Below are 72,089 nucleotides of genomic sequence, written 5' to 3' on the forward strand. Positions count from 1 at the left end.
AGTTTTTATTTATTTTAAGGTCACAGGGTGATTTTTAAAAGTATTTTATGGATCTATAGCTATAGCAATGTTTGTTAGTCACAACATTTGTCTTTGAAACAATACAGCTCAGTCACCAACAAAATATTTTGGAATTGAAGGTTTATGCCAACCAAAGAAATGTTGATTTTTTTATTTAATATTTTGGTCCGGTAATGCAGCAATTGGATGTTAAATATGATAAGTTGGACTTAACACTGCCCACGTCTGGTTTGCATTGTAACAGGCTTTTATAATGACGGAGGAGATACATATAGTCCTATTTTACTTATATCCCACAATTAAGACATATTAAAGTTGTCAAAGGAGTGATCCAGCAGTAGTGTAGTATTGCATTTAGAAAATACAGTGACTTGTATGAGACAGATTTAAAAATCATGGTCAAAATCTTAGCAGCAAAGGTCACAATACCCTAACGTGTATTATTTTAGAGTTATTAGATATAATATTGACATTATACAACTGTAATCACAGGCTTAAAGGCACTCCACTCCACATAAATGGTTCTTTATGTTTAAAATGAGTGTAGTATTCCGTTGAAATAAGGAATAGGAATAATTTTCCTCAAATTTATGTGAACTGCAGATTACGCCTTCATAAGAAAAAAATTTCTGTCTTTGTATGTCAGAAATAAAATGACACAAAATATTTGTCTCTTTCCATCTCCAGCAAATGCAAAAGACCTGACGTGTGCTCTGTGACTGCGGGCACGATCATTGATTTCCACAACAGAGAGCACGTGGTGAAGGATCGGTGTGCATATGTTCTGATGAAAACCTCTTCTTTTGAGCTAATTGCTGGCTTCCAGGAGCGACGGCGTGAAGATGTGCCTCTTTTGAGCCACTTGATACTAGTGTCAAAGGGGGAAAAAATGTATTTTAAACAAGGTGGAAGAGTTCAGGTAAGCTGCCAAAAAACAACAACAATAACAACAACTTGTATTTTTTATGTTGTTCTGAAAAAACCCCAAAACACTCTAGATCGATCAATGATCGATTAATGGTCGTTAAGAATTTGGTCGAGTGAAATTTTTAATCTGCGTATTTTATTACTTTTAATTTTATCTATGACAATGAGATATTGAGAATTAAGTTGGATAAATCTACAGTTTGCAAACTGAAAGTTTCAATAACAATTACAAAACACTCAGAAATACAAGAGTATTAACTTCAACAAAACTGGTTTACTGTAACAAACCTCGCTAACATGAATTAATGTTAATAAAGTTTAATTTTGTCCAAAACTTATTTAGACACAAAACACACTTAAATATGCAAGATTACTGTCAAAACTATCCTCATGCCTCTTCGGGGGCTGAAACATAAAACATTGAACTCCTTGACGTTATCTTTACAGTTTAATCTCACAAGTTAGTTTTACGATTGACAGGAAGTCTCTTTTCGTCCTTTCAAAATAAAAGTGCCCGTTATCAAAACAGGCTTTTGCATAGTACTGTGTGTGTGTGTGTGTGTGTGTCATACATACAAATATATACATACACACACACACACACACACACACACACATATGTGTATATATATATGTTTGTGTATATATATATATGTGTGTGTGTGTGTGTATGTGTGTGTATATATGTATATTCGGACAGGGACTCGATTAAAAAAATTAAGGCTTTGTAATTAATTAATCAAAATTAATCGCATTCTAATCGCATATAAATATTTGACCTGAGAACAGTGAGAAGTAATTTTTCTCAAAATGATTTTTAGTATACCATTGAAAAATTATTGAATACATAAGCTTAACCAACAAAAATATTGTTTATTTTTGTTCAAGTCCAACAGACCAGTGCAACTTTTGCCATTAAGTGTAGCAATAGCATATTTAGAAATATGGTACATTTCAGAAATTCAGGTAGCCTATAGGTAGGTAGACCTTCTGTAAACTATAATACTTTGGTTTTTGAAGTAAAACACAATCCACGCTAGCTACCACACTAGCCACTAGCTGCTATATGTTTTGCATTGAGGTGATACTTGAGGCTCGATGTGCTGCGGTGATATGCACATTTTTTTGTTGCATAGCAACACAACCATGCTCTTATCGACGCTTCCATCCGTTGGTTTTTTGTAACAAAATGTCCCATCATCCACGGGGCCAACCAAAGCGTCTCATCAGCTTCTTCCTTCATGTTCACTGTGGTTTGTTGTTTGAACTCATGAACGCTAGTTGGTGCTCCAGTATAATCGGTCCGCCTGAAACTCATCCAGTATATATATATATATATATATATATATATATATATATATATATATATATATATAATTTATTGTTTACGTAATAGATGCTCATGTTGGCAGCTTTCTTCAAAATGCCCATCCCTGCTGGGGGTTCCATATTCCATTTTTTAATTTAAAAGGAACATCTGACCCCTTACAGTGTCTTTTCATACCAACCAAAAGCTGAACAAAATATTTTTTAGGTGACCAAAATGTTCAATTACCACACTGTGAAAGACGAAAATACACAGTTCTTCTTGGTAGTGACCAGTCAATCACAAGGTAGCCACAACCGAAAGATTGAAATTTGTCATTTTTTTTCAAAATGCCATAATTTAAAAAAATGAGCATCATGCTGCATTGAAGACTTGAAACTAGACTGCGCCTTGACTGAGCCAGTGTTTCCCTCATTTATCTGCTGTGATGTAGGTTGAAGACCAACTTCCAGAAATGCTCAATACTGCTAAGACAGTTAACAATGTGATGCTCTCCAAGGATGCTTCTGGAATTACTGCCAAGATATCCAACATGGAAATCTTTTTTGATGGCTTCAACGCACTTGTGATAGGTACAAAAAACCTAATTCTATCTAGACAAATTATTCAATATATACTGTATCCTACTATTTGCCTTTTTAAAGTTGATGTAAGAATGACAGCTGTGTATTAAGTTCAAAGTTCGATCATGTAATTGTAATTGTCTCCTGACATTAACCAGGACATTCTAACGATGAGGAGGGTTTGTGTGCAAAGAAAGCCCTCACCTTGCTGACAGCAAAGTCCTCTAACTACAGTGCCGCTAGGTAACATACGACTTGGTCTTGACACAATACACTGACTGATATTACCTGCTAACTAGCTGGTTAGATTTTAAATTCATTGGGCTATGCTATTTTTCATCCCTTAGCTGTGACGATCCAGGAAACAGCCTATACGACCCTAAAATCGACTGCAATAACCAGGCTCCACGGTAAGAAGTGACTCATCTAAACAAACACCCAACTCTCCTTTCATCCTTAACCCCTTTGTCCCAAAAGACTCTATTAAATATGATGGGAAAGTATAAGGATTTGTTTTTGAAAAGTAAGGGGAAAAAAACTTAGAAAAAAAAAACAAAACAGCAATTTTCTTATCGTACATTATTTAGTTTTCAAGCAAATAGGGCGCCACAGGATTGAGTTCTTAAACCCGGAAGTAAGTTAGCATGTTAGCACCCTGGGGTGCCAATGGGTTTGTGGTTAAATGCCTGAAATAAGTTCTGTGGTTAACAGAAGCTGAAGAGATGTTAGCGTTTTGTTGCACAACATAAAATATGTTAGTAAATACCCCCACTTGTGAATTTTGGAGTTTTTATATGTCCTTAAAAAGGCAATTGCTAACAAGTCGCTAAATGACTACAGTGGTTGTACACTACGTTGTGTTTTTCAGTGTTCTTGCAAACTTTTGTAGAATGTAAATTATGTTAAAAAAACAATTTTTTGGCCTACGGTTTTGCTAACTTGTCAAACGGTTGGTTAGCTTGTCGGAGACCAGGTGAAGCTAACGGTAGTGATGTTCAAAGCAGGCGACTGTGGAGTAGTTCTCTATAGCATAACATTAACTTTTTACCTTTGTCCGCTTTATTTACGCTTCAAATATCATTAAAGTGGTGTTCATTTGTGACGATTATCCTGCTAAATAAAGCGCGTAAGCATCAGAAACGTGTGTTTGCCACAAAGATTATTTTCTGCCATGATCCAAAATCCAATTGGCAAATTCTCAATAGACCCCATGGCAAAGCAGACAAAAATATATAATTGTGTTTACTCTCAATGGAACTACTGTTTATTTTCTAGATTATAATAGAGTATAAAGCAGGAACAGCGTTCCCTTGTGCCCAAAGACTATAGTATGATAAGCAAAACTACATTTTTTATATACAAGGCTTACATTTTTCCGTTGTGGGCACATTCATCTTTCATACATTATATTGTGCAATGATACTGTTATCAAACAAGTGTTCGGATCAAACTTATACTGTTCAGATAACTTGTAATTTACTTGCATTTTCCCAACTCTGCATGGCTGGAACAGCTGTGATGTCCTGTTACAGTCGCCCTTTACTTCCTGTCATGCACACATTCGCCCGGAGCATTACGTATCCAGCTGCAATCGCACTATGTGCAGCTATCCAGCGGTGGATGAGGTCAACTGCCAGTTCTTCAATGCTTATGCCAAGGCCTGCAGTATGATCCTAGCCAACACTCCAGGCTGGAAGTCAAACACCATGTGCTGTAAGATCCTCATTCAGTATCCCTTTTCTTATTGACAGAAACAGCGTAAGTTGGGGTTAAATACACTATGCACAACCTTCAGTCTTAATACTGGAGCTTAGTTCGATTATTTGTAGTTAAATGTACAGAATCATTTTGCTAAAAGTATATGATAGTGTGCAACATACATTTGGTGCATGTTTGTCTAGTTTCATTCCACTTGGTCATTTCAATAAGTTTGATTTTTAAAATTTAATAAGAGATTTATCTCATTCAGAGTTGTCGACGTGTGTGTGTGAAGAATAAGTGACTGGTTCGCACTTTAAATCCACTTGTGGCTTTACTGAACACCCGCAGCAAACACACAGAACATGAACGAAAACCTGGAGATCTAGAACACAACACCGGGTGGGAACACGCTGGTTGTCTGATAAGATTCATACAGAACACCAGAATGGGCTACAAGAGTACAATTTTCAATGATGGAGAAAAATAAATTCATACTACTAACTAAAATAAAAAAGCATTAATCATTACATACATAAACCAATATATATATATATATATATATATAAGTCACTTAAATCACATTTCTTCCCCATTCTGATGCTCCCTTTGAACTCCAGCAGGTTGTCTCCACGATAATGTAGATGCCATTCGGTTCAACTACAGTGTACTAAAATGAAATAGACTACAGTAATTCTTCAATACTTAAAGTAGAAATTGCAGTCCATACACTTCTTACGACGTTAAAATTATTAAAAGCCTACCAATATTTGCAAAAAGTGCACTTTGATTTATTCCTTCAGCATCAGTACATGTCCAATTTCAGTGGATTGTTATTAAATCCTACTTTTAACACACTTTCATATGGCATAAAGAAGTACATAAATAAATACTCAAGAATATGCAGCTAACTATCAAAAATGTTCCACTGGGCTATTTCCTGTCCAGTGAAGACTACATCACAAAATGTGTCTACATCAACAAACAAATTTAATGTACCTTTTCCTAAAATGTTTGTTCTTGTGTGTCTGTCTGTAGCTGGCGAGGCCTTCTGTCAGGACAAGTACTGCAGTGATCATGAGTTCTGCGGAGAAAAGAAGTTTGGTGGAACCCGCTGCTTCTGTCGGGCCATTTTTGCCTCCACCTACAAACCAACAAACACTTTCGGTACACTGGCGTGAAAAACGCATCCTGAAAGTTTGTAATGTTTCTTGGTTCAGATGTCCTTTAAATAAATTAATTATCAGGATTAATCCCTCACAGCTACTAAATATGTTTTTTATTTATTTTAAGATTTATTTGCCTGAGAATAGATGAGCAGAAAAACTCACAAAGCACCTGCTGACACATCTTAAAGATAGAAACTGATTTTAATTATGCAAACATTTGGCAAAGGCACAGCTGTTTTGGATTTTCGGGTTTGGTACTAAGCCTGCCACTTAATGTCACTTTATTCAGAAAACATATTTCTTTTCTCCCCTGGATTAGTGTTAAAAACTATATATCTCAGCCTCCATATTATCTTAGAATAAAACATTTGAAAGATTTGATTTGATAAAAGTGTGAAATAAATCTATATGAAAGTGATTGTATTTACTTACTTCTTTGTCCTGTTGGGTGTTCAGGTGAGCCGACAGTCTGCGAGGAGAACTCTGCCACTGTTTCGCTGGCTGAATGTTTGCTGGTGGACCATGGCACCAACTACTCCAAATTACACCTCAATGACCCGACATGCACTGGTGACTATGACGAGCAGAGCCACATGGTGTCTTTCAGCTTCAGCAGCAGCAACCTCTGTGGGACAGAGACTGTGGTGAGCGTTTCCAAACAATCACAAAAAATGGCGTTCTTGTTTTATCACTTCCCTAGAGACTCAGCAAAGAAAACACAAGGCTCAGCTAGGTTTGACATATATTGTTATTTTTAGTACTGATTAAGTTTCTAAAAAATGCCTTCTGATGAGTGACTATAGTGAGACCATTTCTGCTTCTCTGTGATTAATGCAGGAGGAGTGTGTGTACTGTAAAATAATCTTGTTTGGTGTAATACTGTGAGAACATTTTCCACTAGTTTTCTTTGTTTATGATATAAAGATAAGGACTCTAAACCCCAACAAGGGTTGTGAAAGTACTTTTTTGTATCTTTTACCCTGTCAGGATCCCAAATATGAAGATACATCATAAGGTTTTTTTCACCTGAAACAAAGTCTTCCTGTTCCTTTCACAATCTAGAAAAACAACAGCCAACTCATCTACAAGAACAGCATCATGACGAGGAACGCGTCTGCACACGAAGTCATCGTCCGCCACGACCAAATACAGCTTGACTTCTCCTGCTATTACGTACAACCAGAACGAAAGAGTGTGTCCTTCAAGATTAAAGACAGGTGTGATGAGGCTGGCTGACCTTCACCTGGTTATTAATGTGCAACCTGTTGTAGTTAAGACAGCTTAAGTATATATGTGTGTTTGTGTGTGTGTGCTCTCTAGCTCTGTGGTGGAGACGATCGTATCAGGAATTTGGAATTACACTCTGAATATGAGCGCCTACACAGACCCCCGCCTCATGGAACGAATCGGGCCAAACACCGAAATCCGCCTCAACCAAAAGGTCTGGGTGGAGCTGAAGACGATGGGGCTGGACGAGAACCTCCTCGACATAGTGACCGACTCTTGTTGGGCAACCAGCCAACCGTCACCTACTGGTCCACGATATGACATCATCAAAGATGGGTGAGAAAAAAAAACACTTTGCGAAATTGCTGTTGAAATCAACTGCTAATGTAAGTGATGTCATCATGTCTATTTTCCTGTTTTTGAGTAGATGCCCGAACGCTGCTGATGGGACGGTGTCGCTGCAGGGAAATGGAGTCGGCTTGTCCAACTCCTTCTCTTTCAACATGTTCGAATTCATTGGGGGAGGTAATGATATCTACCTGCACTGCCTTGTGGAACTGTGCGTCAAAAATGGCCCAGCCTGTGTTCCGGTAAGCAGTGGTGGAGGAAATGTTATAATACTACAGTACAAGTCATGCATTAGGGGTGGCTGGGAGAATCACTTTTTTCTTGTTGTTGATTTTTCAAATCTGTCTTTTTAAACCTAAATTGTTAAAATTCTAATTTAGTTTATGTGGAGGTGGAAGGAAGTTTTATTGACCTTTTATTGTTAACTGCACTAGAATCATGAGCATTGCTTTAAAAATTTCTATTCCATTACAGGAACATTTTATTTACCACTTCTTTAGGTAGTTAACATATGCTGGTAAAATAAAGGTACATATCAAATCATTTCTCTTGCAGACGTGCGGCGGGTCAAAGAGGCGTAGATCTGTCAGGTCTGCATCTGCAGATAGAAACCCAGCCCTCATCACTATGGCCTGGAATAATAACAGATTGCTGTGATGTGGTATGTATACATTTCATATTTTTATGATATGATATTTGAACCCACATCAGAGACAAAGTATAACTCATGACTAATCAAACTTTTATTGTTTTGTCCTCTCAGGTGATTCCTGATTTGGAGCCAGCTGAGATGATCTACATTATTTCTGCAGAATTCCTGGGGTGCTGATTCAATCCAATGATTAACAAATTATAATAATTATTATATTAATTAAAATTATTATAAATTATTATGAGATTTTGAAATCAAACATAATCATTAGTGAAATAATAGTGATATAATCAAATTGAAATGTCCAATGAATAATCAAAAATAAAAAAAAATCAAAGAAGGGTTTAGAGGGTTTGCTTTACTGTATACTAATATATACACAGTTTCTAATACTTAAATATACATGCTCGTAAATTCAGGGTATAGAATTTCAATTGTTTTGTAACATGCAATCAGAAGAAGTCTTGGGCTGAGAAGGCTTTGATATCCAGTCGGAGAAGAATACCGCTGTGAATGTAATTTTTAATTATTATTCATTGCAATTTTTAAAACTGTCAGTTAAACTTGTTGCTGTACTGATCTGATCTGTGCTGTTGTATTAAAAAAAAGGGATTGGGTGAAAGCAAATATGTCTTTAAGTTGTTTATCCATTCATTCGTCTTTTTCACCTTAACTTTTTGAGGACTCTGAAATGTCGTTAAAACATGATGTGACAAGGCTCCAAAAATATCAGATATGTTATCACTTATTATTTTCCTCACACTCTCACCCCATGTTTATAAAACTGCCAAATCTATTGGCAATAAATATCTGTACCTCTCCATCATATGTTACTTGTGCAAGGGTCGAAAGAGAAAAAAAAATTGTGGTTAAGTAAAAGTTTCTTTAAAGACACTTTCCTCAAGTAGAAGCAAATGTTGTTGTGTAAAAATGCGAGAGGAGCCCTTTGTTCAAACCAATAACAAAATCCATTGTATATTCGGCTGATTGTCAATTATACAAATATTACCACTGTCCTAATTGTAGAATTACCTAGAATTACCCAGATCAGACAGCAAATTCAGACAATTAAACAAAAATGAGGACAATATATAAAAAAGAGCTGTGGATACAGCAGAGGGTGTAACAAACATTAAGCCACACAACTGAAATAGCCTGATACATAGAAGGGGTATCACAATGAATTCAAAACAAATAATAAATAATAAAACTGTATTATAATGATGCTCACAAGTCCCAAGTGCAGCTCGGTCAGGTATCAATCATATCTGTGGAAACATTGGTATGGGTGCCTTTTAAAACTCTCATGAATAAGAGTATGTTTGAATGTGTTTATGTATCTGTTGTTTTCTGTATGTTGTATGTCTTGCTATTGGGTCTAGAGCAGGGGTGTCAAACTCAAATACACAGGGGGGCCAAAATTTAAAACTTGAATAAAATCGCGGGCCAACATTGATCAAATAAACCTTTTACCGGTGGGTCAGCTTTTGAAGTACAATAATAATATAATAATTTGGTATTGCCTCGCGGGCCAAATAAAATTACACTGTGGGCCAAATTTGGCCCGCGGGCCAGAGTTTGACACCCCTGGTCTAGAGCCTGTAATAAAGTTTATATAAATAAGCCAACAAAATGTGCTTTAAATTTCATTTATCGAAATCAAAAGCAGCATAAGACCTTGGTGTGGTACATTCAAGAAAAAAATGGCAGTCAAATCATTCTTGATAGCCTACATGTAGCCTTTTTTTTTTATTTAAGGAGAATTTTAAAATGAAAAATGTCAGGGCATATAACCAATGATCTGTTGATTTTTACAATTCAATACTCAATAGTCTCGGTAGGCATAGCCTTCAGTGTTTTCCCATATCAATAATCAAATCACGGATTTGGAGAACCGTGACAGCCTTGGGTTTTTGTCTTCTTTCGGGATCTTTAGGAAATCTGATAAAATGCTTTCCATTTCACTTGTCCCTTTTTGTTCTGGCATCCCCGGGGCACAACTGCTATCTATCATGCTCACTCTGTACTGTATAAATACAGCTGGCGAAGAAACGAGCAACTCCCAGAGCTCTTGATACAGATATGCAGACTTTGGTGATCCTTGGTGATTTGCAGTTTTCAGTGAAATGTCTTAGCAACTAATACATTGCTATGAGATCTGGTACAAACAAATGGAATGTAATCACTTTAGTGATTGCTTAACTCTTTGTCCGAGGCCACCATTATGTGAAAACTTCCATTTGCCTAATACTTTAATTTATCCGTGTTTTAACAAGCGAAATATCTATCTTACAATCTGACACAAAAATTTGGCAACATAGCTAGTGTTAGCAGTTAGCGTAGTGCACCCGTATTGTGATATTTATGGTAACTATATAATGTAGATATTCACAGAACTGTTCACTGTGGATTTTTTTTTAAATAGCGCCTTTGGATATAGACTGTACAGTAAAATATTACATTATATTATGTTCATAAATTATTTATATATTATTATAAATGTCTGTTTCCAGTCACTAATTCAACTTCAGGTACATTCTAGAGGACCTCAAGTATCTTCTCACAAAGTTACACGTTTCACTGTGGAATATCAGTTTAAAATGCACTTTAATATTTACTGTACAGTAAATATTAAATTATTATTAAATTATTATTATTGTTATTTTTGATGTTCATAATACTTCAAATAAGTGGCGGGAAAGGCGAGAGACAGGAAGCATTGGGGAAGCTTGTAATGGGCTATTTTCCTTTTATCCAGTATCTTTGGCTGTACGTTGTCTTTCGTTGTAGTTAGCAAATGTTAGCATGCTGTGACATGCTAAACTAAGAGACTGATGGTAAGCTAGCTATCATGCTAACATGTTAGCATACTAATCACTTTGGTGAACTTTCCAATTGGTGACACCATTATGGGAGAATTTAAATTTCAGCAATACTTTGGTTCATCATAAAATACCTGTAAAACCAATGACTTAAACACCAGCCTCAACTGCAGTTTATCTTTAGTGGTAGTTAGCAAATGTTAGCATTCATTAGCATAACATGCTAATATAAGATAGTGACCAAGATAAACATCCACTTAACATCCGTGTGTATAAACAAAAACAATAATTTTGAGAATGTTAGCATTTAGCTAAAATCATGGCAAGAACAGCCCCATTACAATTATGATTATGTATGTAATTCCAGATTGGATTAATAACAGTCATTTGAATTCAAAATGCAATAAAGAGTGTTTGACCCTATACAACTTGAACAACACATTGCTACAAAGTGCAAAGAGTTGGTTAATGAGCATGAAAGCATTGAAATATGAGATATGAGAATGAGATAACAGTCAGTTTATCTGACTTAAAAGCACCATGTCATCCCTGCCAAACCAAGTATACAAGTTGACAAACTGGTTCAAAAAGTAATGAAAAGGTTTGCTTCCTCCTGCTTATCTGAGATTAGTCATGACTACAGTGGAGCCACACATCTGTGCAAGCATACCCTCATCTACAGTAAGAAACAATAGCACAATATTGTACCACTAGATGGCAGTATTGGTTTAGTTTGGCCAGGTCTTACACCTGCTCCAAAGTTGCAAAGCAGGTCAAGGTATAAGACCATGACCAAGAAGATAAAAATGGTCAGCATCAGGGTAGTACAGTAAAACTTGCAGACTTAGCCCAGGTAGTTTCTGTAGCTGCTGGGATTTAAAGCTTCTACTCTGTGTTTCCCTGTCATCAATAAATCACTCTGCATGCGTGAATCCTTCAGGATAGATTGATGTTTATTGGATTTACCAAGAATAACTGTATTTTGTACATGTATTTGTGTTAAGAAACCAAAAGTCCTGGGCAGATTCCCCAAAGTTTTTTAAATCAGCTTTAGCAGGTATATTGGTATTTTCTAAATAAATGACCTTACATATAGGCTAGTCTTCAGCCAATGTGGTGTTGATGTTTTCTGTAGGGTTTGAGTTTCAAGTGTCAATGGAGAAAAGGTATTCTTTGTCGGGCTCAGTGGTCAGCTTTCCGTAGTCATTTCCGTTCACAAAAGGGGTATTTACCTTCAATATGGTTTGCATAAGCTGTAAGTAGGCTTGGGGTGGGTCAGTAATTACAATGCAATTCAAAACCAGCCCTCCCATTACTAAAAGGATGTTTCTTCTCACCAGTTGAATAATATTAAATAGGCATAATGTGTGGTATGACCCTTTTCTAGGAACATTTGAAAAGCTCTATTTTGAGATAAAATGTAAATGTTTAGATAATTATTTTACCCTTGGATTAAAGCAGTATAATGAATTAATTTCATTCCATTTCACTCTACAACAAAGTATGACCCATGTCTTAAGTGACACATACAAAGTTTTGGGTAACACTATGGAAAATTCACTTGCCAATTGTCCAGCTTTACTTGAGTATTACATTGTCTTGGTCATTGTGGTCTCTTTCAGTGTAACGTGAACCTTTCCTAAATGAGACTAAATGCCCTCTGATTCAAACAAGTTCATAGCAGTGTTCCCATGGGTTCAACCCGTGTGCAATCTGAGCTGAAAAGCATCCCATTTGGCTCTCCCTTTACATCCAGATCCTATTGACAAGTGCATGCAGGCAGGCATGCAACAACACACACACACACACACACACACACACACACACACACACACACACACACACACACACACACACACACACACACACACACACACACACACACACACACACACACACACACACACACACACACACACACACACACACACACACACACACACACACAAACCTGCCCCCTTTGAGCCTAAACCTCTATAGCCGTATATGTCCATTCCCTAATTGGTGGTTCTTCTTTCAAAGGAGTGATTATGTGTGTATGTGTTTAGAGGCGTCCTCTCTGTGCAAGGCGTCTCGATTCAGTCCATCTCCAACGCCAGAGGGGACAAAAGAGGCACCCGTTTCTCCTCTTGGGGCGAGGGGCCGTTTACACCAATAAATCCCCCCTTCCACTTCCTCCCCGGTGTGTTGGGGTTATGTCAGGAATGTCCTGGGCCCTATTGTCCCCTGGTGCTCTGTTTTTGGTAACCCATCACCAAGCATTCTCTGTTGCTCACAGCGCCTCCTCCCTCCCCCTTACACACCAACACACACACACACACACACACACACACACACACATACACACACAGACGTCCACACCCCCTGGGCTGTGTGTCCCCTGGTCCCTCACTCTGAATAGACCACCTCGGCTGAATACGACAGACAGGCAGGCGTCAGGACATCAGGTTCAGCAGCCCAAGTCGTGCATGGCAGCTCAGTGGGGAAAATACAGCCAGTTATTTTCACCTGTTTGGTTCCCTTGCACTCTTTGTCTTCTCAGAGAAAGAAAATAAAACAATGGCCTGAGTGTTTTAGACTCCACTCTTAATGCCTGTGCTGTCCTTTCAGTGGGATCAAGTACGCTGCCCTCTTCACCCCTCTTATAGCGAGCAGTGTTAAAGGACACATTTATTTGTATCGCAGTCTTGGGTTGGGCCCAAACGCAGAAAAACTGATGAGGAGGCAGTAGGTAAAGAGTCCAAGAGCAAGCAGGTATTAGATTAGTCTGCGAGGCTGGCAACAGGAACTAAACTAGGAAAAAAAACCCCACCAGAAATAATGCACACGAGGGAAAAGGCTAAATGCTACATGCAGAAGCGAAGCAAAAGCATGCTTTCATTATATGAATTTATGCATCTTTGCATCCTCTCCCTGTAAAATGGAAATAGTTAACAATACGCCATCATTGAGGATCTTTCTTATAATGCATCTATAATGGATCATCCCAAAATCCTTATAATGCAACTCAAGGAGACGAGGAGGTTCTGTAGGAGCTACGAGCGAGGAAACACAGGTGTATCCTTAATGTATTCTACACAGAAGTCTTTTACCAAGTGGTGTAATTCATTGATGCCGCACCTCCACACACATGTGGCACACAGTTTATTCTCACAGCGATTATTTTGTAGAGAAGCAATATAATGCTTTGTTGCAGAGTGTTGGCATCACACAAAGCAGCAGTTCATTTACAATGCATTTAACATGCACACATTCTTACGCAGCTGTGTGGCTTGTTTTTGTGCAAATAATATTGCAAATAAATAATCAGCTGAAGTAATCATCACTACTACACGGAACAATCTTCTCCTAATGGAGTAGTTTTGTTGCCCAAACCTTACCGAACCGCGACTGTTTGACTACATTACCACATGTTAAAAAATGAGACCGTGATGATGCAAAGATACTAGATAGAAGATTGCAGAAGGTTGTTGCTCAGATAGAGACATGTCCATACTTCTATATTGGGTTTCTCGTAGAAAATGTTTAAAAAAAAGTTTTCTCTCACTCAGTCCAAGGCTGTACCTCTATTCACCCTCTGCCTAAGATGCTCTGCTGTAGCACCTGCCCCTTTAAGTCAGCCCTCCTGGCAGAGTCTATGGCTGGAACAGCCATCGCTATCAGAGTATAGTGGCACTTCTGACCCTAAGAAAATCACCAAAAAAAGCCTCTAAATCACCAACTACCCAATCAAACATGCTACAGAAGGAATGTGATCCAAAACTGATTCTAGCATGTAGCAATGCATGTTAACGCTGCAGTAATGTGCCTGTAGCAGTTACAGTGTATATAAATCAGGCATAAATCGGCATCAGTTCAAGCGTGGAAGGACTGCTGTAATAAGAATAACCAATAATAGCTTCTACACTAAAAATCGACTCATTCAAAATATATTTCAGAAGAAATGTGAACCGAAAAATCGGCATCCAGGTTTCCCAGACATTAGCGTAAACAAACCTGTAACAGATGACTGTATATATAAATCTGGCATGAAGTCAGTTCAAGCCGAGAGTAGGAAAAAAAGGGTTGAAAATGAAGTGTTTAGAACTGGCGGAAACCTTAAATTATTGTTGATCAGATATAGTTACTATATACATGAAAGAAAACAAGGGAAAGCATAATCAAAAGTCAATTGCATTTAGAACTAGAGATGTAATGGTACAGATATATCAGACAAAAAAACGTCCTAATACAAAATGGCAACTGAAATGATATTTTATGTTAAATAACAACAACAAAAAGATTTTTAAAACAAATCCCACAAACAAATAACCCAATAAATAATACAATAAATAAATCTCTGTGTATAAACAAACTAAGGCTTGCATGTGTTCCTAGTTTGGAATTTACTTTTCCCCCCAGGAAGATCAGCATATCATCATTTTCAGGCAGAAGCTGAGAGCTCTCATTCACAATGTCACCTGTTGGCTGATAGCAAGCTAATGTAGCCATATGCTAGCAAGCTAACATTAGCAAATATCCACTTTTGTCTTCTTCTTCGGCAGCAGCTTTTAGACACTTCTGTTATTTGCTGACAGACAGAATTGTCAAGGAGACTCCTTCTTTTAATACAAAGTCTGTGGACAGCCATTGTTTTCCCTCCGGTGGGCATGGGGCTGAAATGCGCTCTGTCTCTATAACACACAGTGATGTATGCCGTCGAACAAGTGAAATTCAAGGTAGGTTAGGCCCTCCGCTGTTGAAAAAGGGTACCACGGTTCATTTTTCATCTCAACCAATCGCCACACCTTGTATCAATTTTTAACTCCCTCGCGATGCATCGTTACATCTCTATTTAGTACCCATTAAAGCTTTGGCCATGTAATATGCTCCCCATCTATTTAGCCATTGGGGCCAGGAAGTTATCTGCCATCAGAAATCCAACTTATAATATCAGCATATTGAATTCAAGTAAACTCCATCACCCCCCTCACTCTCTTTCTCTCTCACAAACCTGCTCACACATAGTGTACACACATTCCCAAATCTCGTTGGTTGCCACATGTCACGCATAACCATTCAAGACATCATGTGTCCATTCATTGCATGCCCTTCGTGCATTCATACAACCTCTTGTACCACACATACTCTCTTCTCTGGCCTTATATTGGCTTCATCTGATCTGAACAGTAACATCACATTCTGCTGGTGCTGCTTTCTCGTGTCACCTGGCTGCATTGGAGCTTGTGCCATTGCCAAACCCCAAATACCAGAGGTTTGATTTGTTGTTTGGTGGGGGTAATGTATGTTTTGTGTGTGTGTGTGTGTGTGTGTGAGGGAGTATGAGGGAGTAGGTGGGTTGTACACATGTTACGAAGCAAGGCGCCATTGCGGCCTAAAAAACTATTAGGCTCTGTAAATACACACTGTGGCGAAAGTAAACATTCTCAGCATGCCATCTAGGCGCACAGAGGGGTACTGGGAGACAGCCGCCGGACAGGCTGCGAGGGGGAGGTGTATATGTGTGTGTGTTTGACTGTATGTGTATGTGTGTGTGTGTGTGTGTGTGTGAGTGTGAGTGTGTAGGTAGTACACCAGCAATCAGTGAGCTTAGAGGAGATGTATATGGAAAATATTGATTTTAATTGGGGGAAAACTCATGAGTGTATATATAATCGGGACATCACAATCATGATCAAGTTGAGTATTCAAGTAAACAACTTAAAGATAGTTTACCTGTGTGTGTCGATGACCAGGGACCAATTAGGTATCAGGAGTACTCTGGGAACACCTACTGTTTGTGTGGGCTGGTGATGAATGCTGTCCAAGTCTAATGTCTATCCTGAGATAGTGTGTGTGTGTGTGTGTGTGTGTGTTTGTTTCCTGTACTCATTTTGCAGAGGCCGGGAGGGAGGGGCTTCAACGTGCTTAAAACAGCACCAATTTTGTGTCCCATTTGACAGACAAGCCAGGTTTCTCATTTTATTTTGATGAGGTAAAGATGGCAAAGTCAGTAGTGGTTAATGGCGTATTTGTGTCCATACATTTTTAGCCCCGGAGCATAACACTTTCACAATTCACAGTCTGTGACACCGGCATGTACCAAACACGCTCCACAAACTTTAACGCACGTTTCCTGATTGGTGAGGGAAAAAACACGATAAAAAGTAAAATTAGGCTGTTCTTAAACGGCTAAAAACATGGCCATTGATGCAAAGCGACTATTTTCTGAATTTGAGACCCATGCTGGCAATGGGAGAATGCACAAGTAACCATGGAAACAGTGCTCAGAATATGCACTATTCCCAGCCCTGCGAGTGCCACGCCACCCACAGCTCTATTTTTAGGCCTTACTTTGGGCTTACAATATCTGTTACATCTAACAAGAGTTAAACTGAGTAATCAGCAAGCATGACTACAGAAATGTGACTCTGACACTATGTATCTGATTAAAAGGGGTTGCAGCAGAGGAGCATATAGGACAGCCAGGCTCTTACTGCAGGCTTTTGACTGCTGTGTGTTTAATGGGAGCTCCAAGGACACAAATTGTGTAAAATAGACCTAATTTATAATCACTGGTATTAAGACATTAAAGGGACAGAAGGAGATGGCACTTGGCCACCCATGAATAGAGGTGGGGGAAAAAATCGATACAGCATAGTATCGTGATATTTTGCATGGCAATATTATATCGATTCATGGCCGCCAAGTATTGATATTTAGCGTTTTGGCAGCCTGTCAGTATTCTGTCGTTTTTTTCTTCTGGAGGCCGTTTTAGGAATATACTAGAGATAGTGGTATCATATGAAACTAGAAGATCTAAGGAACATATAGGCAATCTAAATATTATCTATATGCGTCAGGATTTTGTGTCGGGAAGTTGAGAAAACGCTGCAATTCTTGTCGTCCATACATGTTTGATATCATTTCAGTTCAGTTTGACTGAATACTTTGTTGTCAGTCTGTGGGTTTGACTCTCATTGTGGAGAAATAAAAAGACTGAAGTGAGATGAATAGACAAAATAAATGTTCTTCTTGTTTTGACAAAACAATGCTTGATTGAATTTAATTTTGTTGACACGAAATGCAGTTAAACAGTTAAATCGCAATATATTGTATCGCAATACTCACCATATGGCAAAATGCTTAAAATCAAAATAATATGGTATTGTGACTCAAGTATCGGGAAAAAATCGTATTGTGGGGCCTCTTTTGATTCTCACCTCTTGAACATATGAACTGAAAATTGCACTACAGGTGAAAGGGAAAAATTAGGAGGAAAGATTAATGAATAAATTTGACTCAAGAGGGTGACAACTTGCAGACATAACATATAAAAACACACCGTGTGTATGGAGAAATGTTTTAAGAGATGATTTCAAAGAGGAAGCAAGGAGCATGGATATTGAAGGCTGGGTAAACTTTTGTCTGTGCTTTCACGAGGACAGTTGCAGAGTTGAGAATATACGTTTTAACTAATACAGTCCTGTGATTGATAAATCGTAGCGGCATTGCATGCTTTACCAGCCTGCATAATTGTCAGAAGCGCCACTTGTTGGCAATGACTGGAGTTTGATTACAATCACCTGTTATTTGACTACAGTCACCAGTTGTTTGCCGGCAAAGATGGCCGCCGGTGTTGATGAAATGGCATGTTATGAATTCTGCGCCTGCTGCTGCCAACTCCAGGTCGGGTTTGTGAACCCTCGCATTGATGGATGGTTGACATCAGCATGTAGCTGCTGATCTCGGATCAGTCTCGAAGCACAAGAGAAGTTCCCATCTTAAACACTCATGCGGTTAATACACACACATGCATTTCAGGCATAACCTTGGTGAGAGAAGAGTGTAATTAACCAATCAGGGCCTTGTGGTGGTTTAGAGAGTGACCAATCAACTGAAGACCACCAAGAAGACTGTAATGGATCTGTGGAAACACACATCCATGCACCATCAATGCACACACACACACACACACACACCTCCAGACACCACAAGGCGGGGTTGGTGGTCTAACAGAATGCCGGGTATCATCTGTGGTGACTCTATTCATGTGTGTGTGTGTGTGTGTGTGTGTGTGCCCTCCCTCCCCTCAGTGCTTCATCTAATACCCTGTCATCATCAATAACCTCAGCAGTGCTGACTCACTGGCTTTTACATCCATGGGGTTTGGGCCTTACTTACAGCCACAGACCCTTGTCTCCGTCTCTGTCTGTGTGTGTCAGCCCACTGCACACACACAGACACACACACACGCCAGAGATGTGTGTGTGCACGCATGCATGTGGCTGATTGTGTGCAAGCATGCAATCAGCATACAAGTGTGGATTTGCACAGGTATGAATGTGTCTTTCGCATGTTTCCTCCAACGAAAGTCCCTGCAGACCCTGTATACCACCCACCTACGGACGCACCCTCAATCATTTACAATCGGACCACAATCCATCATATCAACATGAGTGTCATCAGAAGACATAGCCTCATCATCTTCACCACAAAACTTGCCACCCTCCCCCTTCCCCCATCATCCCAATCCTAATTGTCTGCAGGCCTTTATTTAATTTTCCATAAAAGGTTGAAAATCTTTTATTCACATGAGGATTTAAATATACGTGAAGCTTCCATATAAACTGTATTTAATACTGTGGGGCCATTTTGTCAGAGGTCTATATACTGATGAATGTGGAGACTGTGTCAGATTATAATGATGCTGAGCGTCTGACAGGGTAAAGGCCACCACTGTCTTGACATTTTTATGTGAATGCAAGCCACTCTGATGTGTCAGCGCCTCACACGCTGCGCTCTGATGGTGTCGACCGGGAGACGTTTTGTCAATTTTTTTCTCAGCGGAACATGTCAATCAAAGGTCTGTCTGCAGCCATATGGATTGTAAAGTCAATTTTATTATGACATTTTCGTGATTTGTTGATGAATGAAAGTGTGGATTTTATGATTGGTGTGAAGTTGTGACACAGTCAACATAGCCGTTTTGCATGAAGTGAAGACAGGAGTCTCTGACGGTTGCTCATTTGAGGATTGGCATTTTTCCCCGAGCGCAAGAAGAAAAAACAAACACATGGTCCGTATTTAATCTGTGTTAGATGCTTCTGTATTAACTCTGTTATTTCTATTTCTAGGATGGGACTTAGTTGGTGCACAGAGAAGTTGAAGCTGGGGCTGCATTTTGAGCGGGTAGTCAGGGTTATAAGACATATGGACGTATCTAATCACACAACTCATTTAGGGTGGTGATCCCTGGTAGAAAAAAGTATTCAGATATTTTACTTGAGGAAAGGTAGCAATACCACAGTATAAAAACACTCAAGTCCTCCATTAAAAATCCTGCTCAAGTAAAAATACAAAAGTATTAGCATCAAAACATGCTTAAAGTACCAAAACTATTTATATTATATTACTATATTATGCATTATTGTGTTAATCACTTTATGTTGCAGCTGGAAAAGGTGGAGCTCATGTTAATGACATTATATTCTGCTGGTAGGCTTAACCTATAAATTATGGGTTGACTTTTGTTTCAATAATCTAAATCTACAAAATAACTAAAGCTTTAAAATAGAATTTAGTGTTTGGTAAAAATAAAAAATAAATAGTATAAGTATAAAGTTGCATAAAATACTCAGGTGAAGTACAAATCCCTTAATTTTGTACTTAAGTAAATGTACATAGTTGCACTCCACCACTGACCAGTGACCAGTTTTTGTCATCTAACATATGTCTCATAATACAGATCTTGTTTTAATTTAACACCAAAGGACAACCATCAACTCTTACTGAGTATATTCTGATATCTGGAATATGATAAGGATTGATAATTAAAGTAATAACGACCAAAATAGGGTTATCTCTTCAGTGACTTAAGTACACTGCTGAAATGAAGGATTGATCATTTTGCTGTGGACCCCCTGGACTCTGCTCATGGATCACCTGGAGGTCCCCGGACCCCACTTTGAGAACCACTGATCTGACTGGCTGGCAGGGTCTGTTTCTAAAAGGTGCGCACCTAACTGGCTGGAGCCAGGGCGGCGTATTGCCTTTCACACGCTTCTAAAATACTCTCCGGGCAGAGCCTGAAAGGGTTACTGTTTCCCAAAGTGCCTCATTCTGCGCAGTCGAGAGGGGGCGGCTGAGTGGCGCCGTCGAGTCAGAGACGCAGTTTCTAAAAACCCCGAGACATCATCAAGAAAGAAGCTGACAGTAAGGAAAGCAGCCCCCCTCCTCCTCCTGCTCCTTCTCTTCCTCCTCCTCCGCTGGCATGCTGCCGTTCTTCTCCTCTGCCTACCAAATCTCCCTCAGTGGTTCTGTCACAATAACCGGGCGGCAAGTGTCAAATCCAACTCTGCCCGCAAAAATCACTTTAAGATGCGCTCAGTGGAAATACTACACACGCTTTCAGACATGTAGTCATAGCTCTGTTTAAGTCGTTGGTTGCATTTAAAGAATAATATAAACACTATAAAGACGGCTTGATTTCAGTTAATTTCCCTGCGCGTTTAATTGGCCATATCTCTTTAACTCGCAGACAGCAGGCTCTCCAATTAATAGTCTGCTAACGTCAAAAACAGTTGACCATTGTTTTATGGGCTTTGTGTTTTTTTTTTCTCTCCAGGGCGGTCAGACTTGAATAGGCGCCGGTCTGCTCCAGTCCACCTCTATACAAATACCTCAGTGGAACTTGTGTGGAGCTTCCAGAGTAAAAACGCACAGACCCCAGACGCCCCTGGCTCGCGCGTACACGCTCGCCATTTCATCATGTGACACTGTTTGAAATGTCTGAATCATATTTTACCCATTATGTTAACACCTCGGAGCCCCCTGAAACGAGCATGTGCGCAGACAGGGGGGAGATGAATGTGCGTGGCCTCTCTCTCTCTCTCTCTCTCTCCGGCTGAGACAAATGAATGCCAGTTCTGTGGAGGCGCTTGAGGTATGTGTTGCGCATTACGCAGCGTAGTAAATCAGCCCTTTCTAAAATCACTGTGACGGCGTGGAGCGTCAGGCAGTCCACACAGAGTCACTGAAGCCTGGACTTACTGTGCAGTTAGTAACTCCACTCCACTTCGGAGCCGTCTACACTCCAAAAAAAAACCCAGTCTGAAACAACATTTCTCATGAAACATGGCTCAATTTCACTTTTTTCCAAACCATAACATTTCTCTCTCTCAATTAAATGACATTCATTCATAGGAAACCCTTCGATTTAAACTCTGTTGCAAACAAGTGACATAATATCTGCAGAATTTATGATATAATGAGCGTTCAGATGATATTCTTTACAGTGTACACGCCCCCTGGATATAGACACTCGTAAGCAACATGGCTTGACACTAATACACGTTGAAAAGATAGACTTTATTGCTAGAACGTGTAAACATAACATGTACACTGATATGTCTTACTTTTGTTTATTTTATTGATTTTTATTTTATTTTTAGAAATATTCAAGTAGACATCTCCCATATTTTTTCTGGTATACTCTGCTATTCTCTTTCCTTATGCTCTATACTCACAATCGTTAAAATAATAAATAAAACGTACAGATTTGTTTATTTCTACAATACTATGTATTCCCAAAAAGCTGAGTTCACGCCTTTATATATATCTTTAACCTCAACTTTTTTTTTTTTTTTTTTTTTTTTTTTTTACAATTTAATTATTATTGATATTATTATTATACAAAAAACTCTAGGCAGCATTGCAGTGAAATAACAGTCAGCATCAATGTTCAGTTGGAGAAAAAAAGTTCACCTCTTGGAGAAGTGTAGCATATGCATTGCATCTTCAATGTCTCATAAAAAATATCGAGGAAAAAAAAACAAAAAAAGAAGCTCTTCCTTATGAAGTGCTCGTGTTCCCCCCAAAACACGTTTCAGGGTTGAGAATAAAATATGGTCCTGGTTCAATTAGAAAAAATAGCTGCATTTTTCTTAAATATGTACAATGTTGGTATTTCACTTAAAATGCTATATAAAAAAATAGATTTGCTATGGTGCCCACCTCTGTAGAGAGTTAACAGTGCAATAGAAACCGTATTTCCAGTCCACTCCCCCATCGACCACTTCCTTAGAGAAAATCAGCACGAACACTTGCACTCTGAGATGATTGGGTATTGCACCGGTATCCACGTACAGTATTTCTGTCTTAGAAAGCCTTGACAATACCACCGGAGGAAAATCTTGTTGATTGACTTGACGGGTTTGCAAGACATCCCCTCGGGGAAGGAGCACGAACGCTCAGAGAAACAGTTTCCCTCCTTGATGTAACGTGGCCAGAACCTCACGCCCAAATCCTTCCAGGTGTGCACCACTGGGCAGTGCGTATAGGTCCACAGCCACTGCAGAAATTTCCTACGGGCCTTTTTGCCCACTTTTACCCGCTTTCCATAGGGGGTCTCTGTGAGGTCCAGCTTTTTAATCTCGTTAGGCATGGGCCCCTGCAGCTTCACCTGGTTGTCTGGCGCGGAGAGGTTCACCGGCATGGGCGAGGTGATGGACATGAAGTTGGGGTCAAAGTTACTGCCGAGCTTTTTCCTCAGAGTCCTCTCGGCCAAGTCCTGCTCCCGGGGGTCGTACTCCGGGTCGGGGTCCTCCTTAAGGTCGGGCACGGGGAGATGTTCGCTGGGCGATGGACGGAGGCGAAGGTAATGCTGGGAAACTCCAAGGTGAACGCACACCAGCACGTACACGAGTAGCGTTTGCGAGAGGCCCATTATTCCTCTGGTTTTACGCACCGCTTCTTCTCCTGTAAATATGATTCAATTATTTTCCCGGTCACTGTGTTGTCTGCAGAGACTGGCCCGGGGCTTCATAAATAGTAGAAGTTCAGTCACCAGCAAGGCGATACTTTTAATAGACCACGTCGGGTTTGAATGACATGGAGCGGAGTGCTTTGCTTTTTAGGGCTCCTTCAACTTTGCAATTTGCCCGCTGATGCAACTGTGCAGCGCGCAGCGGAGCCCCTGCTCTGCAAAAAGTGTTTAGTCTAAACAAAAAAAACAAAAAAACAAAAAAATGGGGAAAACTCTATTCACGCTCTGTCCGGCCTCACCCCGCTCCCTTGGATTCACTTTGGGTTTTTTTCGGTTGTCATGGTTACCCCGGGGACTCGAAGCCACGACGAACTGTCTACGCTGGATGACAGCGGCCGAGGCGAGAGCTGCATGGAATGAAGTGTTTTCTAAAGAGACAGAATAGATCCGGAGAGTCCCGAGAGAGAAGGGGCGCACAAAGAGAGTACTTCACCAAGTTTTAAATGTCACGCGCCCGGCAAAGAGGGCTGCCTTGGCCAATGTTATTTTTACGCACGGCTTTTATAAACGTGGCTTCTCTTAACGTCGCCTGACGCTCTAAGGTTTGACAAGGTCCCAGGGCGCACAATCCATGGATTGTGGATATGCTCTGTGCAGCCAGTCCCCTTGTGGTATTCCAGCCGTCGATGTGTGCACCTCAATGAAAATGTCCAAAAACTTAAAGAGAAAAACGCGCCGCAGTGGGATGCAATCTTAGTCTTTCCAGAGGATGATCCAAATCACAGAGCAGTTCTTTACTGAAAAAGTCTCAGGCTGTAATATTCCCACAGAACTCTCGGCTGTGCATGCAATTAAAAAAAGCGGCGTTACAGCAAATTGCAGTTAGTGCATATCAAATGCAAAACTGCAGAAAGCCAGCAAACGTTGTTAGTTCAGAGTTCCCTTCACTGTGGCATTGCTGAATCCTTTCAGAAAAGCTCCAGATCCCACTGTCGCTGCATGACGAGACAGTCCATAATCTGGAGGCTTTTTTCTCTTTTCTTTTTTTTTGCCCGGTCGATGCAAGCGGTCAATTCCTGAGGGAGCGTCTCTACTCCTTTGATAACTGGTACAGAAGCTCCTACTGAGTCGCTCCTACTTCAGGAGTCTGAGAGACTTGGCGCTGGAGCGTTTCTTTGCTTAGGCACACTGTGTGTGAGTGTGTCTGTAGCGAGTGGTGCTCAGTCCCAAGTTAAATATCCCCCTCCGACGGTACAAAGTGTCAGAGGGGCCTGCCCACCCCGGCCACTTTCACTGTGATTGACAGCACCCCCCTCCCCTCCCCTCCTCCGGGCCACCCCCTCCACTCACAACGTGGAAAATATCAGCCACAATCACAAGGATCAACTGGGTCCTAAAGCACCAGTTTTACCCTGTATTATAGTGTTATACTGCATGACATGAACAGTGTTATTATATCACATACATTCTAACACATACTTCAACTGCTATAGCAAATGTTTTCTCCCGCTCTTTTAATCAGCAGAGCTTCTACATTGCACTAATGGGTTCAATATTCAGCTGAAGCCTTTAAAAGTTTCCTTGGCTTGAACTTTCCCATGAAATTGATGGGAAGCGTTTAGTAGCTTGTCTACGGAAAAGGGGCATCACATTCCACCTTTGTTCGTCAGCATTTGGGTCTACACAGGAATTGGCCCGTTGAACTCAGGGGTCACAAAATAGGCGCGTAATTAAGGGCTATAAATGGCCATGGATAACTAAGCGGTACCTTTCCCATGCTAAGCAGTCATTAGGGCATGGACTTACTTTTGCTTGAACTTTGCTGGTGCTCTTAATGCCACTTTAAAATGATTAAGACAAGTTTAATTTATAAGTCAATGCTTTTAAACCCATTATAAGATAAAATATAGCCATTATTATGCATATGGCACTGTTGACATCCAGTTTGAACAAACAAATAAATGTTCAACATGTATTTAATGTAATATGTCGATAAAATCAGTGATTTTAATACGTTTAGATGTGTTTCACATTCATTTGACCCTAGGTTGATGTATTTATCCTGCACAGTTTGGACAGGCTTACCAGGGTTATTAGATATTTCGACTTGTCATTGTGCTTGTCTTTTGTAGTGGTCACTAGAGGGCGTCGATCCAGCACGCTGTAGACCTGCAGCAAAGGGGCTCCCCAGACTCCCTCACTGTTTGACTACTCATGTTTGTGTGCATGGAGAAGGAATGTTGCGCTCATACATAGTTACAGTGCAGCTGAAGTGAAATTTCTCACCAGCTTTGTGATCAAAAGATCTAAAAGCCAATGTTGGAGCCACTGGACCAAAATGAAGCAATTAATCTGAATCATCCTCATTGAGTATGATATAAAAAGTCTTCTGGTTAACGATGGAGGAAGTTTTATCACAACAAGTGCTTTAATTTTAGCGTCTGGCAGGATTAAGAGACTTCATTAACCAATCTTAACCACATCAAAATAGCTGCCAGCAGTCTTTTGCATCCTGTCAGTAAATTCCCACTGACCCCACCACATGCATGCAGACACACAAAGTCATAATCTGGTTAATGATTAGGGTGCCAGTGTAGACAGAGCTCAGTGGGCAGCGGGGACAGTTAGGCTGAGCTGGCTACTGTAGAACTGGCCGTTTTCATTGTCTTCCTCCGCAGGTCTCGGGGTGCTGGACTGAGAGAGAAAACCCCATGCAGGGAGAGACTCTTCCCTTCCTCCTGGTCTCAAGCACTAATGCTGTTGAGCAACCGAGCAATGAGTCCACCCCCATCCCCTGGCTAATTACTGGAGATAAAGACAAGGAGAGGAGAGAGGAGGAGACCGGTGAGCACAGTGGGGAGGGGTGGTGGTGATGATGTTGAGTAAGTGGGGGTGAGGTGGTGGTGGTGGTGGTGGTGGTGGTGAAGATGGTGGTGGTTTCAGCAAAGAGAAGAGGATGGAGGGGGGTTAGTGGTGGTGCCGGATGGCAGTTTGCTGTGGAATGGCTAATTAAATAACGCCATAAAAGGACCCGGCTCGCTTTAACGAAGCCCGTCAACCTCTGACGAGTGGGGCAGGGGTGCTGGGATGGGGGTGGGACGCACCATGGAGGAGAGAGGTTGGGCTGGTGCTGAAAATTGGGCTTGTATAACAAGGGGACTTAGCTCTTTAGTTTTGCAGTGATTGTTCACGCTCCCTTAGGTCTCAATAGGGCGCATGGTGAGGGTGCGTTGGGGGGCAGCCCTTAGGCACAGATAGGACCCCCTTCTCCCCTTCTGCTGTGAATGCTAAACACACATACACAAACACATACACACACTAACACCCCCACAGCTCTATACAAAGGCCTCTACCCAAGGTCCAGGCAGGAGCTTATCCAGTGCAGGGGCACAGCAAGGGGCAGGCCTGGCCAGACTGGCTGACTGTGCCCACTGGGGACTGGTAGAATGGCACAGGGGGGGTGGATGGAAACGGACAGCTTGGAGAGGGGAGACTGAAGTAAACAGAGAGATACTCAAGACGAAAAACATCATTAAGAAGAGCTTGGGCTGACAAAATCAACATTGTTTTTGTGTTTCGTATCTTGTTCTTGCTGCATTAAGTGAGCTAATGTCAAGAGATGAGGGAATTTAAGGAATTTGGCAAGGTGCTGTGGCCATTTGGAAACAGTCTTGAGTGGCAGAGATGGTGCAACTCTAAAATCCCCAAGCCCCCCCTCCCCTCCTTCAAATGAACAGATATGCCTGGAGCACATCTCCTAATTAGTTTTGTGTTGTGGCGTCTCCAGCAGAACACTCTCTGTTGGATCTTTGGCAGGCTGACAGATCTCAGAACCAACCAGCGCCGTCTCAAGCTTTTTTTCTGGAATTGTCAAAACTGCAGAAATGTTTTAGTAATATGAACTAAACATTTTCAAAAACCCTCAGATTGGAACCACAGCCTATTTGTTTTGTATTGTAAAATCCAGTAAGATAGCCTACTGAAATATTTTTTTGTAAAAGCTGTATGAACAAGATCAACTTATTGTACTTTGTATTGGCTAGATAGATATCTCTTGCCTTGCATACACAAGCACCCCATGCCACAATAATTCAAAACAGAGGTTCAAAATAAATAGCTTTCCACCACTGCCTGTCAATATTGCATTCCCTCTATTCCCCGCTGCCTTCGCCATCTTCTCCAGTCTAACTCCCCTCTTCTCTCTCCTCCATATTCGACTCTGTCTCCGAGCCTTAACCCAAAGCAGATGGCTCGGGAAGCATGTCAAAAATCTGTCTCCCGTTAACGCTACTTTTGAAGCCCCCTCTACACTTTTTTTTTTCTCTCCCCTAAAATTCATCATAAAGTTATTTTTGCAAAATACCCAGTAAACATCATCAAAGTGATATTTTCCCCTTCTCTCTGATGACTAGGAGAAGAAAAGAATACAGCACTTAGTGTATAGCTTGTCCTTGTTATTGAAGGAACGCTACACTACTCTGGTGTGCAATCTGAGGCCAATCTAAGCGTGGCCCCGCATCCTTTGTTTCTACTACGGCATTCCAGTCGTGATGGAGAAAATGTTGCGTGATGCTTGATCACAAGCTGTGATTAATGGTGATCATATCGGAGACGGCTCAGTTGCTTTGTGATGTGACGGCGGGGCCCACTTTGAACTCAGGGACTGATGAATTCAAGCGAAGCCAGGAAAACACCACTGTGCCACACACACACTGAATATAAATGTTTTGCTTTAGATTTTCTACATGTATAGTCACGGCTGAGGAAAATGGGAATGTCATTCATTTTTTAGTCATAAACCAAACCAAGTGGTGGCAAATTTAAATTTCAACCTGGTGTCACCAGATTAAAAGTTAAGGCATCGATGATGTGTTTGCAATTCATCCTGAGGGGGACATCAATGTCTGCGCAATAGTTAGTTAGTGTAGCAATCCATCCAATGGTTTCGAGTTATTTCAGCCAGAACCACAAATTTGAACTTCGTGGTGGTGCAACAGAACAGGGGATCACTAACAGCATTAGGATTTATCATCTGGAAACCATGAATGTTTTTTAAAAAAACTGAGCCAATCCATCTGGTAGATGTTGAGACAAAACCCAGACTCCAAAAATGATGCATCTAAAAAAATGCATCAAATTCATTATGAGTGTATAGGTTTAAAAAAATAAAAACCTTCCCCATTTAAAATTAAATATCTGGTCTTTGTACTATATTTGATTGAATTTACATAAGTGTGAAAACAGGTGGTGCTGTAAAGTCAGTGGATCACCCAGATTTGACCCAGCCAAAGTGGTGCATTCACCAACCAACTGAGTGACAAACCAACTACCATTGTCATTCCTAAAAACCATAAAAAACATAAACGTATTTTCCATCACCCATAGGTTTTTCTTCCCGTTGGTTCCTGACTCCACCTGACAGAGATAACCCAAAAATCGGCAGAGAGGTCAAGCGTAGGTGGAGCTGAAGCAGCCTGCAGGCTGAATTAAGTCTGGTTTGTGAAACATGCCACCTGTGATGGCACCTGTCCGTCACTTAAAGCTGCCATGCCCATAATTATGCATGAATCTTAATATAACTTAAACAGGTGAGTTACTGTATATAGAAAATACCCCAGTACAGTCATCCTGAATAAGAAAACATGTTAACATCTGCTATGAAGTTGGCCATTTTAACATTGGGGTCTATGTTGATGGCTAGCTTTAGGAAGCAGCCTCAAGAGAACCATCCAAGGAACTAAAGTTTTTGGCACTTCCGTGTTAGCTTCATTTGTCAGCCTCTGCAAAGCCCTTCAGTAGAAGTATGAAGGTACCCTGAAAGTGTGTGTCTACTAGAATCAGTGTTTTAGGCCACTAGGGTTACTTGGAGTTAGGGGCCATTAGTTTCCGTAAGTCTTGCCCCCTCTTTCTTCATGATTCACTACTATTCTTCTATAATGGTGCCCGGCAACTTTTAATTGGAGACCTCACAGCATTCCAGGGTGATTACCCTTATTCAAATCTTACAAAAGTTTAAAAAAAATAAGGATCTCAGCAGCTTGAACCATCCGGTGCACTTCATCTTTTCCTCTCCTTTCGGTTTATTTGTTGCATCCCATTTTGGAAGAGTAAGAGAGTGCCCCATCCTTTTTCTACTCTCTGCATCTCCTCCTCCTCTTGCCCTCCCTCCTACCCTCTGTTGCCCCCCCTCCTCATGGCAGCGAGTGATGAGGATGGAATTAAATTGATCACTGCCTTCCGGAAAACAACAGGAAAAAATAGTGCATTCCAAACGCCAGGAGGGCGTTCCCCCTGGTCTTCCCTATGGCAGGATGACATCATTGGCCTGCTGCCCAATTCCCACCGTTCACAATAGGGTCACTGTTGCCTTCTCCACAGTGGCACAACAGCCAAGAGAGGAAGAAAGACAGAGAGAGCAAGACAGAGAGAGAGAGAGAGAGAGAGAGAGAGAGAGAGAGAGAGAGAGAGAAAGAGGGGGGAAAAGAAAAAGGATGCCAGCAATGTTAAGACCTAAAGGCCTGTGCTTTACACACTAGAACACAAACGTCTTCAGACAGCCACGCTGACCAGCGCTCCACATTCCTCTGGACCGGACTGGCTGGTTGAAGACATCAAGCAGTGTTTGAATGGATGCCATGGCAGAGATATGAGAGCTGCGATAGTGGAACATACAGTATATCACAGTTTATTTGGACGGTTAAGTCATGTGTTTTCACTAGTCGCGACCGCTTAAGATTCAATCTGTCATCCTAATCTACTTTCTCATCAGTGAAATCATCTTTGGCACGCTGTATCGATCTTACTCTGCATGCTTGTTGTTATGAAATTACTTCCCGTGCTCTTGGTTTATGCAAGATGACAAATGGAAAAGTAACTTCAATGGAATAAAGACTTCAGACGAAACATCATTCAGAGTGAATAGGTTACTTTAAACTCTGCAGTTCCACTTGAAAAGATCAAATTCTGAAACACAATTGTGTCAAGAAAATGTCATTACCCCTTTTTTTATATCCCTAACTAAAGAGTGATTTGATGTAAAATGTGACCACATGTCTTTCAGAAGCTCTGTCCAACTTAGGTAAACCCTGACCGCAAGTACTGGCAATTCGGTCATTCTCCCAACCACTAAGCCATTGTGTTGCCACAGGCCATCTTGTCAAAATGAAACAGTTTGCCCACAGCCACTGACCACAACAGATGTTCCCTTGCCTGACACTCTCCTCAGCATGTGTGTTCTGTTGAGTCTAGAGCCAAGATACTTTCATAGACTGGCACTGCGTAACAAAAACAAAGGGAGGGAAATTCTACGATGGCGTCTTCATTGGTCTGTGACAGGATTCAGATTGAGGTTGCTGTGTTTAAACCTGGCAGCCTTTTAAAACCGCATTAAAAACTCCTGTGTCCTGGATGGAATGCAGTCAAATAATCACCGCAGGTTGCACAGACATGATGGACCACATTGGTGTCGCGACCTGAACGAGTCCCGCCGCCCCTAACCCCAATCAAGCATGTCGACAAACGGGCAGCACTGGCCCCTGCTGCCCTTTGGCCCTCTGGTATGTTTGTGGAACACGCAGGAGGGTAGGGAAGGTGACAGCCTGCCGAGATGCCAGGAGGACTGGGAAGGCTTTGGGAAATGTCTCACCGATGTGTGAGCGCGCACTGCCGCCCGGGGGGTGCCTGCCTGCTTGGGAACCGGACGGAAAGAGACGGGGGCTCGACAACAGGCTGAGTGTGCGCTCAGAGAGATAGTTTGTCCAAGGGATGTACCAGATGTTGACTCACATTGGTTTGCTAATCGGTAGCCACAAGCCCCTGGAGCCATGAGTAAACAGGAGCGTCTGCCTTTCTATGTCACCACAGGGAAATGGAAATGGGCTTGGGGGGGTCAGGGTACATATGAAAACTGAAGTAGAGTAATGAAATGACAATGTCATGAGAAACTGAAGTGGTATTGTGGTTAAAGAGCAGCAGAATAATAAAGGCCTACAGCCCCCTTAGACGTCAACCTCAAACTGCTTATGTCTCAATCAAGGATTAAGGTGGTTTTTTTAACTGAGTGCTCAATGGGAACAGGAACACCCTTTCCCACCCACCTGTCATTGTGAATAAAAACCTCTCCTTAATTGACCGAAATAAATGTGAGCGAGACAGCACAATTACAATGACTGACAGGCTTCTATAAAGCTCAACTACAGTACTGCAAAATGAAACCAAGTAAAGTATGACAGATTTTGAAAATATTGTTAGAAAATGCTCCTTCTGTTGTACTTAAACAAAAAATGGATTAAAAAAATGTGGAGATTGTTTATTAATCTTAGAATAGTTTAAAAATATTTTAAAAAACCAACAAGGTGTTCTCCAAGCATCTTCTCTCACCAGTCTGTTGTTCAATTAAGTTGATCAGACTATTATAGCTATTCAAATCTGAAATGAACTGGAAACCTTCAGCTACTGGGAGGCAGACAACAGATAGCACTCTCCATACGCAGAGCAGCAGACAGAGGCTGTTAAACACATTTACACTCCAATAACTTTCACAAGTCAGAGGGCCCATAGAGAGAGAGACCAAGAGAGAGAGAGAGAGAGAGAAAGAGAGAGAGAGCGAGGAAGAGAGAGACGACAAACTGCCTGGCCAAGTAGATCAACAAGGAGCTATTGATACCAGAGATCTGTGCTGGTGTCAGTCTGAGAGCCAAACAGGATCACAATTGTGGTTTGTGCCAATAACCTTGTTGACCTTATTTAACCTTGGATTTGGCCAGTCGAGAGCTCAGACTACAAGTGTCCATTCAAAAAGAAAATTGGGAAATCCATGTTTGTGTGAGAGCACTCTGAATCTGGCTATTCAGATAAACTCTATGGTGAAAAGTATGTGGACACCAGTTTGTCATGGTTTGGGCAAGGCTTCTCAGGTCCAAGGGAAGTTCTTGATGATTTTAGAAAAACTGTGTGCATCCAATTTCGTGGCAATGGTTTTGGACCTTTCTTGTCAACATGACAATTCCCCTGCACAAAGCCAGGCAAATGCTTGGATGGATTACTGAAGGGGCCTACCGGGTACGGGCCCAGGAGCCTGAAGTGTCAGGGGCCCCCTGGCCTTCACCTACAAAATGTCACTGAAAAAGACATGCACCAACATGAACAGATTCAAAATGACCACAATGAAAACTGAAGGACTTCAAAAACAACAAGAAAGATGTAAAGCAATAGAGGCGTGGGAAAAAAATTGATACAGCATAGTATCTCGATATTTTTTTGTGGCAATATTGATTCATGGCCGCCAAGTATCGAGTATCATATGAAACTAGAAAATCTAAGGAATCTAAAGGCACCATGTGCATCAGGATATCATGTAGGGAAGTTGTGGAAATAATGCTGCAAAGTGGGGTTTTTTTATGTTTCATTCCAAAAAAATTATATGAGTGAAGCTTAGTGTTGAGGAAAGTTTGAGAAAATGCTGCAATTCTTGTCGTCCATACATGTTTGATATCAGTTCAGTTCAATTTGACTGAATACTTTGTTGGTCAGTCTGTGGGTTTGACTCTCATTGTGGAGAAATTAAAAGACTGATGTGAGATGAATAGACTGAGAATTTTCTCTCATTTGACAAAACAATTCTTGATTAAATTTAAATTTGTGGACACACAAATGCAGTTAAACAGTTAAATCGCAACACTCACCATATCGTAAAATGCTGAAAAATCGCAATAATATCGTATCATAGGGCCTCTGCAGATTCACACCTTTATAAAGCAGCTACAAAATCTCACAAAGAAATACTGCAAATAGAGACCGAGCAACTAAAAGAGACCAGAGCAAAATGACCACAAATAAACACAAAAACAACAACAAAAAGAGGCCAAACAACCAGAAAGTCGTTATGTCTTGTTCAAGTGAGTTGGTGGGGCCTTCTGCACGTCTTTGCCCAGGGGGCCTATAGTCTCGTTATCCACCATGGGCACAAATCTGGTGTTGCAGAACTGACCCTGAGCCCCAACCTTAACCCCATCCAACACATTCTGGATGAACTGTAACACCGACTGCGAGCCAGGCCTTATCATCCAACGTAATTGGCTGACCTCACAAATGCTCTTATGGCTCTTGACCGTACTGTAGTTACCATGCATTGAAATATATTTTAAAAAACATTTGCATAAGATACAAAAAAATCCAATTTCAATTAACATAATCTGGTATTTTTATGGTTATATTAATGTTCTTGTCTGACGATAGGATTGGGCTCATTGGGAGTAAATTCCAGTAGCCAAGTTCCAAAATCTTGTGAAAAAACTTTCCAAAATCTGAAGCTACCAGTGACACATGTTCAACAATCACATTTGGGTGTCAGCTTCATGTGTGCACATGTTTTCGGCCATGCAGTCAATGTATCGAAGGTCTTAATTATAGTTTACTTCTGAAACTGCTTGTAAACGAAGTTGTGAAGCTGTTCAGGTGTGTGATAGAGGATGCCATGGTGGATATATAATTTTAATGAGATAGAGAGACAGAATTCAGGAGCCGGGTACCTTTCTCAGTCTGTCTGGTAACAGTGTGTGTGTATGCATGAATGTGTGTGTGTGTGTGTGTGTTTGTGTGTGTGGTGTAATTACAGCCAGGTCCCCGGCGTGGAGCCCAGTAGAAGTATCGTCAGTCTGTCTGTGGCATGCGGTGGTGCTGACCTTCCCTCTCTCCTCTCCTCTCCTCTACTCAGGTCTGGTGACTCTCTGACTGGCTCTGGCTCCACCAGACACCCCACCGCACCGCTCACACACAGGTGCTAGCAGGACAGCTGGCTGCTCGCTTTGTGAGTCCGGTGAAGTCTTCCTTCCCTATGCATGCATCTGTCATTAATCTTATGTCTTATTAAAATGTGTTCAAATCGGGTCTCAAAAGTGTTTAGTGAGCCATTGCATCACAGTATGAAACTGGTGGCTCCAGATGATATTTACCAGTCTGTTTGTCGAATATTTGGTCCAACTATCCAGGTCTTACATCTTCACGCTGGGCTGTGGGCACACACACACACAAACACACACACACACACACACACACACACAGTGTTATAGTGAGTGAGTCTGACAGTAATCCGTAAGGGTTTGGTCCTCAGCAGGGCAGGGCTCAGGGCCTTGAAGATGAAGCGGAGTGGGACATGTGTGATATAACACCAGAGAAGAAGAATGAGGGCGGGTGATGGCAGGTTCATCAAATAGTCTGGTCAGTATGAGTCACTTAGATCCCCTAAGGAAGTCCATCCAGTTAAATCCAGCGCTCAGTGTGAGTGAGTGCTTATTTATTTGCATGTGTTGCTAACAGCGCTCAAAGTGCGAATGTCAAAGAGCGTGTCTGTACAATTTTGCATGTCTTTGTTTGTGTATATAGTGTGTGTGTGTTTAAGTGTGTGTGCAATCAGTGAGTCTGGAATGTCTCAAGACATTGTGAATCCTGATGATCAACATTGGGATCCTGTGTAACATGTGCTGCATGCTCAGGGTGCGTTTACCCAGTAATTTAGACCGCCTCTGTGCTGGTGAGACAAAGCCATCGCTCCTGCCCAATGTAGATGTAGCCATTTACCATTAATTCATTGTTCAGAATTCAATGACAGAGATTAGATAAATGCCTTAAGGCAGGGGTCTCAAACTCAATTTACCTGGGGGCCGCTGGAGGCAGTATATGGGTGAGGCTGGGCCGCATCAGGTATTCCACAAAAAAACTTGTCAAATGTCTTTACTAACAGTTATTTAACTTCAATGGGTTCTTCTTAACATGAACTGTCCTGAACATGAATGGAATATTAAAGGACATGAACGGTTCTTCTGAAAAAGGCTTCTCTTGCCTACTTCTTGCTGCCAGAAACCTGGCAGTGCTTCCTCTCACATTCCTCTCACATCGCCAAATGTCACCGGAAAAACCCGAGTAGACCCGAATGAATGACGAACAGTTCCGGAGGAAAAGTTATCAGTTAAGTGCGCTCCTGATACCACACATCCTTGTCGGTTATGGCAGCCTAATCATAACTGCCTGTTATCACTTAGTGTTCATTGTGCGTGAGAACAAGTTATTTGAATTGGTTGATTATTATTATTTGCTGTATAATGTGCGTTTTTTATGGATCCGGACAGGTTGCCATGTTGTGATGCGTGATCCCGCACACAGAGTTTTATTTTTGTGAATCCCCACCACAGCAAGTCCTGTACCTTGTTCATGTGTGAACTAAATAAAGAGGATAAAAAAAACTCTCTGGAGTAGCTGCAGAAAACTAAGGCCAGATCGCGTAGGCCAGCATACAAATTATAGTTTACAAACAACACGGCAGATAATAAACGGTCCGGTAGCGGTTGCCTTTCTTTTTGCGCTCAATATTCATGTCTTTCATGATGACATGAACATCAGGACATTTGTAGATGGTAGAAAGTACCAGGATAACGAGCGCCCAAAGGACGGGCTGTTCATTACCCGCCATGCTGTTGATGTAAACGTCGTCATAGAAACAAGAGAAACAAAGGTCCAGCTTGCGCAATAAAGGGACCTTCCACACACAACACAGTAAAGTGCCATTCATATAAAACTCGCAAGCCGTACTAACATTAAACTTTCATATCAAGGTGGGGGCCACAAAATATCATCACTAGGGCCACAATTGGCCCGCGGGCCGCGAGATTGAGACCTATGCCTTAAGGTGTTCAGTCGATGGCATTGTTTTATGTATTGGTGCAAAAATACACTTGAAGAGAATCAAAGTTGAAGGTTAAGTTGAAGCGCTAAAAAAAGAGGAACTGGCAGTTGAAGCCTAAGCACTGAAAGGAGTTGATGTGGTAATTGACAACGATAATTTGAAAGATATTACAAAATTTAAAGAGTGACTTAGTTTTAAAAGTTAGACAAGGCACATAGACAAACTTTCTATCTAGTTAGCTATCTATACATTGAATGCACCTTCCCTACTGGAAAAGAAAGAAACAACCAACACCAACTAAGATCTGGTTTGTCTTTAGTGGGAAAGGATACCATCGGCATAATTTCTGGGGACAAATTACTCTGCAGTAGTCATGGTTATTTATTGGCACGATGCCATGACATGCGTTGAAGTCTCAGCCACAATTTCAGTCCGTCTCCGTTCAAGTAGAGCTCAAACATCATTAGAATTTTTTTCTGTATTGTGTTTGGAAGGAAGACTAAACAGGCAACAGATAAGTGGCTAATAAAAAGTTTCAAACCGGCTTTCTACTGTTTACTAACTTGCTTACCAAGCTAGCTAATTAGCACTGGCATTAGCTGATAGCTTAGCATCCTCCTCCCTAGCTCCAACCTCTTGTCAAATATGGTAATTTCTGGTACCAAAAAAATGAGGCAACAGCCATAATGATAATTTTGACGCTTCAAAACTGAAGTCGACAAGCCAACGAGTGACATCATGGTGACTTAGTCCTCTTGTTTCATACAGTGTGTCCATCATACATTTTTAGCAAGTTTTCCCATGTTTTAAAAAAGCAAACACTCATTTTGATGGGAAAGGGGTATAAATGTGAGCATTAGATAGCTCAGGTAAACATAATTAGAGAGTGTGTGTGTGTGTGTGTGTGTGTGTGTGTGTGTGTGTGCCCACATGTATGCCTGCAAATTCCCCCCCTCCTCACTGCATCCAGGGGGATTTATTTGACCCCTTATTGCCAGCGGTGAGCCTGTGGTGGAGATGAAAGCATGCCTTCCCAGTGTGGCCCCAGTTTCTATAGCTATGGACACAGACTCACACTGGTCGGGGACAATAGAGGGGCCCTGCCACTCGCCCCTGCGAGAGCCCTCTCCTCTCCCCACCCCATCCGTCACCGCAATCATATTTTCAAAACAATAACACAGCCGGGGGGGTGGGCATGATTGAAGTGTGTGCGTGTTTGATCTGTCGGTATGCAAGTGTGTGTGTTGTTGTTGTTGAGTGTGTGTGTGTGCATGTGCGCTGTTATTTTTAGGCACGCGTTTGTTTCATCTGAGTGTTAACATGCTCATTTGACTTGTGTCTGTAGGGCCGTGCATGCAGTCGGGAAGCAACTGTGTGCAGGCATACTTTTGTGCGTGTAGATGCAAGCGTGTGTGTGTGTGTGTGTGTGTGTGTGTGTGTGTGTTTGTGTGTGAGCCGGGCCTTTGATGGCGTGGCCGGAGCGTGCCTAATGTGACTGCTTGCTGGGGTGGGGTGGGATGGGGGGCGGCAGCGTTGAGCCTCCTGCCCTCGTACTGTCTACCCTGCCGTGGCCCAAGGCTCCCCCTGCAAACTTGAAAGGACCAAAGGAATCCCCCCCTAAACCCCCCGACGCCGCCCCCCACATGTTTTCAGAAGGCATGACATCATCCTTTGCACAAAGGGGGCTGGAGCTGGGGTTAATATGGATGTATGTGTGAATGTGTGTGTGTGTGTGTGTGTGTGTGTGTGCAGGCCCATTGGTCATAGCATTTGGCTCAAATACAAGATTTGTCCTTTCTCTTATTTTGTTTCATTTTCTGAATCTCTCATCTGACTCAAACTGACAGTCTGACTTCTTTTTGCATTTTCTAAAATTTCCTCCTTTTATTCTGAAATACCTGTATGCTCTAGGTCCACATGCACACACAAACACCAAGCCAAGCTGATGTTTTTCCTCTTTTCCTTTCTTTTCAAAAGCCTTTTATGTCACTGACTAACATGGATTTGATCCTAAATGTCTGTGGAAAGAAAATAAATTGCTTTCAGGTTGTTTGCCAGGCGCAGGATACTGAAACTGAGCACAGAATGCCCTCGGCTGGTCCTTCCTTCTCTCATCTTTGTCTGCTTCTTGGATTCTCTTGGCATCCATGTTGGCTCTCTTCAGACCAACCCTCTGGCTCCTCTGCATGCACCCAACATTCACTGCAGACCCAAGCTGTTGTTTTCCCCAGCATTCACAACGCAGGGTGGGTGAGGGAAGTTTGGAGCACTTTCAAACAAATCAGTGTGGGTTATAACTGTGCATGTGGTTGCATCAGGGGGCTGCAGTTCCACTCCACAAAGGATGTTGGGGGAATACATTTTTCTCTGCCCTCCAACAGAAGTTTTGTTCAATATGGCACCCTTTTTGTACTGTATGTGGCCCTGTTTTTGGGTAACAGGAGCATATAGGTTGCCACTGAAGGGGCCTAACATACAGGGGGGGGGACATCCCCCCGGCCTTCACCTGGAAAATGACACTCAAAGGAGACATGTGCCACCAGGAAGAGACTCAAAATGACTGCAAAGAGACTCAAAACAACTACAGAGAGATGCAGCGAGACACAAAGAGACTTACTATGAAATGGGGTAAAACAACCACAAAGAGACACAAAAAGACTACAAAGGCAAAACAACCACAGACAAAACTGTTACAAAAAGACAAAAACAACTACAAAGAGACATAAAATAAACTATAGTCGTAAAATAAGTCTGTGTTTTGCCCCTAATATACAACCGTGATTACAAAAAGTTGGGACGCAGTAATAAACAAACAAACTAAAAACAGAATGCAATGACTTGCAAATTCTTTTCGACTTAATTGAATACAGTACAAAGATAATATATCTAATGCTCACACTGGCACACTTGTTTTTTTTGTAAATATATATTATTTAATTCATTCTGCTTTTAATTTGCATCCGATCTATTATGGAATCTTGGTTTTTCTAGGTGATTGGTTAAATATTAGATGTCCCTGGGGCATCTGGGTATATAAATGAGCATACTTTTAAAAAAGGCTTCTTAGCAACGGAGAGCTGGAATTAATAGACAAACAAGTGTTTTAATCAGATTCTATTTGCTACCTTCAACTCCAGCAACTAATCAAACAAGAGCTGGATGACATTTAAGAAAAGAAGACATTTAGCTGCCAGGGCCTTGATGAGCAGGTGAGAATGCACACCTTTGTGACATTGGGGGTTGTGGAGTGCAAAGGCACAGTCAAAGCCACCAGCATGGCTAATGTCATGGCCACTGAGTTGTAAATGCCACTCCCAGCACACACACACATGCACACACACACACACACACACACACACACACACACACGCAAGAGTCAAGAAGCAGTGAGTTTTTGCATTTCACAGACACATTAACACATACAATATGCACACAAAGTCCTCACACAAACACTTCTTGTTTACTTTTATCTCCTTCCTCCCTCTGTGCCTGTGTCACACACTCTCTCTCTCTGCTCTTACAAGTGTTGCTCAGAGGTGAGGGCTCGTCGCCCTCGCCTGTTTAATGGGCCGTCCGTTTGCCAACTGTTCCTTTGAGGGGGCCGGTGCGTCGGGCGTCGGAGCCGGGATTTGGGAGGGAGGGCCGGTGCCGCTGGATCAGACAGATGGAGGGGGGTCCGGCTCCATTCATTTAGCTCTATGAGAACAACAGAGCCCCACTTCAAACAACAAGGACGCAACCTGCTGGCCCCATCGTCTGCAAACACATACGCAGACACACACATGCTGCAACACATGCATGCTTGTGTTCAAACACATGTGCTTTTATTAGAACTTTCTCTAACTTGCATTTGATGTGTCTTAAATCTATCGCAAGGACATAAACTCAACATGCCAAAGATAATGTTGTCACTGTTGCTGTTCATGCTGCATCTGCAGCTCATCTGCCACCCTGACACACACATATGCACCACACACTACACGCATATGCACAGGGGGGCATAAAAACACAGGCTCCACAGTGCCCACCCCCATTCCCAGCCCTTCTTTCCCCGGGACTCCCTCCTCTGCTACCACCGAGCCCCCCCTCTTGAATTCACTGGCACTTCCAGAAAGCTCCGAGGCGCCAGCGGAGCGGGGCTCATCTCTTGGGAACAATAAAGCCAGATCTTCATAAAAACTTCAAAAAGGCCTCGCCAAGTGTTTTATAGGTGCTTTAAAGGTTTATGGGCCCTGGGGAGGGAGGGAGAGAGAATGAGAGAGAGAGAGCGAGAGAAATGAGTGATGCAGTAGTGGCAGGCTTCACTTTTCCCACCCACTGCACACACACAGAAACACACACATGCCAGCGTACACATACATGTACGCCGCCGCTAATCCGCCAGTAAGTGCCAGGCTGAAATCGGCTGGTGGTAGGCAGGGCCGGGTGGGGGGCGGTGTGTGTGAGGGGTTGGGGAAAGGGAGGGAAACAGGTGATCTGTCAGTGCAGAAAGGAATAGAAGAAGAGGGAAGAGGAGTCATAGCTGCTCAGTGCTGCATAGAGTTTCAAGCATATGACAGAAGTGATTCATGTCATTTTCCTTGAAATAGCATTAATTTTAGTTAATTTTAGTTTTAATTTTTTTAATTTAAGAAATGTGTACATGTTTCAGTTTCTGCTTCAATGTAAAAAGAGTTAGAAAGTGATGCATGTGTGTTTGTAAGGTTATCTGGAGCCACCCCATGGCCCGTAATCCTAAATGACCTCAGGAAGGGTCAAGTTGAAGTGTGGAGGTGGAGCACTCTGAGATGGAGGAGATTAGGGACTGAAGCCTGCTGACTTTCAAGATGCATTGGTTGCTGTAATGCAGGCGGCTCAGTTTAGCCACACACAATCTGGAGCACAGCGTTCACATGCAACCAGCAGTTTAGACTCTTCCTGTTCCAGTAAGGAAGCTTGACAGCCTCCGAATCCTGCTTCACAGCCAGGGGAGGTGCTGACGAAATCAAACAATCCTCCAAGATGCACAACTTGAGTTTGTCGTTGCAGATATGTTGATGAGTCACGGGTCGCTGCGCCCGCACACTCCACTTTGAATCTCTTTTATGAGCATGAATAGCCACTATTCAAGGCGTTTTTGGAATGTTTTCTTTATAAGTATTCAGATATATGCCAGGGTTTATATTTAGCTCGGGTCCTCCTGGAGTCAGAAGGTTTAAAATTAGGAGGTGTCAGAATTCCAGTACAATTCTTAAGTTACTGTCAATAAACGGTAAAGGGCTGCTCTTAAAGGCGTAGTGTGTTGGCAAGAATGCAATATGGCATTTGAGTGTGATAAGCTGCTTGGGAAAGTGTGAGTGAATTTGTCTTGATATAGTACAAAAGTGTAAATCCTCTACATGGTATACATGTGCATTTACACGTCTAAATATCAAGATTCCTGAGTGCATTCTGCCCGTGTGCACCGATATGCGTTTGTGCGTCCATCTGCACATTAGTGTTTGTAGGATCTGTTGACAGGGAAGCATGCAGCATTTTATTTGCTCAAGGGCTGAAAAAACACATGGCGCTAGCAAGGGATTGCTGTGATATGAGCCTGCTGAAAGAAGCCTGGCCAGCCAGAATTTAACCGGGGATCACGATTCAGCTAAACATTTAACTTTAACAAGCAGAGCAGTGCAATATAAAGCTTTTTTAATGCATATGCAAAAAGTACCAAAACTTAAAAATACATATTTTTTTACTTTTTATTTTTAGATTCAACAGTTCTACTGGATGAAATGTCTAAAAGTAGTACTTGTTGAGGCATTTTTGTGATATTTTGTGAAATGCAATCTATGTGTTCGGATTGAGGTCTTAGAAGTGATTCGTTCTGACAAAAATATGTTATTTAACTGCTGAAAGGCATGAACCAAATATAATTTTGGATCAGTGACTTTAAAGAGTGGAATCCCATTTTCTTTTTCCAAAGTTTAATGTGTAGTTTCTGTGTACTCCATCTAGTTTTTGTTTTTTATTGTCTTCAATCAGAAAGCACTGTTTTTCTGACAGTAAGTCTCTCAATTGTTCTGTTAATTCAACTTTGTGAATACCAAAATAATTCTTAAGGTGCATTCATACCAAAAACAAAGTAAATGTTTCACACGGCACGATTCCGGAGATGTAAATGACTTAACTTGTATGTAAACTACAATTCTACAATTCTACAATGTCATTTAGCAGACGCTTTTATCCAAAGCGACGTACAAATGAGAGTTAATACAACACAAGCAAGGATGAAGTCAAGAAACATAGGAAGAGTAAGTGCAGTGGGTTAAGTTTTAGTCCATTAAGACACAAGTGCTTTTAGGTCACAAGAGCGGTCAGTGTAATACTTGTCATAGTCGTCAGTGTAGATCTAGAGTGAAGGTGTTCAGTAAAGAGTTGGTCTTCAGTCTCTTCTTAAAGATTGAGAAGGACTCAGCGGAACGGATGGAGTTTGGAAGTTCGTTCCACCACCGGGGCACTACAGAGGAGAAGAGTCTGGTTTGAGACGTAGAGACCTTCAGCGGCGGAGGAGCCAGACGTCTTTCACTCGAAGAGCGTAGTGGACGGGAGGGTTTGTGGACCTGAACAAAGGATTTCAGATAAGAAGGGGCTGTGCCCATTGCTATTTTGTAGGCAAGAGACAAGACTTTGATATACACAATTTGCTTTTTTTCCATTCATGTGATGCTGTGTGAGCCATGTGCGTTTCTGATTATGTTGTGAACTCTTACACTAGGGTATTCTGTTTTCTGATGCATCTGGGACTTCAAGGTAAAACGCAGCAATAGTGGTTATTTCAGTCAGACCCCCCACACCCCGCACTCCATCCCAACACAGCAATCGAGTAGTATAACATTGCTTTTAGGCGATAGGTCTTTAGTGTACCATCTGTTGTAAACACCTGTATCTTACTTCTACATGATTTACACTGACAAACTAGGAGGATCACAATCTGAAGGTCAACATCGACACCTGTAGATATCTTCTATCACACAGGATTTACAGGATTTTACTTAGTTTATTTGTAAAAAAAAAAATGTTATAAAATTACAACACACACACACACACACACACACACACACACACACACACACACACACACACAGGGTGATCTATGCATACTGCTGTGTGGACCTACAGCGAATAAAAAAAATAATGTCTATGTAACCTGTATATCCTATCATAAATGAGTCCCATCATATCACACATCCTGGCAGAGAGATGCAAATATACAACAGCCTAAAGTTTTCCAAAAGCAACCAAAGTCAACAACTTATCATAGCAGAAAAACAACAGCTCTGAGACAAGAATAAACAGACCGAATAACGACAGGCCATAAATAATGTGGGGGAAAAGTCTGCAGTGTTTCCATAATATCCAGCGGTGCTTAAGAAATGTATGAAACATGAAGTTGCCAGTCATGACGTAAATCACTCACAAAATCGCGATAACCACATAAAGAACGAGTTCAGCAGTTACGACACACTGGGAGGCTTGACGGCTGCGTTACTATAGAAACAACGCTATCAGCGCTCAGGTTGCATCAGTAGCTTTGAAAACATCGATAAGAGGCGCTGAACTGAATGAATATTCGGTTTATCGGCTCACAAATTGAACAAGAAAGCTAGCTAGCACACCAAACTTCATGAGAAAACACTGTCCTACCTTTTGCGACTCTTTTTCTACACTTTGTCCTCTAAAAACCAGTAAACAGTAAAGTCCAGTTCAGGCTGTATTCCCAGTGTTGAGAGAAAGTTCAAGCCTTGTTGGTACACCCTCGTTGCCAAGGCAGTTTTATACAGTCTATGGTTTTAATCCGTGAGGTGATGGAAAACGAGCGCTCCCCTCAGCAGTTTGTCACTGGCAAAACTTCCGCCAAGCCGCTGGCCGCTGACCAAAAACTCACCTGAGTCACCTGACCTCCTGTCGTCATCATGATTGGCACAGCCAACAACCAATCAGACTTCATTGGTTAGTATTTCACATTTCAAACACAGACACACTCAATTGGTTTATTTGATGGGATAAAATATATATAAATAAAATAAGGAGACAGGAAGAGGCTAAAGTTGGTGGGTCTTTTGAAGCCCCCTAGCTCAACCAGCCCTGTTTAGAAGGCCTTTTTTTGGTTAATCAAGGCTAAATTTTAGCTAAGGTTGATGACAGAGAGAAATAGCAGAAAGAAAAGCTGTTGGTATCTACATGGAGGTAAGCCTCTCCTCCTCTCTCAAATAAATACAAATTATTCTGCTCTTTTGTGACTAATGCAAGGTGCTAATTTGTTTCATATTTGGTGTGAACACAGCATGCAGACTGCTAATATGTGATTACGATTAAAACACAGAGTTTTAAAAAATTATATTTCAGTATCCTGTTAAAAAAGAGGCTTATAGACCTTTATGTTGAGCTAAAAACAGGCATATCTCATATTTACAGTGCTGCATTGAGAATGTAAAGCTGACGTAAGGCACATCACCCTGAACCTGTTGGAGGGGATGTCATTATGTCAAGTATTTTCCTAAAGCTAAGACTAAACTCTATTCAAACCTGTTAAAGAAAACACAGCATCAACATAGGCAATAGTAACATCATTGTTCATCCCTGGCGAGTGCATGCTGCAGACTTCATGTGGCCACGTCCACCACTTATAGTGTGAGATTCTGTCTGCAGCTGCCCACCATTCAGTTTTCATCAACTGGGTGGCAAACACTGATGAGGTCATTGCAATATAGCATCTGTAGGAACAAGTGCCCTCTATTTGTCATTGACTCTCATTCATATCAGATGAATGAGCAGCTTTTGGGAGTTTATCATACATGTGGATGAAACTCCAAACTAAATGAATAAGCCCCAAAGAAAATCTGATCAGAACACACTTGAAATATAAGCCTGCTATGCTCCTTATGGCTGATGAGGTGTGCCAAAATATATAATGGATCTCTCAGCTCTTGAACTAAGTATTGCAGTTAAAGTGCTATTTCTCTTAAACAGGAAGTGTAAAGGGGTCAGTATCACATAAAAGATGTTGTTATTGTGCAGCGGGGCTCACATGAAGGTTAGAAACTTCCTACACTCATGTGCGGCGATCTGTTTAAAAGAGAAGAAACCCTCATAAACAAGCAAGGCTTTTATTTTGTAATATTCATTTATTGTTCAATAAAAATAGATTTTAAAAAAGTGACGTGATGTCTCCTTCATGACTTCGCCTGATGGATCTGCCAACAGCTCCTTGTAAACATGGGGCTTTGCTTTATTTTTCAACTGGAAAGGGAATTTAACCCCCCTCCACTCTTCCATACAGCATAATCTTAAGACAGACTCCGGCCTATAAATTTACTGACCTTTGACCTCAGTAGTGGTGACAGCCCCACATTCACTTACTTTCACATTTAGGGCAGATACAGTACATTCATCCCCTGGTCTTTGTCTATGTACATGGTTCGGTTTCTGGTTGTGTGATTTGTTTTTGCAGTTGGTCCTCGTTAAAACGGCTTTTAACAATGTGAAGAAACAAGACATTTAAGCGTTAACACAACAGTTCAAGCCATTAGTAAAAGCAATTACAACTTATAACATCAGTTTGTCTTAAGACATCTTTATACAGTAGTTACACGTAAACACATCTTTGAAAGTGTAAGGAAACTAAACTCTGTAAACACTTGCCGACGTTACCTCCCCCTGCGACAGGTTCGACAACATCCTGTGAACCTGGAATGCTACAGTAACTGTGGCCATGTCCGCTCACTTCACCCATCAAACTCTCCTCTTTTGGACCTTTCTGGTGCTACATTTGGAAATGCTGCAGGTTAGAATAATGGTATGATGTTGCTGAGCCTGTGTTGATGTTTTATAGCATTTATTAGGGGTCTCACGATTTCTATTTTTAGTTAAAAATAGACTGACTTTAAATTTTGAAAATCTAGAGCAGTGTCCACAATTCCAAACCCCACAACCCGCTGCCGAAATGCGCACGTCCAAAGAAAAAAACAACAACAAAACAACACTTCAAAGACGACACATTTTCACTTACTTTTCCAGACACCATGGCCACTGCTTAAGTTGGAGATGACAAAAAAAACAATAAAAATGACTCAGTGAAGTAAGGGTGTGGAACATTTTGCCTTCCCCGTGACTTTCGTAGGGGAGACCGGGGTCGATTGGCACACTTTGTACTGCAAAGACTATAAAACTATGTTACAATGTAATGAAATTATTCGAAAATTAGGTGATCTGTGATTAAAGTCACGTTGTGCATTTGTGCCAACCAGCCATATCACAGGGTCGGTTGATAGTCTAACAGTCTTCAGTGCTACAAAAAAAAGTTTAAATTAAGAATTGGATCGAATTTTGACCTTATAATTCAAAGTCTAATTAAATCGTGACAGCCCTAGTGTTTAGCATATGCTGAAAAACAGGAAAACCAACAACAAAAACAGCCTGTAGATTGATAAGTGGAGTTGAATGTAAACAATGCACAGACTGTTCTGTTTCAAATGTAAAGCTGAAAGGTTTCTCACACTGTATAGCGGCAATAGAAAATGAAACATGGTGCAGGTTTCCAAAAATTAGCTAAAAAGGATTGCTTAGATCGTTAAGAGGCCTTATTTAGTATGTAGTTAGAATTAATGTCATTCATCCCTAAAGTACGATACCTACATTAATGTTTTGGTATATAAGGTAATCCTATAGACTGTATAAGGGTCATCCACATACAGTAGTGTTCAAAATAATAGCAGTCCAATGTGACTAACCAGATGAATCCAGGTTTTTAGTATATTTTTTGTTGCTACATGGCAAACAAGGTACCAGTAGGTGCAGTAGATTCTCAGAAAACCAACAAGACCCAGCAGTCGTGATATGTACACTCATAAGGCTGTGCAATTGGGCAATTAGTTGAAAGGGGTGTGTACTGCTCCTACTGGTACATTGTTTGACATGTAGCAATAAAAAATATACTACAAACCTGGATTAATCTGGTTAGTCACATTGGACTGCTATTATTTTGAACATTACTGTACAGTATTAGAGACTCGAAAGACTTGCAAGGCGAGTGTCCCATAACTACTACTTGTGAGCTAATCTGCTGGCATGTTTACTGCAGACTGAGGCTCCATCCACATAAATACATTTTCATTTTAGAACAGTGTTTTAAAATGAAAGCAATCTGCATCCATATCAGAAATAATCTCAGTCCATATTAAGACACCTGAAAACACACATCACATGACCATTAATAATAATAATAATAATAATTAATGTGCACTGGGCATGCAGATGCTGGTGAAAACAGGAAGCTGATTTTCTAATGTTGCTCTACAGAGGAAGAACAACACTGGCGAAAACGAAAATGACCAAAGATTTCTGCCAGAAGACATACATCGGGAGACATTGTAAAGCAAATACATAGACATATTGGAGCGGTACCTGGAGCATTATCCACCACCGGAGGAAGGTATGGCGATGGAAAAAGGGGACCAACACAAGAAGGATGAAATCATAAAAATAATTTAGGTCTAGCTCAAATGTTTTGACCGATAAGACCCGATCAGGAAGAAGAATGTGGGTCTCTGTGCCATCGTTTTTTAAAAAAAATTCTGTTTCCAACCATCCAAACTCAAATGTAATCCCCTTATTTTCAAAGCAACAGTCTCTGTTTTCAGGGTTGTAAAATGCCAGAGTTGTGTGTACACTAGGCATAAAAGTAGTAAGAGTGATGGGTTTTAAAACAAAAGCATATTAGTGTGGATGTAGCCTGAGCACAATTGGCTCTATGAGCAATTACATTACTACAATATTAAGACCACACAAACTGTGGGTTTGACTATGGTGTTTTATGACATTTTATTTTAAAAATAGAACATCTGATGCATTTCAGAAGGAAATAAGTATAAAAAAACAATATTTGTGTTGTGGATTGAAGCGACCTTTCAACAAAATCTGATTATATAATTAATATATATAACTCTATCACAATTAAAACATGTTTGTGTGTGTGATCTCAAAGGGAAAAATTGTTGCACAATGAACATGATGTCATGTTTTGAATGGAAGGTTGGCTTGCTACAAGTCTGTAGATTTCACATTTATTATTTTGCCTTTCCTATTCAAGTCAAAGTGGTTTGTTCAGGGGATAAAATATATTTTTAACAATCTTATATTTAAGTTCTTTCATATATAACGTATTTTGCAGCAGTTTAGAGAGTCTGAAATACACAAAATGTTACTTTGCAAACAAACATAGGGCCCCTTAACATCTAGAGTCATCCCTTTCACACTAGAATCCCTTTGGGAGACCCTGCTCTAGACTGGCGGGCACCGTTTTCTCATCCATCTGGGAATACCACTGAACCAAACACAACAAAACACCCAACTGGTTAACTTTTAGAACAGCATGAACTACAGTACTTAAGATGTACTCAGCACAATTCTGGAAGGTTTACATGCTTTTTTCCCCATCTATTATAAAAAACAAAAAGAGTCAAGTATTGCTTGTTTTCTCTGTTGTGGAAATCCAATTTAGCTGGTTTTTATTTTGTGATATTTCACAAGATCAGTATTTGTTAGCTACACTACGACTGAGTCTACTATACAGAGGATTTGTTGCTGCGAAAAGGAGAAAAGGAGCACCAGAGAGCCAGTGCCAGGTTCTTAAAGATGCAGCCTCCACCCTCCTCCTCCTCCTCCTCCTCCTCCTCGCCCTCTCTATCAAGCTCTCTCTCCCTTGTTTGGCTGCTTTGCTACCAGACGGTACAGTGGCCAAGAGCAGTTGAGTGACAGGCTGACGGGCCAAATCGTCGGACCGATTGCGTCCCCAAGCGGAGACGCCAGCCCCCCTCTGTACTTCTCCCTTCCTTCCTGCCCTCTGGGCCGGGTCCAGAGCCCACATCCTGGGAACATGGGGCCGGGCGGCTGCAGCCGACAGCTCTTTGGGAATGACACAATGAGAGAGTTCATAGGAAAAGCCGTGTCCGCGTGTGGCTGGGGAGGACGATGCTGCCCATGTTATTTTGGCAATGTGCATGCCCCGATGTGCTGCCGTCAATCATGCCAGAAGTCAAAGTGACTCTCCATTAATCTTGCTCTGCATCACAATCCTTTCCCCAAATGATTTGTGATAGCACAAAAAAATATTTTCTCTTTGTTCCATTTTGTTATTGTTCATTTGGTGTCCATATGAGGGTCTCTGATGTTCATAAAAAAAGGTCCTACATACGGGTAAACACATTTCATGGAAACAGAAGCAGATAACAAGAACACAGCAGAAAATATGACATGTTATAGCTGCAGTTGTGGACGGTAACACCACAGTGAGACTGAAATAGTAGAGTTCAGGAGCCTGTTTGTACAAATGTAACAGTTGCATCATTTCCATTAAAAAGAGAATCTGTTTTCTTGATCTTATTCTCTCTCCTGGAAGTGTCACACTGTGGTGGCCCGGCTGTGTTTGAGTGCTAGAGGTGAATATTCCTTAATGCGAACGCATAGTTTTCCCCTCAGCCAGGGGTTCTGGAGCTCCAAGGGACAGAAATCATCCTGAAGCCACTTTTCTCTATTGTCCACCACCAGCACGAGGCCAAAGTGCTTCAACTGTTCCGGGCTGTAGTAAACACACTGCTCCTGGTCGTCGCCGCCACCTCCGCTGCTACCGAGCATGCGCCGCGACACCACGTTCATCTCCTGCACCACCAGCTGGATCATCTCCCGCGCTGATGTTTTGGAAGTTACACAAAGCTGAAACACGGGAGGAAATATCATTCAGAGTGTAGCAACAATATTTTAACTGTGAATTACTTTAAATCATCAAACCATGTCTTTACCTTAACACTGGTTTCCTTTGGCAGGCCTGTGCGGTACTGCGGGTACACTCTGAGCGTGGCGTGGCAGCCTTTCCTGAGGGCAGCAGGTGACGGCGAGGACAGTCTCTGTGTGCCGCTGTCCTCTGATAACGTACGCGCTGGTGGAAGCTGTGGTAGGCAGCGGTCAGCTGAACAACAGCGGTCCACTGACGAGGGCCTGTGCCACCTCCGCTGTGGCGAGGTGGAGGGCGAGGGGCAAGTGGTGTGGTAGGAGTAAGGCTGGTGGGCTGAGGTGGTGGAAGGGAACTCCAGGCTGCTGGTCCTCACGCAGAAGGCCTGTCTCTTCTCTGTGATGTGCAACAGCTCGATCTGCCTGCTGGGAAGGATGAAGTCACTGTCAAACAGCTCCAGGCCAGCCCTTCGCCGCTCCCCTCCACACCGACCTCCTCCGCCACACCGCTCGCCTTCCCTCCCGAGCTGCAGCTCCGAGGCCTGGAGGACGTCTGGCGTTGAATCCCGTAGAGCTCCAGTGCCGCGTCCACCCCCACCGAGGCATATCCCTCCTCCTGAGCCACTTCCGTCACTACGCAGAAAACCCCGGGGCCCAAGTGGAGCAGACGATGACAGGGGAGAGGGGGGCAGCAGGTCCAGCTCACGGGGACTCTGGGCGCGGCTGGAGTCGTAGTCACTGTCAGTGGTGAGGAAGACCTCAGAGGAGCCCTCCTCGTCTGACAGTCCAGCAAAATCTGCAGAATGTAAGAAGAAAAGTAAAAATGAGCAATTTGAGCACATTATTATCAAAATCTTGTTGCCTCTGCCAAGGAGGTTATGTTGTTGGTGCAGTTTGTCTGTCTGTCAGCAAACTACTGACCCTTTTTTCAGAAAACTTGGTGGGAGGGTGAAGAATGGGCCAAGGAAGAATCCTTTAAATTGTGGAAATGAGTTTTAAGAATTTTCAGTTAAGTGGGAAAGTTCACATAAGTGTCATTCTTGTATGTTAATGTTGTTTTTGTTGCAGGAAGCAAACTTGTCAGCCGGACTCAGCAAGGAATGTATGGTTCTGTAGAAGCTTTTACCTGTACCTGCCGCTTTCAAGTTGAATCCAAACCAGCTGTAACGTGTCTACACACACTCATACAAGACACTTAACTCTGTTTTTTGTTGCTTTCAATGTACTAACATAGAAATAGACTTACATCTTAAACCAAGGACAACAACGGCAAACAAAGGTATCTATATACAGTACATATAAAAAACAACAACACTGTTAACGGTAACATTTTGCAATGGAGTCCAAAGGGCTCTGCAACTAATATGGAATAATTCATGTAACAGGTTGCTTGAAATACATATGATGCAGATGGATATGACAGTACAGTATATACAGTGATGCTTGTATTTATATTGCTTGTTGTGATAACATGTTAAAGAACTGTATTTAAACTACTAAGTCTATAATTTTCTTGTGGAGTGGATTCTTGGTGTTACAGAGTTTTTGCACAGGGACAGTTTGTTTAAGAGTCTGCACTGAGGTTACCTAACATTATTTTAATAGCAGCAAGATTACATGAAGTCTATAGTAATTTCTGCCGTCGATCCCATAGACTGTATATGAATAATGCATAATCACTTCGATGTCACCCATTGGTTTGTGGACGGTGGCCTATTTGAAGCATCAAAGCGTTATCTTTGTTTTTTGAAACCGGGAGAGACCATATTTGGACTGGGGAGAAGCGAGGGGTGGATTAATTGGTTTATCTAAAAATAAACTCTTAATGCTAAAACAAAATGTATGTTACTTGTCTGAAAAAACTGTGTAGCCGACTCCTTCAAATGTTTTTAAGTACGATTTTAGTATACTTTAGTAAACTGAACAAGACATTTTTAAATGATCAAAATGTTCAAATAAACTTTCATGAACTGGAAACACATTGTGAAAGGGTCAAAGTTCTGAGACCTAAACACGGACAACGACGAAGTTCACGGCTATTTAGATGTACGCAGTCCCGTGGATATGTGTTTTGCTACGCTTCTATCCTGATGACAGCTCGTTGTGTTTGCGACATGTCAATCACAAGGTAGCCACGCCCCAAACCATACCCTGCTTTATTGTTTATTTTCTTCTAAATGGGACCATTACTTACACAATTGACATCATATTGTATTGAAGAAGACTGAGGTAATAAATCGTTGGCTGACGTTGGCGACCCCCGTTGGACTTTGTAAAATTGCAGGCTTAAGCTACTTGCACATTTGCTTCACTGCTCAGACCGGGAAGTTGCCACCTGTTCTATTTGACTGCAAATCCACAGTTTAAAGCTGATGTTTGTACCTCAGAAGTTGCATATGATGTGCTATATTTTTAACAATATTATAAAAACACAAATCCGACTTGATGTAAGAGTTGATATAGACCTGAGTGCTTGCGGCAGGGCTCAGGTGAAGGCAGCGGGGAGGGCATGAAGTCTGGCTGAGAGGAGGTGGAGGGAGTCTTGTCGGGCAACACTTCCTTGGAGAAGTCAATTATCCAGCTTATTGAGATGCCTCCTGATGGCTGCTTGTAGCGGGCATACTGCAGTGCGTCCATGATCCACCGCGCATCACGCCACACCTCCTCCATTTGCTGTTAGACAGATTATAATAGTTAATTCCAGCAACAATCAAATCTATTTTTGGATTAATTATTAATTTGAATCATGCAAATAGTAGTTTACAGTACAAGACTAACACCTAGATGTTGCAGTGGTGTGTGTGTAAAAACCTGTATATATTCTACCTGCATGTGTTCCTGGACCTGTTGGTGTTTCTTCTTGGCAGCAAGGAGCTCGGCCTCAGAAAAAGCCTCCCTTAGGGCCTGCTGGGACATGAGGGACTCCAGCTCCAGCAGAGCCGATACTCTGCAGTACTGGCCGATGAAACTGGGGCAATAGGCGTTAAAGTGAACTGTGGGAAAAATAGAATCCAATGAGAAAAAAAAAAGTCAAACACCATGCCATTAAATACAGGAACATATAGAAACAGCAGTTGGTGACAAATTTCTAATTTCTGCCAAAAGCTAGATTTACCTACCCAGTTCAAAGATCTGCAGGGGCAGGGTAAGGAAGCCAGAACGAGGGGAGTACGGGTTATTCTGACCGGGAGCTGTGCACACTTCATCTGAGGGTGGCAGGAGGAGCAGGAAGGACACTTTCTCCCCAAACTCCACCACTTCCTGGCTGTAGATACGGAAGTCCTGCGCCTAGACACACAGAGAAAGGTGATCTCATTTGTTTCCCACCAACTGGGCTGATTGGTGCAGCTTGTTTTGAACCGAGCATTTTGACCAAAAATAAATTGGTCCAGAACCCAAAAAGTTGGCTCGCATCTGGAATAAAAAAGTAGCATGTTTTCCTTCACCTGAAGTGCAAGCCGAAGTGAGTGTGTCATATTCTAAAGGTTGGAAAGAGAGAAAAGTCTTCTACATCTTCTTACCAGAAATTAGTGGTCCATGCTGTTTTGTTTTTTTTATTAAGATTGACTGTATCAAATATGGGCTTGAGGTCACCCATAGGGCAAAGAGGGTGAAGCGGGATCCAAAATTATGCACAACTTTAAGCCTCAATGTAAACTAAACAGTGAAGTTAAAAAAGGAAATCATCTCACAGTTGTTATGAAGTGGAAAATTAGCTAAAGGGACCCAAACTGTTTTTATACCAGGCTGTAGAATGTTTATTTATGCTGTAAAGTTGGGCATTTTAACATTGGGGTCTATGGGGATTCACAAGCTTTTGGAGCCACCCCCAAGTGGCCATTTGAGGAACTGCAGCTTTTGGTACTTGAGTATTTGCTTCTCTTTTCAAACGTTATTGATAACACATCCTTAATTACAATGATTCCACTCAAAACTGGTGGAAACTTGGGTTGGTTCACTACATAGTACCAAGGCTCCAAGAGTCCTTAATGGAACCGGTTCAAGAACCAGAGCTAGGTAAGTAGGTAAGTCTAACCTTAAAGCACTGATAGAATACACCATGTTCACTTAAAACCTTAATTTTATATTTTAATATATATGCAACTGCTTATATATGCTTTTTGTGCTAGTTTACCCCGATAAAGATCATTCACTTGCCTGCTCCTTTTTATCTTTTAAAATATATGTATATCTCATTTTATAGATACAAGTTAAGGGCGAGTCCCTGGTTGCACTGAAGCCATGGAAGTCACATTTACAGGGTATGGATCACAGACCACTAGGCCACCAGGAAATCAATTTTTCACTCATTTAAGTATCTTAAAAGTCAAACCACAGGCTCCAACTCCAATAGTGGAATAAGAAGTAAGGAATATGGCATGATTTGCTGTAATTAGGGGTTACTGCATATCACTAATGCACTGTTGGGCTATTTTGTGGAGCAGCTGAAGACGGAGTAAAACTATCTTACTGCTACAGTTAACCACTCTATCCCCTCTGGAAAAAAACATATTTATTCTACATTCTGATGACAGTCGAATCTATGATACATGTATTTATTTATATTTATGTTTTTATTCATGTAACTTTTCATAGTGCAGTTGTAGCAGTCTGTAAAGTTCTGCCTGGTGCTCGTTAGAACAGTGGGTGGTAAAAGGTTAAAGTCAAACGGACAATGATTGCCATTGTGCTGGAATTCAAACCATGTTCTTTTACAGAAATCATGTAGAATTAGTGGTCTAACCAGAACTGGCTTAATATCCATTGGAATCATTTTCATTACTTTGAGCTCTTGCTACTGCCTCCCTCTGGAACTTGGCTCGATATATTTTGAGGAGTTTCAACTGGTTCCATGGTATCACTCAAAATCAGTTTCTTAAAAAATAAAATTATGTGTGCATTTAGTAAAGTATGGTTGCAAATCTTACAGTGAAACAGTTTCAGACTCTGGTCTAACTCTACCTGATTGCCAGGGACATTGATGTGTGCCATCAGGTCCTTGATGGCGCTGCGCAGGTCCTGGAGGAGGCGATGTGGAGCACTCTGTTCTTCGCGGTCCATTTCCAATGACTCGTCGAGAGAGCTGAGGGCCTGCAGCCACTGCCACTCCTCTCTGAAACAACACAATGCAGAACACACACTCACAGGAGGGCTATAAAAGGGTCCACCAATCTACGGTACAGGTACGTTTGTCACCATTGTGTCAAAAATTACCTCAACTGACTCACCTGGACACGTTGCTGTTGTCCCGAATTTTTGTGTGACAGAGAACATTGGGGAGTTTCTGGGGCACCAGCACTCTGATCTGCTCCACTGATGTACACAGCTTCAGGTATCCCAGGTATAAGCCAGGAGACAACATCTTCCTGCTTCGCCTGTGATACGCCAGCTTCTCCTGGGAATAGCAGGTGGAGAGAGAGATGAAGTAAGGTGGTGTTGCCTTGGGTTTAAAGTGCTGTGATTCTAATTTTGCCTCTCTAACCCATTCACATTCATCTAAATAATGTTGTTTTCATGTTTTGCTGTTGTTAGTCCTTGAGAAACTGCAGTCTGAAGTTCTTCCAACATGTTTAAAGTGGAAGCCAGCACGGCAGAATAGCCCATAAGCACATTTTTATATATTTCATCATACAATTTGTTCATAACTGGCCACAAAACAAATATTTCAGTGAAATGTGGTTTTGCCAAAGGGAGTCTCCACCATTGTTTTGGAACCACAAGGCCAAACCAACTTACACTGGAGACAAAACAGCATTGCAACAATGGTATCAAGTTTACTGAACTATATAGACAAAATCAACTTGTGGTTCAGTTCCAGATTGTGGTCGTTGTGAACAAAACAGCCACACAGCATTACTTACAACACACAGAACAACAATAATTAGCGAGATTATCATCATCAGGTCCACATTGATTAAATTCAAATGTAACCTTTCAATTTCCTCTGCCTGAATGAGCAGCTTTTCAAAATAAAGTGACTGAGATGATTAAAATTCATGTCGGTTTGGCATTGATCCAAGATTTGACCTGAAATCTGGCTTTTAATTAATTTGTCGGCAAGCCAATTCAATATATGTGCTTACAAAGAAGGTGACAAATGGAAGAGGCGAGTCATGATGATTAATGTTTGTCTAAATAAAGCCTGTCTGCACAAGCAGGACTCATAATTGGAAGCACATTTCAATTTACAGTGCTATTGTTTCAGCCACGGAGCCTCATGTTTACTGGTTTTCTGTGAATGAGAGTTTAAAAACATTAGAGCGATACCAATAGATAAATGTTTTCCAGTGTTTTTGGGGGCATTTTATTGTTGACAAAGTGCCTTACACTATGCTGTTTCATCTTGCTAAATCTCCGGGTAACAAAAAATGCGGAGAATGAGCCTGATAAAAACCACAACCACAAACCCTCCCACCATTCCTGACTGCTGTGGAAGCAGCCTGTCTCCAAAACAAAAGCAAAAATAACACATTTTTCCAAAACTGAACTAACAACAAATCACTCAGAGTATATTTGCGTAGGACTCACATGGAGCGTGATGAGAAGCACATCTAAGGCAGTGGGCTCTTCAGGGGATGAGATGGACTTGCGCTGGAGCTGCAGTTTACAAAGCTGCGTCCAGCGAACCCCATCCAGGTTGGGACAGGCATTCATGTCCTTCAGAAGCACCAGCAGGGCGTTACCATGCTTGTCTTTGATTGGCTCAAAATACACCTGTCCAAGGTCCTGGGTCCCCAGCATCCCCTGATGAAAATACATAAAATAATAACTGTACTGCTGTGCAATTACAAAACAATACCCTTGTATATTTTTTTTCTATTAAGAGGATTCTACTACCTGTAGCAGGGAGACGGCCTGCAGCATCTTGAGGCGTGTCTGCAGAGTACAGGAGCAGGACGACTGGGAAGGACTGAGACACTGCTGCAGCCAGGGAATCTCCTCCCACAGATAGGATACCTGGATTAGATGCACATATACAAAAAGATTTGAACTTATGATCTAGTATTATATTTCAGCGACTGTAGCAGGCTCAAGCTGAATGCTACAGTACTGCTATTATATGCAACTAGAAGAACTAAACCTGGGGTCCTAATGTGGAATTTTGACAGCTGTTATCTCTGGTAAAACTTTTTTTTTCCTTACAGTTTTGCACCAAATCATTGTAACAGATGGTATTAATAAAAAAACAAAAATTGTATATGAGTATAGGTGGCCATCATATGGCCATGATATACATCAATCATAATGATCTAAGCCCTCATACATTTCATTTGTGTCATCTGAATAGGTGCCTAACCACAACACAATGTTTATCAAAGATTTCAGATGATGTAAACTACTTCAATGCTTCATCTACTGTTGATCTGCCCCTAAAGACCCCCTGGCCCCTTGTCAGTACCCTAGTCAGATTTCTATTAGTTGTATGATGACTGAGAAATGGGTTTGCAGTGGCTCAGTCAGTCAGTCAGTCAGTCAGTCAGTCAGTCAGTCAGTCAGTCAGTCAGTCAGTCAGTCTGCCTACCTTGGTAAACCAGAGAAAGTCCTGCATGAGGGAGCTGGGATAGGAATCTTCAACCTCCACAATAGGAATCTGGTCCTCTGGAGTCACCAATACATTGTCATCTCTGTAGAGGATGGATGTCAAATAAAGACCTCTGGAATTACACAGAAAAAGCACATGTGTTATGGTAGAATACAGTACTGAGTGGGTAAATATGAAAATGCACAACTCTTGTGTGTCTCCTGTGTTCGTTCTCAAAGAAAATAATTAAGAAAATAAAAAAAGACAGCATATCATTACAAATGTGATGATCAGACCAGCTGCTGCTGTAACACCATCAGTTGTTAATTGATATAATATCTTCATTTAGAATAAATACCCATTGAAAATATATTTAACAAATTAAACACATTTCCATACACACAGTTATTACAATTCCTTTCATATTAACAGTGTACAGCATGGAGGTTTACTATTTGTACAACACATTTCACGGAATAAAGTTGGCCAAAAAAAGACCAGGTACCTTTTCAAGCTTTTAACAAACTTGCTGGTGGGTTGGAAGAGGTGGCGCAGGCTCTTAGATACTGAGTGCTTCCTCCCTTGTGGAGGAGCTTTGCACTGTTCTGTGTGGACAGGACATAGAAAAAGAAGAAAAAGATGTTTGTTAATTCAATAGCGAGAGAATACATTTGCCATACGTTTGTCATTTTGAATACATAAGGAATGTTAGTATATACCAGCATTGATTAAGCAATATATATATATATATATATATATATATATATATATTTATTTATTTATTTATTTATTTATTTATATTTATATTGCAATAACAAGACTTTTTGGCCCACAACTATCATGCAGTGAAAATCTGATTTTGCCCTTGGATGAATACTCTGATGCTTAAAGTCAAAGCACTGGTGAGAAACTGTGGCCTGACTCTGATTGGTTGTCTGATTTTCTTGCTAACACCAATGAATACCTCTGTCCTGACAAACTCTAGAAACATCTCTTCCAGTGACAGGTCGTTACCTAATTGACAACAAACCTGACACGTCCAACAACACGGTCGGAGTGGAATGTTTTTCGACATTTCATGCGCTCCAGTGGCGCAGCACCATTTGACAGTCGTGCAGCCTGCCAACAGCAGACTATGGGCCTTGAGGGAACCACTAGTTCTCTGGTCCCAGAGGGACACTAACTGTGTGTATATGTATGTGTGAGTGTGTGTTTACCTGCACATACTAAAGCTGCTGGAGCATGGCATGTCTTGAGCTACAGCCGTACGAGTGGAGCCAAGGAGCTGTAGTAATTTGTGTGTGTGTGTCTGTATGTGTCTTAACCCTTTGCCACTCACTGACAGGGAGGTCAGTTAAGTCTGTGGGGACATGTTTATTTTTAGTGGGCCTGGAGGGGGTTGGAGGCGAGAGGGAGGTGTGTGTGTATATGTATGTGTGTGTGTTTGTGTGGGCGCCTGTTGGTGAGATAACGCACCTCCCAACTCATTAGAAACCCTGAGTCCCAAACTCCTCACAGATTCCCTCTCCTCCTCCCCTCCCAGGTGATCTTACTCCAGCCCCAGGCCACTTAAAGTCAATAAATCCCCCCATTCAGGACCCGAAAAGAACTAATTTTCTCTTCAGGTGGACGAGTCGAGGTGGAGTAGCATGAAAAAACAGCCCCCCTCGACCCCTCTCACCTCCACGAATTTCTCTTTACTCGCGAGTCTGTTCAGCGCTAGTCCTCCTGGCCTCAGTCCCTGTTTGACACTGAGTAAGACAGACAAGTAGGGCTGACTGCTGGGGTGCCTGTGTTAGTCAAGGCCTCTTTCACAGTTTAATTAATAGTGTTTGGACAAGAGGGAGAATGTGGCATGGGCTATAAGCCGGGCTGCGATGGGGGTGCGTACATGGACATGTGGGAGAGAGTCGGAGCTGAAAGAAAGAGCATGTACTTGAATATTTGTGTCTGTTTTATGTACATGAGTATCTATGTGTGTGCCTGTCTATCTTTATGTGTGTATATGTATGGACAGTAGACAGGACGACTGGCGGGCTACGGGGGGGGCGGCAGAAGTCAGTGTTAATTTATGCCCTCTCCCTCAGCCCAAGACTCGTCTCTTACAGGAATAACAAACATGACCCCGGGACACGCCACCTTGGCTACCGTGCCTGAACTCTCAAGCTCAATCAGTCGCCGTCTGAAGAACCAAGAGCCACTCAATACCGACTATTATATTGCGTCTCGCCCTATTGCAAATATGGTCTGGGCCACAGTGGACAATAGTAAGTGGGTGAGTGTGTTTGGGCATGTGGGTGTGCGAGAAAAAGAGAGACAACTTGCTCAATGCTAAATGCAGTTTGCCGTCATGTAAAAGAGTCAGTGTGGACAGCTTTTGACACTTATGGGACCAGCTTACAGCCTGCAGTGTTTGGGGATATAAACAGCCTGAGTGTGAGAGAAGTTGATCTGCATTTTGTCACAGAGAGAGAGGTATTCAGCAGAGGAAGGGCTGAGTCATGGAAAGATGTAAAAGGGGGTGGGGGGGAGGGTGTTGTAGAGACAGAGGGGAGGGTATTATTTTTGAGGTGGCATGCCGTCTTAGGGTGTACGGCCCCCAAAGTACTTGTCGTGCCTGAGATTGTAAAGTGTCTGTCAAGGTGAGATGAAACACAGCAATTGGTTAGACGTGTTACACCTGCGAGTCGAGCCGTCCATTGCTCATGTTTGTTTACGCCAAGAATATTTCTGAAACTCGAACTAGACGGTGGCTGAAAAATTCAGATGTGTTTGTTTAAAATGTGACGAGCGTAATGAAAATGACAGGAGACCAGGTTAATGTCAGGAGCTCATACCGCAGCTCAAGGTTTCACTTCAACTTCTGCTCCTACACTTCAACTGATACCAGAAGGAAAAAACTATCTTAAGGTCATGTTGTTATTCTACCTTTTGCCGCATGTAATTCCATAGTTAAACCCCAATGTCAGTTTGAAACATCTAGTGTGGTGTTCATATGTAGAGTACATCAAGCCACTATCGCTGTCAGGTTTGGAGGTATGGGTTTCACCAGGGGTCAGCTATGCAAACCGTTAAAGCTCTCATATTACTGTTCCGTCTTTTAGGTAAACCCGCCCACCAAATCGATCAGAAAGTTGTTGATACCATGGCAGACACAGTGGCGGTGAGCTTCTTTTATCTGCCCGAGTAGCTGGTCCAGAGCCTCCTTCTGGCCCCTCTGACGTGGAGCACGGCCATCGATATCCCTCCAACCTGCAGACAGAGGTGAGAAAGACGAGATTAGAAAAGTGAGCTTGCAATATTCGGTTTTATAAGAGTCCTAGTGCTAAATTGGGATCCCCAGTCAGGTCTCTTAAACTACCCTGTGCATTAATAATGGAGAAGCAAAGATGATGAAATTATGGTGTTCCAAGTCTGAGAAACTTATCAAATATGTTGCTTTAATGTTATTGACTCATTTGAGGAATGCTAGTCATAGCTCTGAGGAAGGCAGTGTTGGTAGAAATATCTTAAAAACTATTGGATGAATTGTTTTAAAAAAATTTGTACAAACATTTGTGGTGCCTGTGGCATGAATCATACTGACAACGCTGACTTTTCCCTTTTGCGCCACCATGAAGTTGACATGTTTACCTCCACCGAGGAGGTTATGTACTTGGTTTGGTTTGTTTGTCTGTTTGTCAGCAGGACTATGGAAAAACTACTGGCCCTAACTTGGTGGAGGGGTGTAGCATGGGCCGAGGAGGAACCCATTAAATGGAGTGAGCCTGAATCACTGAACGGATAAACAAATTACTTTTCAATTTTGTTAACATTGGTCATTGTGAAATCTTTTTATATAATGTCTTGACAATTATTGGATAGACTTTTATGACATTTGGTACAGACCTTCATATTCCCTTTATGTTGATTTTTCATTACTATTATCCCTTAACTTTCCTGTAGCACCATAATTAGGTAAAAAAATTATATTATTTAGATAGTTGGATGCTATTCTTTGTGTTCAACGCTAATTAGCAAATGTTAGCATGCTAGAAGATAATGAACTTGAAAAACATGATACCTGCTAAACATCAGCATTTTAAGGTTACAATCTTTAATATATCAGTTTTTAGTTTTCTTTGGCGCCACCTATGGCAATAAATGGTAATTTGCAGGTGTGTTTTCGGATCTTATTTAACATTAACTTGCATGTGAAGTTTCATCTTCTGTCGTTGTCGCTTTTCTCTTTTGTCGTTTGTTTGACAGTACATCGCTACTTACACATGCGGGTTAATGAGCGAGTCTGTTGCCTTCTCAGTGGACCATAGGCTCAGTCCCTGATTTATTATCTCATTCAATGATAGATAGTGACTGAACGGACATTTATTCAATTAAAATTTGGGTGTAGGTCATCCAGAAGTTTAATGAAACATTGACTATTGTCTGTCATTTGCTTCTTTTTGGTTTGTCTGCCTTGTAAGATTATTATTACAGACATACTGCTTCTGGAGAAGCATAGAGATTGTGTTAACAGTAGGAATGTTTGAATAACATTATTTGGTGTATTTGAAATAGTTGATCTTGGATCTATGGACTATTACAGCAATAGCTTTGGTAGGATGGAAATAAACTGGACCTAAACTGACACTTTCACTATTGTATGACCATACAGCACTGACACATACGTCAGTGGGACTCTATGTGAGGTTAGTCTGGGGATTGGGAGGGGGTTAATCAAATTCTGCTTGGAACCCCGAAACTTCTTGGGCTGGCCCTGTTCCTGAGGCATCCAATAGTAGGAGTGTGAGGTGTGTGAGACGGCCTGCTTCTCAAACAGGTCTTGTGTGCGTACTATAGGAACAGCACCCACCCCAGTGTGAGAAAGCTGTGGTTGGCTGACAGACAGACCTACTGAGCACCACTGCTACTGGCTGCCCTGTACACATTTGGGCACAGAACAGTCAATTTGCACACACACGTAGTGAGACACACAAACATGGTGTGGCTGCCCCAGTGACAAAAAGTAACACACCACACATCCTGCTATGCTTCCGAAAGAATGAATGTACAGTTGTTGTAATAAAACCTGCTTCTATTTCTTTGTGTTTTTTTTCTTGTGTGTCCTCATTCTCGAACACACAGGACACACACACACACTTTCCCCTCCCTCCTCATAGTTGACCATCTCTGTAGAAAAAACGATCCTTCAGCACCTTCTGCCTTCTGTGGTAGTACGCCAGCATCCTTGCTTGCTCACTGGAGGATGTGTCAGCGATAACCCGCTCCCCCCCACCACCATCAACCACCACCCACTCCCCAATCACCCCCACCCCGACTCCCTCTCCTGGAGCCCCCCGGAGGGCGCGTGGGGCTGAAACACGGTGAGCTCTATTCCCGGAAAGGTGCCTGTCCCGACAGGACAAGCGGGCCCTTTAATGGGCGTCCACGGCCCGGCATAAGGCCCCCACTGTTGGGGCCGCGCCGCGTGCTACAGCACAGACATGCAAATATTTCCAGTGGTAGGCCCAAATGGAAAACACAAACACGCAACATCGAAATTAGCTCTGAGAGAGGGAGGGAGGTGGACAGTAGAAAAAAAAGAGAGGGAAAGCCCAGTCTCCTAAAATGAAGGCGCACACACACACACACACACACACACACACACACACACACACAGAGTTGCTGAAAAACACGGTGCACTGATGAGGACAAACATGTTCATGTGTTCCCCAGATGTGCCCTAAGTGTGCCAACACACCCACACTCACAGTACCTATGTTCACTCTCTTACAGTAGGTGTGTACTGACTTTACATGCTGCACACCAACAGCTATCATTTCATTAATCAATACACTGAGTTTTTCACTTCATATATATTCATTTATTTACTTAAAAATCAGTAAATAAAATATTAGATATACATAACTAAGTAATCATTATGAAGTCTTCAATCTGTTCTATCACACAGACAGACAGACAGACAGACAGACAGACAGACAGAATGAAAGAAAGAAAGAAAGAAAGAAAGAAAGAAAGAAAGAAAGAAAGAAAGAAAGAAAGAAAGAAAGAAAGAAAGGGGGTCAGCAGAGCTGCTCTGGTGACTCAACACCTCAGCTGTTGTTGCACATGACTTTACGGTTAACTTCTTGGCTGAACCCGGAGAACTTCTTCTGCCAGCCAGCCCCAAACGCCATCCTGAGGGTATGGTTACACACTCTGAGGAGCTCCCGAAAACACACTTGGTCTGCTGGCCCTGGAGTATCCAGCTGTCACCCTCTCCGAATGATGTCAACGATACGTCAGAATGACGTTAGACTAATCTACTGATGTGAAATTATGCTAAGTCCGAGTCTCATATGTGTGGGAAAGCCATGACAGTATCTTTCATGCAACACACATCTTGCATCGTAGCATGTGTGAAAACTACTTTTCAGTGATATTAATTTAGTGAGTCCAGCCAAAAACCTTCAGCGCTCTTGTTTGGAGCTGTTTTATGTTTTTCTTTATGAAAACCTTAGGCACACATGAACACACACACATGTAGGTACAAACAGTGGAGACTTACTCGAAGGTGCAGCACAGGCAGGGGTGGAAACCAGCGGCGGCCCCCAGCCCTTCATGTTGTAGGCTGACACCTGGACATAGTAATATGTCCCCTGTAAGGACAGGACACATGACAGTTAAGGCACCATATACATATGTATGAATGTGAATCAGCGCATCTGTTTGCTTGTCTGTCTTTCAGTGTGTGTGTGTGGAAGGTGAAGGGTCTATCTACAAGCTCTGTCTGTCTCTGTGCCCAGTCTGCAGACAGCAGTCCTCTGTCTCTCCTTTCTCAGCCAGATCAATCAAACCAGCCGCCGACACTTCCCGACCTCGCCTTGACCCCTGTCATGTGACAGGAGTGAGCTTCGGCTGGCAGCAGGGGTCTTAAAGGGGGGAAGGGGTTTCTCTCACACAATAACAAACAACCAGTGGAGCGTCCATTTGTCTGCATGCCCATTTAAAAACGCCAAACATAAATCAGGTGGCAGGCTACCAAGCTGCTCTTTCCATCATTTCAGAGGCTGTTTTGCAACTGTTGCTTATGAATGGTCAGGAGCCAACAAATAACAAGTAATTTAGGATGGATTGATGTGACCGCAACTTGTGTGTGGAGTTTGATGTATGTAATAAAGAAGAGTCACTTGGGAAATGTCTTCAGATATCACCAAAGCAAACGTCTGAAGCTCGCGTGTAAATAATATCAGGGGCTTTCGTGTGGGAGAATAGCTTTTAAATTTTCTATCGGTCAACACCAACAGCTGGAGAAGCTAAAGCTTAGTGCTTCTTTGTGTTGCTTTGTGTCACACATAAACTACCAGATAATGCATGATTGTATCCTTTTTTATCTAAGGGACTTAGGAGGGAGTGGATGAAAGAGGACTTCTTTACTCGGTTCATGTGAAAATGGTGCGATGTGCAGAGGAGGATGAATACACATAGACGGATGCTCTCTCCTTCAGTTTTTTTGATAGAATCGCATATTAAAGATTTAGCTCTGTCATTTTGGATTGTGGATAGGAATCTTCCTTATTCCTACTGATTAAATCATCATACTGAAAAACATATGTTGGAGACAGATTCTGGGATAACTTACAGACGTGAGTCCAGTGATGTTGCACTGTAGCACTGTGGTGTCCTCCACCAGCATCTCACCCAACAAAGGACTTAATGAAGGAGAAGTGCTCCAGCTCACTGCAAGTAAACAAACAGCACATACAACACCACAAAAAACACATTTTAACTCATATTTATGCATTCAAGTAAAAAGTTTGGATTGTTTTGATTGGGGTTGTATGAGATACTTATTCATGGTCAGTGTATTATCTAACCAGATGGTGGTCCGCAAGCCCTTATTTTGGAGGTGGGAGTACCGGCATAGAAGGAGCAATTTTCTGCTTTGGTCAGCGGCAGCATCAAAATGTATTTAAGCCACTTAAAAAAGGCTGTGTTAAAATAGTCAATATCAGTTTAAGTGTACATTATAATTAGAATATGTTCACGGTCATTTTACCTTGCAGAACATTGGAGTTGCTGGTCTACCACTGCCTCCATCAGTTTGTGTATTTTGCAAACTAAACAATGTTCTGTGAAGTACAATTGCATTTTTTGTCATGGGAGTCTGGTGGCTCTGAAGAAAGCTTCAGCTCCCTGTCGGAAAGGGCAAAGGTCCCAAAGCAGTGAAAATATTCTAAATGTAGCATTCACTTAAACTATGCCCAAAATACATTTTGCTGTTTCCCCCGTCCACAGCAGTACATTACTGAGTTTCCATGCTGGTACTCATGCAAACTGGCAGAGAGCTGACTGTCATCTACAGTAGGAAATACACTGGTTGTAAAGAAGTACCTTATACAACCTCACATAAAAAAAATCTGGACTATTTAATAGAAAATAAATACATGTTTGTTCTATATTTCTAAAAACTTCTCATTTTGCATTTTGTGATGCTGAGTATTTGGTTCTAAATGACTCAGTGGGACGAGCACGGCGGCTGACCTTTGTACTTAGTAACCACAGCAGAGTTGACACAGAGAGGTTCCTGGAAGTCCACCCTCAGGCTGGTGCAGCTGCTGACGGACAGGCGAACTACACTTGGAGCATCTGGAGGGTCTGACAGACAGACAGAGAGATGGCAAGTAAATAAGTGGAGAGACAGGCAGGTAAACACATCCTTCACTGTGTATTATAACTATTATAATAAAGCAGGACCATACAATTGGCAGCTAACTGAAATGACATCATTCAGTCTTCCTGGTCTGTCGCGCAATGCATTGCTCAGTTTCAGACATGAGAAAAGTTTAAAAGTGTCAAGTGAAATTGAGGCAATTTACAGTCAGTAATGGAATCTGTGATCTACCATCATCGCAAATTAATGTTGACTCAGTCAAAACTGAGAAGAAGCGAAGATGTCAGTGATTGTGATTGCGAATGTAACTGCATAAACACAACTTTGACATGTGGTGAATCATTTCCATCCATGTCCACACAACTGAGCCATCAAATGACACGAGTACATGGAATTACAAAAAGACGGGAACAATCTTTTTCTGCATCAAAGTGCAGATTGGTTTGGGTGGCAGGGAGGAGTGTGTGCGTGTGAGCGAGTCTGCTTTCGGTGGTGGCTGTCTACCCTGCCACTGAGCGTGTCATGAAATGCCTATAAAAAAAATTAAAGCAGGAATACAGGCGTGTTATGTTTGCACACACACATACACACACACACACACACACACACACACACACACAGTCGTGTGCTAGGCTTTCCAGTGTGGAAGCCATTAACTCGGCCCAGACAGAATGCCAACAGAGAAAAAGGGTGCAAAAATGAAAACCAAAGACGACTGCTCGTATGATCTGAGCTGCCAACTTCCCCTCAATGTGTAAAAAAACCCTGTAACAACCATCAAAGTTATCCTGAAGCCTTACTAGCATGCTCGAAGCCCGTCTGCATGCGTCTGAAGAGCCGGAGCCTCCACTCCCAGGCCTTCAGCTGCCTCTCCTGGTCCGATCCCTCCCGCTCACCAGGACCCTCGCTATGAACCTGGGCCTGAAGCTCGGACACCCGCTGCTCAGCCTCCTGCACCAAGGTGGCCAAATGCACCGATCGGCCCTCCAGACTCACAACTGACAGACACATGAGAGAGACGGCGGTAGAGAGAAAAGTCAATGCATGCATGAGTTTCATTAGGCTTTTTAAAGTGACTACATTATTCACAACTTCTTTGGCATCTAGAAAAATGCTTTTATATTCACACATAAAAAGACAGTTGATGAAAGCAGCTCAAAGCTGAGAAACGCTGGACTGTAAATCTGAGCGGGCTGTTTTTTCAACCAAGATTCAAAGAGTAAATGCAAAATATTGAGAACAGAGGACAGTGGAAATTCTTAGTTAAAAGAAAATTGTCTAAATAAAAGAAGGTAAACGTATCCATGTCGGTCTGTATTTAAATATGAGTATAGGTGAGTATATATATATATATATATATATCTTAATATGTGTTTGTGTATTCACGGCCTATACCTGTGCATGTGTTTGTGTATATATGTATGTGTGCATGCACATTTTATTTATAAATGTGTATATATATATATATATATATATATATATATATATATACACACACACACACACACACACACACATATATATATATATATAATTTTGTGTTAAATTGTTAATGTTAATGTTAAATTACCTGTTTCTTTATTTTAATTTTATTTGTTTATTTAATTATATATTATTACTATTTTCTTTTCTTTTTTTTTTTTTTATTTCTTTAATTTTCTTTATTTTTTGGGTGCCCTTGAAGTGGAGTGTGTGTTCTTGAATGTGTGTATATTTGCCAAAAAAGAAAAAGAAAAGGACAAATCTCCAGTAAAAGCAGTGACGTTTTTGTAGTATAACTCTACTATCGTGTGTGTTTTCACAAACAAAGTGTGCACATCACAAAATTATTTACTAGCTCATTTTTATAGAAGCAAATATTGAGCTCGTTTTACTTTTATCAAGTGCACATGGCTACACTGATATTGCAGTGGCCTGCAAAAGTGGCCAACAAAAGCAAGTGAAATTACTTTTGCAGGGACTCTTTTTAATGTCTTTGTTTGCCAAAATGCTGTGGCAGATTCCTCAATAAACTTCATTTAACTAAGCAGTCCCTCTTTAGGGATGACATCACTGAGAAAATGACAGAAAATGTAGCAATGAAAGTGAGAGGGGCAAGAGAGGGAGGAGTATTCTTCTTTTGCGGTTATAAAGGGAACACAAAATGGTGGGAACATGCATAGGCATCATTTTAAACTGCCATTGTAAAACTATTTTTCTGCAAAACCTGTGGAAAAATGTGTATAACTGATCTATTTATATCATAGCAGCGCCTCACACAGCCTCCATCAGAGGAATGTTTTTCTGAGAGGGGGTAGGGTGTCACTAAAATGTGAACAATGATGTTTACTTAAATCTACAAAGTAGATGCTATGCAACACCCACTAAAAATATTCAAATCACGGCCGTGCGGTTAGTGATAGTGGCTTAACTCTAAATAAAACTATAGAACAGGTAATGTAAAGCTGTTAGGGTCACAAAGGACAGTAGCATACTGTACTTCTTCTTTGGTGGCTGGTCATTCTGGGAGTGTTTGGGACTGGTGTGTGTCTGTGTTTAGTCTGTGTGGTCTGTGTTTGTTCATTGTAGATTCCACTGTTGAGCGTTAGATTCCACTGTTGACAGTAAGTTTAAAGCTCCGTGTCAAAATGTCCATCTGGGTGTTTAATTCTGCGGCTCTCTCGGTGTCTCCTCAGTGGCTGTGAGCTTCTCTTTGAATCTGCGCATCTCTTCTGGGTGTCAGTTTTGTTGTTCTCTTCAGCCACTTGTGTGAAGACTTAGAGGCCGTTTGTCACTTTTAAAACAGGTAACACAGGGGTCGGGGGTTAGTTTCAGGGCTTAAGTTAGGATTATTCCTGAAGATCCTTGCACTTGGACTCTTGGATGGGTGGAAATAGCTGTTAAAGGTCCATTTTGATTTACATTTCCAGCCTCTTCCAGCCCTAGAAACTGGTCCAGATGCTGTCACCAGTGTGTACGTGTGTCTTGATTTGTCCTTATTTCACATCAAGGCTGGGATCCTCTACAGCGCATTAAAGTGCCTTTGTCCTCGTGAAAGCCACCGAGGGATTTATAATGTGAATATGAAGTTGCTTTGGAGAATTTGTTTGATTGTCTTTGTCTGCCTTTGTCTCTCTGGTAACCACACACTGTGAAATCAAGCATGGCAATATCAATAAGCATCGGAGTCAGCAGCCACTTTGATGTCAATTCTCTTCAGATGGAGTTTGATTAGTACATGCTTATACAAATAGAGGCCTTTACTTTCTTTATATGCTGTTGTTCTCTCTCTTTCTTTTTTTTTTGTTTTAGTCCTTTGTGTACACACACACACACACATACACACCTCACACTCTTGTTATTCGAGTTCTGGAGTGAGCGCACAATCAAAGAGCAAACTTCAGTAAACATCACTTTCCATTCAAGTGTTTTTAATTTAATGATACCTTTATAAGACGTCTGGCTCAGCTCTGGAAGACTGAGTGTGTGTGTGTGTGTGTGTGTGTGTGTGTGTGTGTGTGTGTGTGTGTGTGTGTGTGTGTGTGTGTATGTGAGTACAAACACAAACAGCCTAGGAGCCTTTCTGGCGAGTTCTAATCATTAACAGAGGAAGGGAGCGGAGGCTCAGCAGATCACAGACAGTGAAAAGTGCTTATGAAGATGACTAATATTGCATCATGATTACCAGCCCTTCATCGGCCTTAATATGTTTTCACTGCCAGCACAAAACAGAAAGAGATGTGTGAGGAGGGTGTGCATGAATGCATTACTGGTATGCGTGCTCAGAGATTGCTATGAGTTATGCGTTGCTTCGGGCAACACCTGCGGTTACTTCGGTGGCGGCTTTGGTGTCCACAATGAAAGAGTTACGACACCATTGAGCGTCTGTTGAAGCCAAAAGAAAGTGTCTTCTGGTATCAGTTCTAAGATGTGCTGAAGATTGAAATACACATGATAATAGATCTGTGAATGAGTGACAGATGTTGATTTGGGCCTCAATTTGTAAAGGATACAAGTTGTGATTGGCAGAACTACCTTTGGCTTTTTCACACAGGATTTGATTGGCTGAAGGATTGGGCAAATCAACTTCCTGCTCAAAGCCAAGGTAGCATTTGCTATGCTACGATTCACCTACAGGCCAGCCAAACTCCAAACAAAAGTAAAGAGCTGTCAAAATTTACAAGGAAAAATATGATTTAATACAAGAAACTTTTCTCTCATTAGTACAACGGTATTGTGGTGACCCCAGGAGAGATTTGGGATATTTTCTACAGAAACAAAAAGATGAAAACAGCTACTCGACTTAATTTTATGTGAAGATTATTTTACCCCTTTTCCACCAAGGCAGTTCGAGGGCCAGTTTGGAGTCGGAGCCGAAACTAGAACCCGTTCTAGTTCAGCCAAAGAAAAAACGGCCAGAAAAACTGGTTCGGAAAGTGGCACCAAGCTTACAACAAAGGCTAAGTTAAACATCTTACATTCAGTCTTAATAAGATTGTAATCGCCATCAATAGCAATGAGGACGAGCAGCACAAATGTGTTGTACATTTCGTCTTTGGGTGCCAATGTGGGCTCACAAAGCCTGGAGCAAAATTTGTAAAGAGACAATGTAGTCCGCAATTGTTGTTATTATGCTTACGGAGACCGGTGACATATGCAGTGATGTAATGTCTTGGCAGGTTCTGAGAAGGTTCGCAAGTTGAACCAACTGTGAACCAGCACCAACACTAGAACTAGTTTGGGTTGGTCGAAAAGGGGTATTTGTGTAATAGTTTGGATTACTAGTAGGTAGTGCTACCTGCCATTACAGTGACATTATAATGCAGTGTGTCATCTCTTCTGCCTGCTAGCGAGTCTGCTAAACAGAGTATTCTTCTCACCACAGCGCCTACAGTACTGTGTTATGCAATGTGCTCCAGTAACTGTAGTTCTGATTTGCTCCATTAATATCTCCTTGTGACTGTGTAGGTACTACAGGTAAGTTGTGTTACTCTACTCACAGTGGGGGCTCTCCTTGGCACCAGCTCGCAGTAGCAGCTTGGCCATGGGCACGTTGTTGGTCATGATAGCGATATCGAGGGGCAGGAGGCCCTCGCTGTTTGGGGTGTTGTGGTCAAGCTCCTCAAGACTGTACTGGGAGAGAAGCAGCTGTACCAAGTCCAACTCCTGGTGCTCCACTGCCTCAAACAACGCTTCATTACTCTGGAACTGTAAGACAAAGAAAGTCAAGTTAAAAAAGGCTTATGTTGTGGTACTTGGGCTCAGCCATGTCCACATACAGAACATTGCTCCGAATATATTTTCAGTCTTGCTGTACAATAATGACATGGGTGGGCATATGAAGTCTATATGTTTCCCCTGACTATTTTTAGACTACAATATTCCTGGGCTTATTATTTTTTCCTTCCCTGTCTCTCTCTGACTTACTATGGTGGTTTTGCGCAGCCTCTCCTTGTCTCCTCCTCGTCCTGACACCACGCCGTCCTCCAGGGAAGGGGGGTTGGTGCCCACACGGAACTTTCCAGACAAGTTGCGGTAAAGGCGGCGAGCCGCGCTTGGCGAGGACAGGCTGGCCGTCTTGCGGGCTGGGACCGGCTGGTGGGCCTGGTCCCCCCTCATGGGCTGCGTCATCTTGGAGGAGTCAGCCCTGGAGGAGAGATGAATGGGTCAGACACAGGAGGGATACTGAGATGGGAGAAAGAATTCAGTACATGGACCCTGTGAAGCATGATCAGTTCACTAAAGTGAAGCAAGGCCTAAAGAACAGAAGGTTGTTACGTTCAGAAAAAGCCAGTCCTCTCCTCACACTGTCACTTGCCCAATTTAATTAAATTTGACTAATTCAAATTTTTGTTATGACAATTCAAAAAGCATTTCTAGTGTAGAGTGGTGGAGGGATAATGGTAAGGAACATGAAAGGAAGGGTTAGTTAATATTGGTCTGGATTTCAGTCTTAAAACATTCACAAAGATGCTGGAAAACACCATACGATCAAAAGAAATGCA

General features: G+C 41.7%; 3 protein-coding genes across 3 annotated transcripts in view; 1 reads left to right on the plus strand and 2 right to left on the minus strand.

Moving 5' to 3' along the window:
- Window positions 1-2,807: 2,807 nt before the first annotated feature.
- LOC131959940 (uromodulin-like) lies at window positions 2,808-7,937 on the plus strand. Its single transcript, XM_059325156.1, has 10 exons — window positions 2,808-2,847; window positions 2,997-3,081; window positions 3,186-3,248; window positions 4,352-4,551; window positions 5,575-5,703; window positions 6,162-6,349; window positions 6,768-6,922; window positions 7,026-7,268; window positions 7,360-7,522; window positions 7,836-7,937. The coding sequence occupies exons 1-10, from the start codon at window positions 2,808-2,810 to the stop codon at window positions 7,935-7,937; spliced, it is 1,368 nt and encodes a 455-aa protein (XP_059181139.1).
- Window positions 7,938-22,084: 14,147 nt separating this feature from the next.
- On the minus strand, window positions 22,085-24,582 carry nog2 (noggin 2). The gene has a single exon (XM_059324284.1). The coding sequence runs from the start codon at window positions 23,458-23,460 to the stop codon at window positions 22,825-22,827; it is 636 nt and encodes a 211-aa protein (XP_059180267.1). The 5' UTR covers window positions 23,461-24,582; the 3' UTR covers window positions 22,085-22,824.
- A 28,459-nt stretch (window positions 24,583-53,041) lies between these two features.
- The window catches only part of LOC131959429 (ankyrin-repeat and fibronectin type III domain-containing 1), a 149,783-nt gene continuing 130,735 nt past the window's right edge, over window positions 53,042-72,089 (minus strand). Inside the window, exons 7-20 of the mRNA XM_059324628.1 lie at window positions 71,512-71,731; window positions 71,085-71,292; window positions 66,906-67,103; window positions 65,976-66,089; window positions 65,074-65,171; window positions 64,000-64,090; window positions 60,597-60,704; window positions 57,958-58,057; window positions 57,453-57,585; window positions 56,768-56,887; window positions 56,459-56,674; window positions 55,159-55,325; window positions 54,893-55,043; window positions 53,042-53,218 (exon numbers count right to left, since the gene is read on the minus strand). Coding sequence (XP_059180611.1) covers window positions 53,042-53,218; window positions 54,893-55,043; window positions 55,159-55,325; window positions 56,459-56,674; window positions 56,768-56,887; window positions 57,453-57,585; window positions 57,958-58,057; window positions 60,597-60,704; window positions 64,000-64,090; window positions 65,074-65,171; window positions 65,976-66,089; window positions 66,906-67,103; window positions 71,085-71,292; window positions 71,512-71,731 — 2,101 coding nt within the window. The remainder of the gene's footprint in view (window positions 53,219-54,892; window positions 55,044-55,158; window positions 55,326-56,458; window positions 56,675-56,767; window positions 56,888-57,452; window positions 57,586-57,957; window positions 58,058-60,596; window positions 60,705-63,999; window positions 64,091-65,073; window positions 65,172-65,975; window positions 66,090-66,905; window positions 67,104-71,084; window positions 71,293-71,511; window positions 71,732-72,089) is intronic.

This window comes from Centropristis striata, chromosome 21 (genome assembly GCF_030273125.1).
Source record: "Centropristis striata isolate RG_2023a ecotype Rhode Island chromosome 21, C.striata_1.0, whole genome shotgun sequence".
NCBI classification, from domain to species: Eukaryota; Metazoa; Chordata; class Actinopteri; order Perciformes; family Serranidae; genus Centropristis; species Centropristis striata.

Bases quoted from the DNA above. Each gene is read 5' to 3' on its own strand.
- LOC131959940 (XM_059325156.1), top strand. From the start codon at position 2,808: ATGGAAATCTTTTTTGATGGCTTCAACGCACTTGTGATAG. The intron at 4,552-5,574 runs GTAAGATCCTCA...GTCTGTCTGTAG, and splicing joins GAAGTCAAACACCATGTGCT to CTGGCGAGGCCTTCTGTCAG. The intron at 7,269-7,359 runs GTGAGAAAAAAA...GTTTTTGAGTAG, and splicing joins TATGACATCATCAAAGATGG to ATGCCCGAACGCTGCTGATG.
- nog2 (XM_059324284.1), bottom strand. From the start codon at position 23,460: ATGGGCCTCTCGCAAACGCTACTCGTGTACGTGCTGGTGTGCGTTCAC.